Source organism: Schistocerca gregaria, chromosome 6 (assembly GCF_023897955.1).
Source record: "Schistocerca gregaria isolate iqSchGreg1 chromosome 6, iqSchGreg1.2, whole genome shotgun sequence".
Taxonomy (NCBI): domain Eukaryota; kingdom Metazoa; phylum Arthropoda; class Insecta; order Orthoptera; family Acrididae; genus Schistocerca; species Schistocerca gregaria.
Genome location: NC_064925.1, coordinates 40,424,018 through 40,496,106, shown reverse-complemented (window position 1 = coordinate 40,496,106; position 72,089 = coordinate 40,424,018). Strand labels below are relative to the sequence as shown.

The window sequence follows — 72,089 nt, the reverse complement described above, 5'->3', positions numbered from 1 at the left end:
AAGAGAGATGTTCCTGAGTAGCCGAGAAGAATAGAACTTCATTGCAACACACATTGTACACGGTAACATGCAGCAAATGAAACAGCTTTCTAGTGAAGGCAAGGTAGACATAGTCCTGATCCACTAAAAGATTCTCACTAATGTGAGAACTATTGTTGAAGCTTACATTCCTGAACTCTGTCTTGTAACAACTGACAATCACTGCTGTAGGCACCATCAGTATAGGCTGCACTTGAAATACCAATATTGTGTTCCGCACTCCTAGGAATACAGTCATGACACTCCAAAGTGGATAATTGACATCATGTGTGGAACTTAGATTGGGTGGTGCTCCACTGTGCAGTGACCTATAAAGGCTGAGTAATGGAGGAATACTGGAAAGTTGTCCAATGACACATGGCTCATGGATGGGCACTATGCAGTGGCTGTCACAGGCAAGATGATAGTTAGTTAGTTAGTTAGTTAGTTAGTTATATTACTTGTTCCATGGATCATGAACACGATTCTTTCGTAATGATGTGGAACGTGTCAAAGTACACAAGATTCATTTATCCCAAATAATCATTGTTAGTCTTATATACGGTACAATTGTTAATGCTTACTGTATTTCTTTGGCCTATGTCTAAAAATTCATCTATGGAGTAGAAGGAGTTGTCATTCAGGAATTCCCTTAACTTACTTTTGAATGCCGATTGGTTGTCTGTCAGACTTTTGATATTGTTTGGCAATTGACCAAAAATCTTTGTGGCAGTATAATTCACCCCCTTTTGTGCCAATGTCAAATTCAATGAACGGTAGTGAAGGTCACCCTGTCTCCTAGTATTGTAGCTGTGGACTGTGCTATTAATTGTGAAATGATCTGGGTTACTAACAACAAATTTCATTAGGCTGTATATATATTGTGAAGCTACTGGCAATATCCCAAATTCTTTAAATAATTGTCTACACGATGATCTTGGATGAGCCGCAGACATTATTCTGATAACACGTTTTTGTGCAATAAATACCTTCTTTCTTAGTGATGAATTGCTCCAAAAGATGATTCCGTAAGAAAGCAACGAATGAAAATATGCATGGTAAGCTAACTTACTGATGTGCTTGTCTCCAAAATTTGCAATGACACTAATAGCATAGGTAGCTGAGCTCAATCGTTTCAGTAGATTGTCAATGTGTGTCTTCCAGTTTAAATTCTGATCAATAAAGACACCCAGAAATTTTGAACAATCTGCTTTAGCTAAAGATTTTCCCCCACACTCTATATTTATTTCCGGTGTTATGCCTTTCCCTGTACTGAACTGTATGTACAGTGTTTTTTCAAAGTTCAATGAAAGTCCATTTGCGGAAAACCACCTAATAACTCTTTGAAAAACATTATTTGCATTTTCCTCAGCTGATTCTTGCTTTTTTGGCTTGATTACAATACTTGTGTCATCTGAAAAGAGAACCAAGTTTGCATCTTCATGAATATAATTAGGCAAGTCATTAACATGTATTAAAAACAATAAAGGCCCCAAGACAGAACCCTGTGGTACCCCATTCTTGATATGTCCCCAGTCTGAATAATCTGCTGCCCTTTGTGTACTATGTGGGTTTACTGTTTCAACCTTCTGCATTCTACCAGTTAAATATGAAGTGAACGATCTGTGTACTGAACCATTCATTCCATAGTACTTCAGCTTATCTAAGAGGATTTCATGGTCCACACAATCAAAAGCCTTAGAGAGATCACAGAAAATCCCAATTGGTGATGTTCTACTATCCAGAGCATTTGAAATTATTTGATCAGTGAAAGCGTGTATAGCACTATCTGTTGAAACACCTTTCTGAAAACCGAACTGACATTTTGTTAAAACGTTATTCCCACTAATGTGTAAAGTTACTCTTGAGTACATTACTTTTTCAAACACTTTTGAGAAGGATGTCAGAAGTGAAATAGGATGATAATTGTTGATGTCTGTCTTGTCACCTTTCTTATACAAGGGTTTAACTATGGCATATTTCAATCTGTCAGGAAATATTCCCTGATTCAATGAGCTATTACATATGTGGCTAAGAACTCGACTTATCAGGTGTGGACAAGATTTTAGTATTCTATTAGAGATACCATCAGTTCCATGTGAGTTTTTATTCTTAAGTGAATTTATTATTTTCTTAATTTCAGACGGTGAGGTGGGTAGGATTTCAATTTCATTTGTTTGCACCGGGAAGGCCTCTTTCATATAGAGTTCTGCCCTATCTGGTGAGCAGCTGGTGCCTATATTTTCCACTACATTTATAAAATGATTATTAAAAATATTTTCAACCTGTGATTTTTCATTTATAAGATTTTCATTGTGCTTAACAGTAATACTGTTGTCCTGTGACCTTGGTTGCCCTGTTTCCCTTTTAACTATATTCCATATTGTTTTAACTTTGTCATCAGAGGTGCTAATCTCAGACTTGATACACATACTTCTGGATTTTTTTATAACTTTCCTTAATATATTACAATATTTCTTATAATGGTTGAGCTTTTCTTCATCTCGACTTATTCTAGTGTCTTGGTATAGTTCCCATTTCTGGCTACAAGAAATTTTAATCCCTTTAGTCAGCCATGGTTTTTTATCAAGTTTATTTGAATTATGATTCACTAATTTCTTAGGAAAACTGTTTTCAAATATACCCACAAGTTTATCATGGAATAAGTTAAATTTAACATTTGCATCAGGTTCCCGATAAACATCCTCCCAGTCTACCCTTTTCAAGCTTTCCTTAAATTGTTGAATTGTTATATGGTTAATTGGGAATATTATTTTGTTTGTTTTTTTCACATTACTGTATGGAGCAAAGTCATGAATTGAAAGTAGCTGTGCATCGTGATCAGAAAGCCCGTTCTTAATAGGATAGGTGCTTACTTCTTTTAGTTTATCTTGGTCTATGAAAATGTTATCTATCAGGGTGCTACTGTCTTGTACAATACGAGTAGGAAAATCAATGACTGATGTCACATTGTAAGAGCAAAGTAATAGTTCAAGGTCTTTCTTCTTGCTTGAGTGTTTAAGAAAATCTACGTTAAAATCTCCACAAATGATAATGTGTTTTCCCTTTTCTGACAGATAACGCAGAAAGAGATCTAGGTTTTTAAGAAACATTTGAAAATTTCCATGTGGGGACCTATACACAGTCACAATTATGAATTTACCACTGTCCAATTTAAGCTCACAAGCGCATACTTCAATGTGCTGTTCTACACAGAATTTTGCGGTTTCTATGTTTTTAAAACTATGTTCCCCCTTAACATAAATGGCAGCTCCTCCTTTCTCCATATTGTCTCTACAAAAATAAGTTGCTAGTTTATACCCATTAATATTTACATTTTCCATTTGTGTAGTTATATGATGTTCAGACAGGCACAGTACATCAACTTCTGTTGTATTTTTAATATTCTCAAAACAAATTATTAGTTCGTCTGTTTTGTTCCTTAATCCCCTGATATTTTGGTGAAATATATTAACACAACTGTTTCCTCTACCTTTATTCGAACCATTTATTTTTTACCTTTAAGAGCTGCCTGTCTGGACATCTTGTTCAACCTAAAAAAGGTGCCCCTATGCCCTTTCGGGTCACAGGGGTTTTGCCTTGAATGCTAGTGGCCCCCTTTAGACGATCTACAATTAAATCAGCTAATCTATCCTTCCCTAGACTATTTAGGTGCAGGCCATGTCGAGTGTATCCCCATCTCCCAATGCTACCAACAGGCACTGTATAAATGTGTGTTTTTGCACCGTCCAGCAGCTGCTCGCTCAACTCTCTGTTAACTCGCCACACAGAAGGGTTAACCGAGGGCTGATCGTAACGCTGCAATACCTCAACAAAACCCACATTCGTACATCCTGTTGCAGCTCCTATTTTATCCAGGTCACTCTTAATATCATAATTCCTATCCTTAGCCAGGCTGTTTCCTGCCCCACCTATTACTATCACTTCATCATTCTTGTCAGAGTCCCTACAGAGTAGTCCTATGTCTTCTATCGCCTGGCTAAGCCTAGCACTTGGCTTAAACAAACTCGTGACCTGGTAATCTGCTCCTAATTTCTCCTGCACTAGTTGGCCTACACCCCTCCCATGACTGCTACCTAGCAGCAAGACTTTTCTTTTCCTGTTACTAGATTTTCCCGACCTAATGCTGTTACCAATTTTAGTAGTCTGCTGCACCCTACTTTCAACTACTCCTGTTTTTGGCTCCCCCCTTCCTACTTCAGGTAACAAGGAGAATTTATTCAAAACTGGAACTTCGGCAACATCTACATGTCTGGTCCCTTTTCGCAATTTCCTTGTTACCAATTCCCATTTCCCGCAGTCTTTTTCCCCCTTTAACTTAGCTAATTCAGTTTTTACCGAATCTAGTTCAGCCTGAAGGGCACACATCTTTTCCTCCTGTTGTACGAATCTTTTTTCTATACTACAGAACCTACAGTTCCATGGGAGAGCCAAAAGCATAATCTCGTCAAATTTCCCGCTACATGAGCCCCAATGAAAAACACCCCCACATCTCCCACATACCACACCCAATTCTATCTTCCTACGGCAGCTTCCACACTTAGTAGTCATGGCAATGTACAGTAATAAAATTTAAACAATGATCTCTTAATACAACAAACTATATTCTTAAATCAGTAAGATAATGAACCTACAATGGATATAATCTAACAAGCTACGTGAATTTAAACAATCGTTACCTGAAAGTAAACAAACGCAAAATGGAAAGTCTATGAACAAATAAGTTTGAATAATCTATAATCCGACGATAAAAAGTCTTTAATTTTTGACCAAAGAAGTATTTAAGATTATATGGACTGAGTTTGGGTTTCAGGCTTCTTAACATGGCAGTAACAGACAGCCCTCTGTTGTGTCGTATAAGGATGGATTTTAAGGCAGCAGCCAGTTGCTACATCACCCACTTGCACATCAATCCTATTGTCCTCTCCTATTCTGTCATGTTGCAATAACCATCAGCTTTTTTTCCTGCCCCACCTCTACAAAAAATCCAGCTGAGAACTACCCTGCCCATTTGAAACTCATTCTCGTGGCTGCAAGTACTTATCTGTAAGTAAAGAAAGGAGAGTTACATTGCGTGTGTTTGGTGTGGAAATTTTACTGCATGAACAGCAAAAATGTTTTACGCTATAAACATTTTTCCTATAACTTTGTGTTGGGTATTCCTGAGAAAAAATCATGATAGTTTGAAATTGTGGGTGAAGCTTTTTGCGTCACTAAGTTCCCTCTTTGCAAAAGACTGGATTAATATAGTGTGGGTAGATGCCTAAGTGAGTGAGGCAGCAAGTACAGTCTTACTCACAGTTTGTAACTGTAGAACTTGCCACAGTGGGCTAACTGTGTAACATAAGGTGGTATGTTTTAATAGGCGGATTACTACAGCATTTCAAATTTTAACATTTGTTCAGTAATTATTTGAAATGTTGATGGTAAATGTTTGGTTGCCCCTGAAGGTCTTCAGATAGCCAGCTGCCAACTGGAGTAAAGTTCTGGCTTTCTGGAACATTGTTAGTAATGTTGATTCTTGTGCATAACTGAGTAGATTAGATGCTCATCATTCACTTATCAGTAGCGATTTGAAAAGACTGAAATAAATGATTCCATTCTCTTTCATTTCATGTTGAAACAATCTTATTCTATTTGGTTGTTTTACTTTTGCAGAAAAAGTGGTCATTATATTCACTCAAAATATCTTTTTCTGTCAATTAGGAACACATCAAGAAAGTCTTCACCAAAGACCAGAGGTGAGAGTTCGAGCTCCTCTGAGACCGGCAGAGCAAATGTGAGTTTCACCAGTAGCAAGAAAGTTAGATTTTGTAGCATATAATTCACCCCACACTCCTTCCTGGCCTCTTTCCAGGGTGCTCACAAATTTCATCAGCCCAGGGGTTTCTGCCATTACAATGCTTCCTCATTTTGTGTGCTGCCCTGCACACTACTAACTTACTTAATGAAGTAAACTCATTTCTACACATCCTATTTACGATGACTTCAGTATCATTATGTCCTGCACTCCAGTTGGTTTCCTGACCCCACAACCTTTGCAACATCTTTTGCACTGGTAACTGAAATATTACCTCAAGTCTAAATTTTCTGTTGAACAATCCAAAATGTTTATCTAAGAATACTGACACACTGACTCTTCATTTAGAAGATAAACTCTCCTTAATAACTAAAGGCTGCACATAGTATACAGAATCTTAATGACACTAAACTTCATCTTCATTCTATTGATGTAATGGCAGTTCTCACAGTGCTTGCAGTTCTAAGGGCATGGCATATCACTGAACCAGAATGAGACAGCATGGAATAAACAACTCAAATCAGCAGGTTCTGTGAAGCATGATAAAGCAGCTATTGTGCCAAACCCTTGCAGAAATGCATCATTCACCTGCACTGGGTTTTATGCACAAGAAAGAGAGAAATCCTAAAGCATATCAAAGTGTAAATCCTTTATTTGAACTAAAAATAACTTTATGCTAGCCACCATCATTCATACATACTACAGACATTTTGAAATACATAACGTTACCAAAGCAGTAGGTTATACCACAGTTTGTGTTATATACACAGATTACAACCTACGTGCGAACAAAAAATTTTATTATGTGGAACTAGGCCAACGCTTAATTTTACAAAAAGATAAACTTTCTTCAAAAACAAAAGGCTTCTTCTCCTACCAAAATTTTATAACAAGCCACAGAATATGCCACCTTTTTGAATCGAAATATTAGCAGCTGAACTGAATTTACGTTCCTATGTTGGGTTTTCTCATGATGTTTTCTGGCAGATGCCAAGGAAGTAGAGGGGCGCAGAGTCAGAGGTCGATGGCCGGCATAATGAAGACGTGGCACCTGGATGTTCTGGCTGTGTTGAAGTATCTTCCAGGCAGCAGTCTGCGGCAGGTCAAAAGATGCCGGTTTCCCTTTCTTCTGACTATTTAACCTGGCAGCTCCAGTCTTCCTCCGCTGATTCCAGAGTGATGATTGACAGCTGTTGACGATCCCTGACTGGTGGATGGTCATATCATAGTGTGACCATCCGTGCCGGAAAAAGGCTCGTGCGCATGCATAGTTGGCACCTGATTGAATGTTTGGCAGGAACGCCTCTAGTACCAGCTGGCAGAAGGTGCCAGCACTAAGTTGCAGGCACCACTTAACTCTGCTGCGGTAGCCAACTGTTGCATTTGTGTGGCTGTGCAGACCACGACAGTTAGTTTTCATTAAACATGCCAATTACGATTTACAGTTGTCAAATATATTTATATGTATTGGAATTACACATCCAAGTACCTTTCTAAAATGATAGAAGAGCCATTCCTCTTGCTACAGTTGTGGCCAGAAGAACTTCCTAAAATCTTTTTAAAATACTTCACTGGTTTTTAAATCAATGTCACACTCACTTCATAGATAAAAGTGATCCTATTCAACAACCACTGGTAAAGGACGCCTGCAAAGTATCTTCCCTACCATGTACTCCATTTGCAGCAGTAACACAACATCAGGTATCACTGATTACAAAAGAATGTGCTGGGAGAAAAGAAGCTGTATCTACAGTTACAACAGGTAGAATATCTCATTCAGGAAGTAAGAAAACAGAAACAGCAAAAGTGGCAGCATATTCAGCAAGAAGTGTACCAACGGGTGATCCAGCTGTCCATTCTGCAGCAACATTTGAACTACCTACAGTGGGAACCCAGCCACTTAGATCATGCCATGAACAAGAAGAAGTGAAGAGACCTCCAAGAGTAGAAGCAGTATCAAGTGTAGCGGGCAAACGGAAAACTGTACCTCCATTACATCTAAATGATTTTTTAGTAGAAGGCAGCAAGGGGAAGAAGCCCATAAGATAAATAGTGCCACTGATTTAATAGCCTCTCAGCAAAATAGTGCATCTGTAAAGAAAGACAGGTTAGATTTTATAATCTGTTATCTTAAGGTTGAAGGAGTAAGGGATAAAGAATTTATTGTCAATGACTTTGGATTCGAAAATAAGTTTGATATCTTTTGTTTAAGTAAACACTGGGCTAGTGAAAGTGAACTTACATTTATTAAAATTGATAATTATAATCTAGCCAGTAGCTACTGCAGAAAACTGCATTTAAGAGGTGGTGTGGCACTATATGTTAACAAGTCACTTTGCGGTACAGTCAATAGATTAGGTCTAGATTTTCTGTGTGAAGAACAGAACTTTGAAGCTGCTGGTATAGTAATAGACAGTTTTAAGTTAGTTGTAATTTCCTTGTAGAGGTCACCTACGGGTATAACCAATGTATTTTTAGAAAAACTGGACCTGCTGTTACATGTACTTAAAGATACTAGATGGATACATTATGATATTGTGATAGGTGGAGATGTGAATGCTGAATTTGATGTCAAAACACAAAAACATACTGTCACTGAGCTCCACAACCTACTAAGACAGTGCAACTTACATTCAGTCAATAACAAGCCTACAAGAGAACATGCATGTCTTGACAATATTTTTGTAAATTTTAAAACAACAGAAGAAACATGTTTTGTGACAGTATTTCCATATTCTGATCATGATTCAGTATCTTTAAATTACACAAGTAGGTTCCCTCTTGATAAGAGTAATGTAAATAAGCCTGTCCCAGAAGTTGTGGTCGCTAGACCACTGACAGATGAGAAAATTGACAGGTTATGTACGTCCCTTTCTAACAGAGATTGGTTTGGCCTGTGTTATGATGAGACACATTACACTCTAAGCAATTATCTGCCAGCAAAGGTACTATTTGATAGGTTTTTCAAAGCATTTTTGGGACACTTTAATGACTGCATACCAATAAAGAAATGCAAAGTAACTGACAGAGTCCTAAAAGCGTAAGTTCAAAATAGACAAAATACATGGTATACAAAACATCTGTCTACTAAGAAAAATCAAGTTATGTTGTTGTACAATATTTATAAAAATCTGAAAACCAACCATGCTAAACTAGCCTATGTTAGATCTAGGAATGAGTACAAAAAAGGAATTGTGGAAGCCAAACAAGCACACAATCTCAGAAGTACTGAGAAATCCACCAATAAGTGCAAAGCAGCATGGACTATAATAAATAGTGTCGCCAAAGATAAAAGAAGTGACAAAATTAGTATCTCTCCCCAGGAATTTAATGAATTTTTTATTAAATCAGTTGAGGAAGTAGGGAGTGCTATAATTAAACCTGAAATCACCTCATCACAGCTACTGTCAAAAAATATTGCTTGTCATCAACAAACACAAGTACCTTCAATTTTTCTGAGGTCTCACCTGCTTTTGTGTTAAGAATAGTGAAGCAGTTAAAATCATCAGACAGTGTAGACATATATGACCTGTTTTATAACATGCTGAAGAAAGTAATAGACTGTATAGTGTACCCCCTAACATATTGTATAAACAAGTGTATACTGGAGGGCTTTTTCCCTGATGAGCTTAAACTGTCTAGGGTAGTTCCAGCACATAAAAAAGGAGATAAAAATTCTGTCTCAAGTTACAGACCAATATCCATAGTCCCAGTTTTTTCAAAAGTTCTAGAATGCATAATTTACCAACAATCATCTCTTTACTTTGATAACATAGGTTTAATAAGTGGATCATAGTATGGCTTTAGGAAAAACCTGTCAACCATTGATGCCATAGATAATGTTGTTAAATACATCCATCAAGTATTTGAAGATAAATGCTTTGCTCAAGTGACTTTTTGTGACCTAAGCAAAGCCTTCGACTGTGTAGAACATACACTACTATTCGAAAAAATGGACTTTTATGGTGTTAAAGGTGACACCCTTAAGCTATTAACATCATACACTCCTGGAAATGGAAAAAAGAACACATTGACACCGGTGTGTCAGACCCACCATACTTGCTCCGGACACTGCGAGAGGGCTGTACAAGCAATGATCACACGCACGGCACAGCGGACACACCAAGAACCGCGGTGTTGGCCGTCGAATGGCGCTAGCTGCGCAGCATTTGTGCACCGCCGCCGTCATTGTCAGCCAGTTTGCCGTGGCATACGGAGCTCCATCGCAGTCTTTAACTCTGGTAGCATGCCGCGACAGCGTGGACGTGAACCGTATGTGCAGTTGACGGACTTTGAGCAAGGGCGAATAGTGGGCATGCGGGAGGCCGGGTGGACGTACCGCCGAATTGCTCAACACGTGGGGCGTGAGGTCTCCACAGTACATCGATGTTGTCGCCAGTGGTCGGCGGAAGGTGCACGTGCCCGTCGACCTGGGACTGGACCGCAGCGACGCACGGATGCACAACAAGACCGTAGGATCCTACGCAGTGCCATAGGGGACCGCACCGCCACTTCCCAGCAAATTAGGGACACTGTTGCTCCTGGGGTATCGGCGAGGACCATTCGCAACCGTCTCCATGAAGCTGGGCTACGGTCCCGCACACCGTTAGGCCGTCTTCCGCTCACGCCCCAACATCGTGCAGCCCGCCTCCAGTGGTGTCGCGACAGGCGTGAATGGAGGGACGAATGGAGACGTGTCGTCTTCAGCGATGAGAGTCGCTTCTGCCTTGGTGCCAATGATGGTCGTATGCGTGTTTGGCGCCGTGCAGGTGAGCGCCACAATCAGGACTGCATACGACCGAGGCACACAGGGCCAACACCCGGCATCATGGTGTGGGGAGCGATCTCCTACACTGGCCGTACACCTCTGGTGATCGTCGAGGGGACACTGAATAGTGCACGGTACATCCAAACCGTCATCAAACCCATCGTTCTACCATTCCTAGACCGGCAAGGGAACTTGCTGTTCCAACAGGACAATGCACGTCCGCGTGTATCCCGTGCCACCCAACGTGCTCTAGAAGGTGTAAGTCAACTACCCTGGCCAGCAAGATCTCCGGACCTGTCCCCCATTGAGCATGTTCGGGACTGGATGAAGCGTCGTCTCACGCGGTCTGCACGTCCAGCACGAACGCTGGTCCAACTGAGGCGCCAGGTGGAAATGGCATGGCAAGCCGTTCCACATGACTACATCCAGCATCTCTACGATCGTCTCCATGGGAGAATAGCAGCCTGCATTGCTGTGAAAGGTGGATATACACTGTACTAGTGCCGACATTGTGCATGCTCTGTTGCCTGTGTCTATGTGCCTGTGGTTCTGTCAGTGTGATCATGTGATGTATCTGACCCCAGGAATGTGTCAATAAAGTTTCCCCTTCCTGGGACAATGAATTCACGGTGTTCTTATTTCAATTTCCAGGAGTGTATTTACAAAACCGTAAGCAAGCTGCCTGTGTTGGGAAAGAAATGTCTAGTATAGAACAAGTTAAGGTAGGTGTTCCGCAGGGATCCGTACTGGGCCCTTTCCTTTTCCTAATAATGTTATATGACCTGCCATCATTTATTAAATCCAGAACAGTACTCTATGCTGATGATACAATGTTTCTGAACAGCAGTAATGATCTTAATAGCCTTAAAACATGTGTTACAGAGACAATTAAGCAAGCTTCACTCTGGTTTAAAGAAAATGGGTTCTTGCTTAATGAAAGCAAAACCCAGCAGATGGTATTTAGTTTAAAAGACAAGTTTTCATCAGATGATCCTAGTTGTGTTAAATTTTTGGGGGTACATTTGGATGATAAACTTTCTTGGAATCCACATATTATGTATATTAGTGGTAAATTGTCTAGGGTAATCTATTTGTTAAGGTGATTAATGCACTGTGTACCTAAAAATTATGTTAGAGTATCTTACTACTCATTTTTCCAAAGCATCATATTCTATGGCATTATTTTATGGGGAAACTCCACTTGTGTGCATGATATACTATTGCTGTAAAAGAAAGCTATTAGGATAATTACAGGCTCACCATACAAGGCTCATTGTAAACATTTGTTTACTCAACAAAAATCATGACAGTAATAAACCTATATATTTATTATGTTTTTATCGACATAAAAAAGAACTTACCTAAAGTAAAACGCAGGGCAAATATACATTGTTACAGCACTAGGACAAACAGCTCTATCTATACGCCCAACCACAGACTGTCAAAATCAGTGAACAGTTATGAACTTATCGGCCACAAATTATTTAACAAACTTCCACAAACTACACAAAATTTACCAGAGCAACATTACAAACAAACACTTTGTTACTGGTTAGTTGTCAACCCATTCTAGAATATAAAGGATTTCATGATCTGTGATATTGAACTGTAAAGTTCTTAACAATTCTGTTCTTTTATAGCATGTACAGTACTGAATTGTATTATGTGTATGACTTTGTCTATTGCTGTAATGGCTTAAAGACAATAAAATTATTATTATTATTATTATTATTATTATTATTATTATTATTATTATTATAGGTCTTATTGTCTCTGGGTATCAGGAGTTTCACACACACATTGCTTAGTAATTCAATGAAATTGACTTCATGTTTTTAAGCTTATGCATCAGAGCGTGTGCAGTGAAATGTAAAAGTAACTTTGTAACTATGTAATATTCAGATAGGTCTCTGATACATGAAACAGAATCAAATGATGATTCTTTTGACAATCCTCAAGTTCTTGTACTGACTTCTTTATGCTGACAGGTGTCCTTCCAGCGATGACTCTATCAGCAATATAATTGCTGTCTGTCATACAAATTTCACTGTATAGTGTCTGCCACAAGGAGAGTAATTCTTACGGTGAGGGCTCATGTCACATTAACTTACATTGCCATAGTCATTCCAAAATATCTTGCATGTGATCACAATGGGCCTAATTAGTGATAATGTTTGCTGCTTCACTGTGGTCACTCTCTTTGTGAGGTGGTTGTAACAGACACCATGCTGCAAGAAAGGATTCACAAGCCATTTGTCATATGACTGTCTTCAATTGGTATTCCTGAAGTGTTGCACATATCACTCTTCCACAATATTTGTTGTTAAGTGTGATCTTCACCTGCTACCAGAACTTGTCAATATGTCTTCTCTATATCTGCTGAGAAGGCAATGCAGTGCATGCAGAAACAGAATATTATGGATTACAAGTCCTGTTGAATTATTGGTCCTGTCATTAGCAAACTGTTTAGTAACTAATCCATGTTCAATATGGCAGAAAAATCGAACACTACTCTCATTTCAGTAGTTGAGCTGGCTTCCTCAGAGACAGTACTGTGTGCAATGTAACATGAAACAGCATCTGTAATGACTACTTGTTCCTAAGTATTTGTACTCCCTCATAAACTCTGCATAGCCTTCTTTAAACTTTGTTTGTGTCTCTACTTTCTATTCAGTCTGAGAGAAGCATTTTGCTACAGTGTGAAAATTGAGTTCTGACTCATCTTGTCCCAAAACAGAAGACTAACAATGAATCTGCCTGTGGAATCTGTATTTGTGTGTTTAAAAAAGTGTGCTTTTGCATTGCTGCTCTTCTCATCACTACAACAGGATTTAATTCTTCTGTCGCCAAGAATCTGTTCAAGGAAGTTTGAGCATCAGAGTAAGTTTATGCAAAGCATAACACGACTGAACACCTTGATGAAATGTGCTCTACCATTTGATACTGCCCTGACATATACTGAAGCACAGGATGATCACTTCCTATGGAGACAATCCTTGCCTTCTAATAGCTACTTAGATTTGTCTCCAATGACCTACGTGCTTGGCATTGGAGGGAGACTGCTGTTTGTACCCAGGTGTGCTGTGCCATGGTGGTACTGTAGTCTTGTGATTTGCAATGATTCACATTTATTTTTTTGGGAAAGCACACTCTCTTCAGATGACAGGGAGCTATTGGGACTCAAACTGGCATCAGATTTTGTTCTTACTGACTGGTCAACCTTTTCTTTCAGGGGCTGTAACATAATCAAGACTTGCAGGGATGCATCTAGTTGTAATGCCACCAGTGCATGCACAATTGCTTGGAGCCTTGTTAATCAGTGCATTAAGTTAACTTGCACATGCCCTTGTCATTGATGGGAGTGCTAAGTTTCTTCCCATGTGTTGACGCAAGAAATTGAGGCTTATTGTACCTGTTGCAAACCATATTAAAGGCCACATTAAAATAAGTACTAGTCACAAGAAGATTAGCAGTTACATTGTGAGCTTCATGTAACTAGCTAAGCAAATGATAATACATAGCAGTGCCCTGTAAATCCTCATTATTTACCACAAGACTAAAAAATGTCATAAAAGTGCCTGAACTGCATTACATCATCATTAAATGGTGGCAATTAAGTGCTGGGCAACTCAATGGTACTTTTTATGTACTCAAGTCAGATACACCATCTCACAAAACCTTGTCACATGTCTTGGCACGACACACTCACTGCAGTCTCGGGCATCTGAGACCACTCTCATACCATTACATCCCACTCTGGACTGTCATTGTTTGAATGTAGATCTCTAAGAAGACCCCGATGGTTCATTGTAATAAGAATTGTGTTTCTTTTACTGATGATTTATTCATATTGTGCTCTGCCATAATTAATTATGGTTTTTGAGGCAGCTGATACCTGTGAACACCTCATTAGCAGGTTAATATGAGTAGACCCACAATATAAACCTTGGAATCAGAACTTATCTTTTGGCAGATTGTTTAGCTTTTGCTAAATGAATAATTTTTAAAGAACATTCAAATTGATAAATTAACTAGCTTGCAGAACATGGTTGAGAATGTTTCTTTCACTGATATTGCCAAAAAGTTGGCACAAGTTGCAAATTAAATAAAGGATTTCTTGGTAAACACCAAAATATATTTATTGTGGATAAGGTGGATTGCCACTTGACCCTTTTTCAGAGACAAAAAGAGTTCAGACTATTGCTGGTGATCACGGTGAGAAAGTAACAATAGTTGAACGTGGAGATGCTGTAATTACAAGTATCCCACCCATAATTCTGTTCATAGGAAAGCAGTGTAAAGATGAAAAGCAGTAAAAGTTCCGTGATGACACCTGTTTCAAAATAACAGAAAAAGCTCAATGACAGCCATTATCCTTGCAAAACCGTCCTCATTCTTAATGGAGCTAAATCACAACTGGATGACTAGTATTGTTGCTGCTGCTTAAGAAAACAAAATATTCTATTGCCTATAAAGGAAGTTAATGTGGAGAAGTTGAGAGTTACAGATGTGATATTTGTAAGTGCATGGCTGAGAGAAACAACACAAATGAGGCTGACTGCTGTTTCTAAGAAACAGAAATCTTTCCTTCCAGTTTTCAAGTGATTTCAAGTCTAGATTTGCACCTTCAGTTTTTACTGAGCATCCTATTGAAATAGATTTCAGCCATGATGCATCCAACTTATCATATGATGATTCGGCAGTTTACAGTTCTCCGTAAGCTATTGATCTGATGTAGGGGGTACTGATTAGAATCACGCAGGGAACACTACCAAAGCCTCTTCCACTTTTGTCTGTCCATAGCCAGTCTTTTCATTTCTGAATATTTGCCTTCTTTGATATTGCCCAGCATTTGATATCTTCTTTTTCCTCTTCCCCTTGTTCCCCCCACCATTCCTTCTATTCCTTTCTTCAATAAACAGTCCCTTCCCTCCTCCCCTTCCATCAAAACTTTCACTAATAATTTCCTTCAGATATACACTGAACAGTGTTTGTAATAAACAACCACCTAGTCTTACACCTCTTCCTAGTTCAATTTCTTAATTCATCACACCTCCTACTTTTACTCTTGCCCTCTAGTTCAAATATAGATTTTAATTAGCCATCTATCAATCCAGTCAGCTACAAGTTTCCTTAAGATTTCAATCAGTTTGTCCCATCTGACAGTGTCAAAAGGCTTCTCAAGATCAATGAACACAACATATACCTTCCTTTTCTTCTCCATGTACCTTTCCCCTATCACCCTCAGTAGCCCAGTGGCATCTGTAGTCCCCACTCCTCACCTGAAACCAAATTGTTCATCTCCTAGTATGCAATTCAGCTGTGCACATAGCCTTGTGTTGAGTGTCCTCAGCAAGATTTCAGCTGAATGTGATAGCAGGCAAACTGTTCAATGTTTCTCACACTTTTTGCTGTTCTTTTTTTTTTCTACAGGTATAAAGATTCTTTCTGTAAAGTCCACTGGCTATTTTCCTGTCTTGAATATTTGATTACACAATTCAATCAACTCCCTTTTCCCTCCTTTCTCCACTGGCTTTATAGATTCTTCAATCTCATTAGTTAGTATTGCAGTTCCTTTTTCATCATCTGCAACTTTATCTTCTTCTTCTATCCAGAGGTCTTCTTCAGTTGGTTGGCTGTTTACAGCGTATAGCCATTATATATATTCTTCCCATCTTATCATTATTTCTTGGGGTTCTCACCATTTTACCATCTGCTGCTTCTACTTCCTTTAGTCCATTGTCATTTCTCTTTTTCCCTGAATGTCAAATCCATTGCTTCTTTGTACATGAAATCATATTTTCCTTCTTTCTCTAACTTCACTATCTTGTCACACTCTCCTGTCAGCCATTTGTCCTTTGCTTTTTCTGTCCCCCTTCTTAATTTATTATTTAACCTCCTGTAGTTGTGCTTCCCTTGTTCTGTGTTTACAGTTTTCCATTTTCTGTGATCATCGATCTTGGTTATCATACCTGGTGTTACCCATCCTTTCTTTATTATTTTCCTCTCCTTGACTCACAGCGTTTCCTTAGATGCATTTTTAAAATGATCCTGCCTTCCTTCTGTGCATTCCATTTCCTGACCCTTCATTATGATTTCACAATATGCATTCTCTCATTTTTCACAATTGCCTTTGTCTTTGTTTCTCTCTTCTGTCCTTCCCAAATTCTTTTCAATTGAAGTAGAACCTCAGCTATTACTAATATATGATCTGAATAAATATCTACCCCTGGATAGGTTTCGACACTCCTTAGGCAATTTTGGTATCTTTGTTGTATCATTGTGTAATCATTTTGATATCTTTTGTTGTCAAATTGAGATATCCAAATATACTGTCATATTTTGTGGTTACCAAATAGAGTATTTCCAACTACCATGGAATTTTCATTGCAGTAATCCAAAAATCTTTGCCCTCTCTCATTTCTTTCACCCAGTTCAAATTTTCCCAGTGCTTCTCCTTCTGGTCCTTCACCAACTGCTGCATTCCAATCACCCATTATAACAATACATGCATTTCTTTTCTCTCTCTCTCTGCTAAGTTTTCTATCATCTCACAACATTCTTCTGACGTAATCATTCATTCTGAATGATGACTAATTGGCATATAGACCTGGATGATAACTAAGTCTTTCTTTTTCTCTTTCAGTCTCATCATCATTATTCTTCCACTAACATATTCAACCTTGATAACCTGGTCCCCCAGTCCTTCACCTGTCAAAGTATCAACCTCATTTATTCCATTTTTATCTTCACCTGAATAGTACAATCAGAAGTCATCACTTTCTAGTTTTCCACAACCACCACATCCCAACTCACACATTCAGAGTACATCCAATTCGTTTATTGTCATTTCATGTTTGGCGTATTCTAATGTCCCTTCCTGGATAAGGGTTAAAACATTCCAACTACCAGTACTCAATAAGTCTTCTTTCTCCTCCTCCTCCTCCTCCTCCTCCTCCTCCTTCTTCTTCTTCTTCTTCTCATTCCTTCCTCCATGTAGGTAGGATTGTGGAGAATTGAGGTGAGAGAGGCTAAGAGAACACTTTTGTTGAGTTCTTGTATTTGCATCTCACTCCCATTTTTAGCCAGAGTCACAAGGTTTGTAGCAGTGATACCCACAGGTAATCACCCAAGCCCAGCAAAGAATGACAGATAAATGTCCACAGTGTCTAGTACACATCGCATGGTATTTTATCTACTCCACAACCATAGCAAAAAATGAAAAAGAAAACCACTTCAGTGCGCGGCCCGAAATACAGAGGACAAAAGCTATTTTGAAGTCTTCGTTAGTAGAAAAAGGAACATCAGCAAACTCATATGGTTTGCAGCAAAATCCAAAATATGTGCCAAGCAAAGAAACAAAACACCTCAACTTTGAGAGAACCTGCTTGGAAAACCAACCAGGACCTAATGGTACCAAAATGAGAGGAGTAGCAAATTTAAAGATTTATTGCTTTAATTCTGAATGAATTCAGTATTCATTAAGTAAGGGCCACATGCTGAATAACTCTGTTATTTACACCGGAAAAACTATGAAGTTCATAATTCACCTTTTCTACCCATTACAGAGAGACAGAAATTGACTGGCTAGTACCATAGGAGGATTGCCATGAATTCCTAAATTAAAGAGTCAGAATGTACTGGCCTCTAAGTTCATTACTTTATAATGTCAACAGTTACAGAAGGAATACATTGCTGCTCATTGTAATCATGACACATGGCTTACAACAGGAATGTTGCACAACGTGGAGATAAACATAACATACCCAATTTCAATGGCTGATTCACAACCCAGGCAATCTGTGGTGTCCCATACACTGCCAGCTTTTGTGAACTCTGAAGACTGGAATTATCCTTAAAACACACTCTCTGCTCCTGAAACCATTCCTGCCTCAACCTACAGTAACCTACTGTCCCCCTTATACCGCCAAACAGCTCCCTCCCACCCTTTCCTCAATGTCCTATCATGTCCTCCCAAGCCACATCCCCACTGTGCACAGCTCTCTGCAAGTGCACCAAACAGTCCCTTCTCATTTTATGTGCTCCTCTCCTCTCTCCTTTCCTTTCCTCTCATCTCCTCTGCTTTCTGCTCAGTTTTTTCCCTCCATCCCTCCCTCCCTCTCTCTCTCCCTCCGTCCTGATTCAACACCAGATAGCCTCATCTGCCACCTCTAGACCCTGCACACACAGCTAAGTTGCACTGTTTCCTCCTCTACAACCTGTGCCACGCTGTCCCTCTACCTGCCATGCTCCACTATGGATTGTTAGTTCTGTTTAATATGTTGGTCTGGCCTGAGCAGCCAGAAATATTGTGTGATGTTGGTGGTTGTGGTGGTGGTGGTGGTGGTGGCGTAACTTCTTTTCCAGTAATTGTAGTGGCAACTGCCTGTAACACTGGTTTGTTCTTGTAACATCTTTGAATATGGCCTTGATGTTCTGGTACCACAAACAGCTGAAATCATGGGGAAACTACTGTCATTCCTTTTTCTTGTTGCTGTGTAGCTCTACTGTGTGACTTTACCCCTCAACCCCAAATTTATTTTTAGTCAGTATATATTCTGTATTTTTTGGCATCTGTGTCCTCGCAAAAAGGCACCAGTAACACTTTTTATCATGATGACCTCACTGTTGGGCACCCAAGAGATTCACACACATATGAAGGGGGAGGGGGGGGGGGGCAGTGTAAGTGTTTTAACTCAGGAGTGTTTCTAGAGTCACTGGGCAGCAATTCTGGTTATGTGGAGTATCACATTTACCTGCTGGAATTGTTGAAGTCTGTTGGAACACACAACGCACAATGGCCATGAATGGACATGCACTTGTGATGGCATCTAGCCCACTGCAATCTACAAGCTCTGTGTCTGAGGGTGAGGTAGAAATTCTGGCGTCTGCTGAGGATTTAGATCTCGCTTTTCTCTCAGACACAATTGATGTCACTCAGACAGGTGCAAAATTGGTGGCACCAGGTGACTCAGTGGCCTAAGCTGCCTCTTCGGTCCCTTAACACCTTTCTCAGCCAGGGACAATGTCAGCCTCCAGTGGAACTGCAGCGGTTTATTCCACCACCTTGCTGAGCTCCGACAACTTCTCAGGCTTGGCCCTTCCCTCTGCATTGCTCTTCAGGAGTCTTGGTTTCTGGTGATGTGAACCCCTCCCCTCCGTAGCTATGGGGATTATTATAGGAACCAGCCAGCATATGAGAGGGTACCTGGTGGCGTCTGCATCTATTTCCATCACTCCCTTTACAGCGAGTCTGTCCCTCTACAAATGCGTTTACAGGCTGTTGCTGTTCGTGTGTGGATGCCTCAGGCTGTTACTGTCTGCAGTCTCTATCTTCCACCAGATGGTGATGTCCTGCAGAACGTCCTAGATGCGCAGATGGCACAATTGCCACCACCTTTCTGTTACTGGGCGACTTCAATGCCCATAAACCTCTGTGGGATGGATCAGTGGTAACAGGCTGAGGCAGCATTATTGAGCAAGTATTGGCACAGCTCGGCCTTTTTCTTTTAAATAATGGTGCCTTCACACATTTCATTGTGGTGCATGGCACATTCTCAGCCATCGACCTTACCAGCTGGAGCCCTAACCTATTACCATCTGTCCAATGGAGTGTGTATAATGACTTGTGCGGTATGAAACACCCCCTGTTAATTCCTTTACTGGATTTTGTGTAATTTATCAAAGCCACCAAACAGTTAATTATTATGATTATATGACCGTGTGATTAACAGATGAAAGGCTATCGATTTTTCTGCTGTGATTTCGGGGGTATTTCAACCGAGAGCAGATGTTTTGCAACTGAATAGTGGAATGATTGAAAGTTTGTCTATTATCAAGGACCACAAAGGTTGCGATGTACAAACTGTATTGTATTTTCTACGAACACACAAATTCTGAGGCAGTTGCGACCTTCACCTTACACGTCTAATTACAGTTATATCTTTTTATTGGTTGCTGATTTTCAGTACTTCGTCACACGCAATGCTGATGGTTAACATTCACAACAATACTCACTGCAATCCATGGTTGCTGCTGGCCGACGTGGTTGACACAAAACACATAATTCGGCACTTGTCACTTTCTGTTTCATATCACTCATGAATCGGTATTAGTGAGGGTCAACCCCACAACGATCAGGGGGACATGCTCACTTGTCATACTCCAGTGAATATTACCGTTTACAATTCACTCGACTGCCATTCTTGCCTGTCTCTCCAACACTACCACTCACTCGACACTCTCTAGTACTACTCTGCACGCGACACTCGTCTCACTGCCTACTGCAGCACTCGATGATGGACTACTGTCTACTATCGACCTGGGTGTTGGATACTAGCATCTATGTTTGTGAGATTGCGGATCCCTTACATCCCCGCCCTAATAACCTTCTTTGTAGCCACAGGGAAAAAGAATAATAGGAAAAAATTATCACATAGTATATAAATGAAAACAAGGAACATAAGTTCTGGTTCAAATACTGAAAATTACATTTTATCACAAATAATACCCTATTGACTCCAGGAGCAGCCTGCCAGTACAGAAACATCATACAACATCACTATCTTAATTAACATAGCATGGTAAATATTTTATAAACTTATCTTACATTCAATTACCAAAAATCATCACTTTCAAGGGTTTGCATGGGCTGTTAACTACATATTTGTTCTGTTTAACTTTTTATAACTAGCTGCAGCAAAGACAAGAAAACAAACTAGTTAAATGCCAGCTACCCCTTTGGTATGGCATCATTTCAGCAGGGTTCATGCTGTCCATATCACTATCACTCTAACTTATAACTCACTTGGTCAACACACATTAAAGTTAAGGAATAAATTCACAACTTATTCATTTGAGTCCTTAACACAAGCGCAAGTGAATATCAAAACAAAATATAGCATTTACACCTTGACTTATGCAATTATTTTACGATCCCTCACACCACTACAAATTGATTCAATAATATTAAATGCTCCATTACTGCACTAATTATGTCTTATGTGACTACTTGTGTCCCTATAACTAATGTGGTCACCCAATGAAAAATTTTAAATTACTGATCGTTTTATTTAGCCAAACATTTACTGCCATCACTAACGCTCAGCTGAAAAATATAATATTTCTTGTTATATTGACATTAATTCAAATCTGCTATATGGACATTTATTATTCATTACACAGTGCCAGAATTCTGGTTCTAAAGCTTGGTGTAAGTACAACCATACTTGACTTTGATAGCTAATAGGATACATGAATTACTCATTATGCATGAGTTACACTTTCTGTTTTATTCAGCATACTTCAATAAACATGAATACCTACAAATAACTTGATTGCTCATGTGCTAAATGACATAAATGACATACTTCAATACTTCAAGCATCTCATACTCCATACATTTCATTACACATAACTCCCTCAACTTAACAGCAACTTCAACCACAAATAAATGTGTATATCTTCAGCCTACATCAACCCTCCATATTCGCTGCAATAACTACATAAAAGTACTACTCCAGGCTCCTTGGCCTCTCCGTTCATAATATTTCACATCATTTATTCGAACAACTGTCTCATCATGTATTTGTTTCTTTATATGCCATCCTATTTATAGGCTGATACATTACTTCAATTCTCTTACAATTGCTTGACCTTTTCATGCCTCACAAAACAACTCTATAAGATTACACAAACTCTTGTTTGATCAATTAGCTTCCCACCACATTTTATAAACATAAGCTTTTTGATCTGGTTATCATTTTATTTCTTCTGCCACTAATAATTTTGAAATGTACTGACACAAAGCTGACTTTTAACTTATTGATTCTCTGAGATCTCACACTCTACATCAACAGTAACTACTTATTATTTTAAGTCAACTATAAATCTTCTAGATGGTTCCTGACTGAATTACTTCGATGACCACTACAATCCTAACTACTACACTAACTTTCTCAACCTACGAATAGAGAAAGATGGTAGAGGAGTGAAACTTAAAATGAGAAATAAAGTCTCACCCAGCTGGGAGTGAACCAGTCGCCACTTGGTATACCAGCAAAAGAGTTGCTGGCTCCCTAAACCTTCTCTGGCTCTATTCCATTATCTGGGTTGGCCTTATCCTCATTTTTCTAACTACCTCCTCCACAACCTTTTCTTTCAATTCAGGATCCATTCTCAACTATTCACTATGCACAGCCAAGAAAAAAAATTAACCTCCTTGTAATTCAAACACTCACTAATTAGCTAATAATGAAATAATCCTTCACTGTATTAGGTTAACCCAGACTGGAAAAATAGACCTCTCCACTGAACAGCACAAATTACAGAAGCCTACCCAGATCAAACTTTAATGACTGCATTTAAACACAAAATTTCAAAGTAACATAAACACAACTTAAAAGACATATAGACATGTAGTTTACAATAAATAATGCAAATGAGACACTATTCTGTGCTGTACAGCATGAAAACACATGCATAACAGCACATCATGCTCCAGAGCAAATTACAAAAAAATGTTAAAAAATATTGTTCTCATAATTTCTGCAATTGTCAAATTTAATTTGAAGTTCCTTTGCACACTGTTAAGATAGTGCAATATTAATTAGTCTCACACCAGCAAATCAGCCTCTCACCCACCCCTCGATGCTCGTTGAAGTCACAATGTTTTGACGTTTGAAGTCACGCTACAACACTCCTGGAAATGGAAAAAAGAACACATTGACACCGGTGTGTCAGACCCACCATACTTTCTCCGGACACTGCGAGAGGGCTGTACAAGCAATGATCACATGCACGGCACAGCGGACACACCAGGAAGCGCGGTGTTGGCCGTCGAATGGCGCTAGCTGCGCAGCATTTGTGCACCGCCGCCGTCAGTGTCAGCCAGTTTTCCGTGGCATACGGAGCTCCACCGCAGTCTTTAACACTGGTAGCATGCCGCGACAGCGTGGACGTGAACCGTATGTGCAGTTGACGGACTTTGAGCGAGGGCGTATAGTGGGCATGCGGGAGGCCGGGTGGACGTACCGCCGAATTGCTCAACACGTGGGGCGTGAGGTCTCCACAGTACATCAATGTTGTCGCCAGTGGTCGGTGGAAGGTGCACGTGCCCGGCGACCTGGGACCGGACTGCAGCGACACATGGGTGCACGCCAAGACAGTAGGATCCTACGCAGTGCCGTAGGGGACCGCACCGCCACTTCCCAGCAAATTAGGGACACTGTTGCTACTGGGGTATCGGCGAGGACCATTCGCAACCATCTCCATGAAGCTGGGCTATGGCTCTGCACACCATTAGGCCATCTTCTGCTCACGCCCCAACATCGTGCAGCCCGCCTCCAGTGGTGTTGCGACAGGCGTGAATGGAGGGACGAATGGAGACGTGTCGTCTTCAGCGATGAGAGTCGCTTCTGCCTTGGTGCCAATGATTCGTATGCATGTTTGGCGCCGTGCAGCTGAGCACCACAATCAGGACTGCATATGACCGAGGCACACAGGGCCAACACCCGGCATCATGGTGTGGGGAGCGATCTCCTACACTGGCCGTACACCTCTGGTGATCGTCGAGGGGACACTGAATAGTGCACGGTACATCCAAACCGTCATCGAACCCATCGTTCTACCATTCCTAGACCGGCAAGGGAACTTGCTGTTCCAACAGGACAATGCACGTCCGCATGTATCCCGTGCCACCCAACGTGCTCTAGAAGGTGTAAGTCAACTACCCTGGCCAGCAAGATCTCCGGATCTGTCCCCCATTGAGCATGTTTGGGACTGGATGAAGCGTCGTCTCACGCGGTCTGCACGTCCAGCATGAACGCTGGTCCAACTGAGGCGCCAGGTGGAAATGGCATGGCAAGCCATTCCACAGGACTACATCCAGCATGTCTACAATCGTGTCCATGGGAGAATAGCAACCTGCATTGCTGCGAAAGGTGGATATACACTGTACTAGTGCCAACATTGTGCATGCTCTGTTGCCTGCGTCTATGTGCCTGTGGTTCTGTCAGTGTGATCATGTGATGTATCTGACCCCAGGAATGTGTCAATAAAGTTTCCCCTTCCTGGGACAATGATTTCACGGTGTTCTTATTTCAATTTCCAGGAGTGTAGTTGTGTTGACGTTGGCTTCTCCGGCGCGGCAGCTGTCATGCGACGCGTTGCTGTATCTGGTGTGTGGTGCCGTGTGCAAAGTGAAGCTTGCAGCGAATCGTGCTGATGCAGTCTCATAGTTCAGTGGTTGGCGACAGGATGGAGCTGTGGTCATGTATTTCGTTGATATGCAGGTAGATGGCGCAGGCGTCGTATACTTCGGGGGTTCACCACTAGATGTCAAACTCCACATCATCATTGTTTCAACTTCAGCCACTTGGCTCCACTGCAGTCACTGGTCAGTGTGGTATATCTCCGCTATCCAATACCTTGCTGTCGTGGTATGTGGAACTTCTTCACTGCCTCAGATATCTTGGCTAGTCGCTCACAGTCTGTGTGACGTCATCCAACAATTACGCAACAGTCAACACTCGCAAACGCAGTAACAGTTAATGAGTCCACATCAAATTGAGCTATTTACACTGTTCAAAAGATAATACGGATACACAGTCACTTGAAAACATTCTCCTGATACTCTTGTAATGGAATTTTAACTGGTTCACTCGCGATTATGTACAAATGTCTTTCCTTAGAGTATGAATTTTACAGTACTTCATACAGGTTTTCGTGTCCATACCTCAATATATTGTTTATTAACACTGCTTTTGTCACTTGAACTCATAAAAACTAATTATTTTCTGTTTCTCGGTCACTTTTGCACTGTATTGCCTAAATAATGTACCTTGTTCCCACGATTTCTAATTTCATCATAAATACATTACATACACTGTTTCTAGTTGGAATACTGTAATTAAATTTCCTATACTGGATTTTGTGTAATTTATCGAAGCCGCCAAACAGTTAATTATTATGAATATATGACCGTGTGCTTAACAGATGAAAGGCTATCGGTTTTTCTGCTGTGGTTTCGGGGGTATTTCAACCAAGTGCTGCTGTTTTGCAACTGAATAGTGGAATGATTGAAAGTTTGTCTATTATCAAGGACCACAAAGGTTGCGATGTACAAACTGTATTGTATTTTCTACGAACACACAAACTCTGAGGCAGTTGCTACCTTCGGCTTACACGTCTTATTGCAGTTATATTTTTTTATTGGTTGCTGATTTTCAGTACTTCGTCACACGCAATGCTGATGGTTAACATTCACAACAATCCTCACTGCAATCCATGGTTGTTGCTGGCCGACACGGTTGACAAGAAACACGTAATTTGGCACTTGTCACTTTCTGTTTGATACCACTTGCAAATCGGTATTAGTGAGGGTCGACCCCACAACGATCAGGGAGACGTGTCACTCGTCATACTCCGGTGAATATTACCGTTTACAACTCACTCGACCGCCATTCTTGCCCATCTGTCCAACACTACCACTCACTCGACACTCTCTAGTAGTAATCTGCCCTCGACACTCGTCTCACTGCCTACTGCAGCACTCGATGATGGACTCCTGTCTACTATCGACTTGGGCATTGGATACTAGCATCTATGTTTGTGGGATCACGGATTCCTTACAGGTAGCGACCACTTTCTGATCTTTCTGTCACAGCCACAGCATTACTCTTCTGGGCGCCCCCGCAGATGGACTATGAATAAGGCTGACTGGGACTTGTTCACCTCTATTGCCACTATTGCGACTCATTCCAGTGACGCCATTGACGTGTTGGTTCACTCGGTCACCACCGGCATCATTACTGCTGCAGAATGTGCCATTCTGCGTTCTTCTGGGTCCCCTTGGTGGACGACTGCACCTTGGTGGTTGCCCAAGATAGCTGAGGTGATTAAAGGTGTCAGGCAGGCAATCCAGCATCACAAGTGGCATCCCTCATTGGAACACCTCATCGCCTTCAAACGGCTTTGTGCACAAGCCCGCCACCTCATTTGCCAATGCAAGCAGGAGTGCTGGGAAAGGTATGTCTCCACCACTGGCCTCTGTACCTCTCCATTGCAGGTTTGGGCCAAGATTAGGTATGGCATCAGACCCCTGTCAGCATACCTAAACTTTCACTGATTGGAACATTCTGCACTAACTCACACAATTGCAAACCACTTAGCGGAGCATTTTGCTCAGAGTTCTGCTTCTGTGAATTACCCACTGGCATTCCACTCCCTGAAGGAGTGATTGGAATGTCAGAGCCTTTCTTCCACATGCGTTGCCCTATATCGTACAATGCTCCTTTCAGTGAATGGGAATTCCAAAGTGCCCTAGCCACTTTCCCTGATATGGCTTGTGGACCAAATGGCATCCATTGTCAGATGCTCAAACACCTCTTGGTGGACTGCCAGCGACACCTCCTAGACCTTTTTGATCATATCTGGGTTGACAGAGAGTTCCTGTCGCAATGGCAAGAAAGTGTCGTAATCCCCATGTTGAAACCTGAGAAATACTCACTGAAGGTGGACAGCTACCATCCAATTAACGTCACCAATGTTCTTTGCAAGTTGCTCAAACCCATGATGAGCTGGAAGTTTAGTTGCCTACTTAAGTCGCAGGGCCTCCTGGCTCCATCTCAGGGTGGGTTCCGTAAGGGCCGCTGTGCCGCCAATAATCTGGTATGCCTGTTGTCTGCCATCTGTATGGCCTTTGCCCACCATCAGCATCTGGTCGCCATATTTTTTGACATGTGGAAGGCATAAGATATGACATGGCAACATAACATCCTCTCTACACTTCATGGTTACGATCTTAGGAGTCCCCTCCCTATTTTCATACAAAATGTTCTGTCACTTCATTCCTTCCATGTGCAAGTTGTAGCTTTCTATAGTTCCTCCTGAGTTCAGGAGAGTGGGGTACCACAAGGATCTGTATTAAGATCAACTGTAAAATAGGAACTCAGTGAGTAAAATGTGCTACATCGGCTGGTAGTTGCAGAGCTCTGTCTGAATGCAGCATGGAAAAACGTATTTTTCACAGATAAGGTATCCCACAATTATTTTCATGTTCTGCTACTCAGTTTTGTGTCTGAGAGGCAGTGGAAAATCCCTTGGTGATGGATAAATATCAAACATCAGATGAGAGCCCGTGCAGAGTCCGTGATAGCAGTATCACTCTATGAGAATTGCTTGTAGTTTCTAAATAGTGTTGAAATATTGAAACTGGTCTGTGTGCTGTAGTTTATTGATGGAGTGCGCTCTTTTTCTTATTGTGGGTATAGGATAATAAAGAATGACATTTGTTTGCATTGGACAAATTTTTTTCTGAAGGCTGGACTACAGCATTAAATTTCTCTTCCTGTAATGGAGAAAAAATGAAACTGTGGACACTTCATCATGTAATTTCCCTCTTGCTCCCTCCACAGCCTGATGAAGAACAGCATTGTTAAGAGAACATCTGATCTCAACAATTGATCATTATACCTAGTTATTACTACATAACAATAGCAAGAGCATGCCCTAAATTTCCTTACTACGTGGCAATCTGCCTTTCATTCCTGCACCTTTCAATAGGAGCAAATGATTTGAGGAGTGGGAAGTAACCATAATGCCACTTGGCCCTGCCACTTCATACCCTCACCATTGTTAAATTCATTATCATATATGTAAATCTAGTAGGAGGCCTAGTTTTATCACATCACAGCACACACATGGAATGATATCAGTGCAGTCACTTCCAGCATCTTTTGTGCAGATGGCTAGTCTGAGAATTCTGTACTGGCTTCACAGAGGGAACAAAGTACTTGTTTCTCTTGAGGTACTGCAGTGGTGGAATTTGAGCACCCATCCTGATAGCTATTGACACAGTCTGATAGTCCCCCAGGGGGTCCACAACTCTTTTGTGGATGTGTGCATGGCGAGCATTGGACCCCGAGCCAGTGCGGCCCTCTTTTCTTTCTGAGCTGCATAACTTCTTTGCCACATCCTTACCTGTATCCCATCCTCCCCCCCCCCCCCCATCCCCCTCCCACACAACCCCCACCTCCTAATCTTTCCTTCACCTTCTCCCCCTCTGGAAGTAGTTTCATGCCTACGTCCAGAGACGGACTCCTGTAACTGGAAGAAGTCTCTCTTCTCTGCTTCCTCTGCTGGAAAGTATCTGTCCTCTTTTTCCTTGCCTCTTCTCTTTACCCTCTTCTCCGCTGCAATGTTTGAGACCTCTCTTCTTCCCTTTCCTTTCCTTTTCTTTGTTTCTCCCTTTCCCTTTTTTTCCCTTCCTGTGTGTGTTTGAAGGTTGACCACGCATTCCCAAATGCAGTCGGTGACGGGGTAACGCGTAATTCCCCACCCCGGGTAGACAGGTAGGACACTTATGTACCCCCTGGTAGTGGCCAGACCCAGGGGGAGGTGATTACGTAACCTGTTACATTCCTTATACGCTGATTGGTAATCATCTACAGCACCACCTGGTGTAGCCACCCTCGGCCATCTTCTGTGTCGCCAAGGCGCACTGCTGGCCCCTGATCAACAGGCCGATTGCTGGTGGCAGGAGCTGCTCCTGAACAACCTATGGATCAGGATCTTCTGCATTCAACTGAATGTCATTCCATTTTGTTGGGCACTGGCTCTCAGCAATCGTTTGACATGAAGGCAACCATGGTAAGAGTCTTCCCTTTCCTGTCCACGCTATGTCCATTATCCATTGGAATATCCACGGCATTAGATCCAATCAGGATGAATTGTCAATTGTCTTATGATCCTCCTCTCCAGCCATCTTCTGTCTTCAGGAAACAAAGCTGCATCCCCACAGTTGCTTTGTTTCCCCTCATTTTCAGTCAGTCTGGTTTGGTCTCCTCTCTGTTGATGGCACTCCAGCACATGGGGGACTCACTATTCTTCTCCATGTTACAGTCCATTATTACCCAGTCCCTTTAAACAGTTCCTTCCAAGCTGTTGCTGTCCATCTTCCTGTTTCTGGCTACACCTTCGCTCTTTGTACTGTATAAATTCCATCATCCACACCGATGGCAAGAATTGAACTCCTTGGTTAGATCCTGCCCCCCCTATTTGCTGGTTGGGGACTTCAATGCTCCCCACCTGCTTTGGGGGTCTCCACGTCCTTGCCCACGAGTCTCACTATTGATTGATGTCTTCCACCAAGTGGATCTTATTTGCCTCACACTGCGAACCTACATTTTTGTCTGCCTCCATGACAAATTTCTCTCATTTGGACATTTCAGTCGGTATTGTTCAACTAGCTCAGCACTTTGAATGGTTCACTCTTGCTGACACACACTAGAGTGTGCCCAAGCCCCAAGCCAGTTGGACACTTTTTTCGTCTCTAGCGACATTCGATGACCGTCACTTTCATAGCGTCAACGACGAGGTCACTCGTATTATAGAAGTTATTCTTACAGCCGCAGTACATTCAATAACTCGCACCTCCAATCTGCCCTGGTGCCCTCCCCAACCAAAATTCCTTGGTGGAACGAGGTGTGCTGTGATGAAATACGTGAGTGGCCACGTGTTCTTCACATTTTCCGCCACCATCCTACTTTGGCCAACTGTATCCACTATAAGCAGTTATGTACATTATACTGTTGCATCATCTGTGGTAGCAAGAAGGCAAGCTGGGACTTCTTTACTAGCTCTTTTATACCTTCACTCCCTCCTCCAAAGTTTGTAGCTGAATTCGACAGTTATCTGCCTTGCCTAGTTTCTCCCCGGTCTCTGGGCTCACTGTCGTGCATGATACCTTAGTGGACCTAGTTGCTATTTCTAACTCATTGGGTAAACACTTTGCTGAGATTTTGAGCACTTCAAATTACCCGCCAGCCTTTCTCTCAAAGAAACTTGCAGCAGAAGTGCGACCTCATGCTATTGCCTCTCAAAGTGGAGAAAGCTAGAATACTGTTTTTTCCATGTGGGAGCTCCAACACGCACTCTTTTCCTCTCACTCTTCTGCCCCAGGACCGAATGGCATCCACATCCAAATGTTGTTGCATTTACCATAACACAATATGCACTACCTCCTTCACCTTTATAATCGAATTTGGACCGACAGTACTTTTCCCAGAAGATGGCGGGACGCTATCGTCGTTCCTGTTCCGAAATCTGGAAAGGTCAAACATCTGCCCTCTAGCCATCGCCCCATTCCTCTCATGAGTAGTTTATCTAAGGTGTTGGAGCGCATGGTGAATTGCCATTTAGCCTGGTGGCTGGAGCCTCAAACCCTTTTAACACCTGCCCAGTGCAGTTTGCGAAAGCATGGTTCTGAAGTTGACCATCTTGTTGGTCTCTCCACTTATATCATGAAAACTTTTCTCAGGAAACACTAAACAGTAGCAATATTTTTTGATCTGGGGAGAGCATAAGATACCTCTTTGAGGACAGGCATCCTCCGCACACTGTTCTCTTGGGGCTTTCGATGTCAGTTGCCCTTTTTATTCGTGAATTTATGGCAGAGCGATTCTACAGCTCTCAACAGGCCAGCCTTCTTGAATGAGGTCTTCAAGGATGTCTCGATCACCTCCACTCTTGGATCAACGAAACCGGCTTCTGCTTTCCTCCCAGTAAGACCGTTTGTGTCAATTTTTGCCGTTGTACAGACTTTCTTCTGCCTGCCCTACAACTAGGTCCTGTCAACCTTCCATTCGTGGACGTCACTAAATTCTCGGATCTTAAGTTTGACAGAAAACTAAGCTGGTTCTCCCACATTTCCTATCTTATGGCTAGCAGTCCTTGATCCCTCAACACCCACCGTGTCCTGAATGGAACATCCTGGGGAGCAGACCGAGGGGTCCTTCTCTGTCCCCCACCCCATCTATAGTGGTTTTCTAAGTTTCCCTTCTGCTTTTTAGTTTACCCACTTTTTTGAGTTTCACTCTCATTGCTCCTGATTTCCAGTTGGTTCTTTACCTTATCTTAACCCACAGACTGGGCACTAATTACCGTAGCAGTTTTGCACCCTAAAACCATAACAACAACAAAAAACAGGCTGCTACAATCAAAATGGATATACTTCCCATTCAGAGGATTAATTACTTACGACTGCTGTAACCCCTCAGCAAACTGTGGACATTTGTTGACCTGATTAAGATATGTTGCTTCTATCTATTACTCCACTTTCTGTTCCCAGTCTAATTATGCCCCTGCTCATGTCGCAACTCCACAAGCATTTCTTATTTGCAGTTTTGTGTTTATTGGATGTGTTCACATTGGCCACATTGTGTCACACTACCTTCCATCTCTCTTAGTCATGATCACTGAGGATACACCAGGCCAAAATACAAAGAAGCTTCAAAATTGCCCACATCAACGGCTCTAGCATCTTCCTGATGAAATGCTACAGTGTGACAAAAATGGAGTTTGGATGCATTGTCTGTAGCTCTATCGAACTGTGCTCTTACAGATTATTTTAAAGCCTTCAGTTTTGACACTTTGTTTTCCCTCGAAGTAATGTAAGATTTCCCTTTTGCACACCACAGAATACAAAATTACATTGCAGTTGGATTTTGTATAATTGTTTAATTAGCTACTTGTAATAGTTGTAACTACATATAAGGACTGCCTAATGTTAAGTCATCACTACTGAGTACCACACTTGTTCATGATAATTTGCTGCATAAGCTGTGTATCCACATTGACATGTGGTTCATTTCATTGCACAATATAAAATTTTGATGTTGGAACTCCCATACCGGTATGCTGTTTCCTCACTCCCACTGTTCCTCTCTGCAGTGTCAATATGAATTCATGTTAAGCTGTCACAATACTTTTGCACTGTGATGCCCATATCACCGATCCCACTGTCACATAGTCCACTCAAAGACATGTACACTATCTTCTTTGTAAATTAGACACATTTCTGCATAGCACTTTAACACCATCCACAGTATTAAGTGGCTTCTGCCTATTCATTTGCCATGAAGCACACCAGTCTCACTCGTCTGTGTGTACAGCTACAATGCAGTGAGGCTGGTTCAGTGATGCCACTGGCCACAGGTGAATGCCATCATCATATATTTGGATGCCCACAGTGATACATTTGTCACATTTGCAGTCTGCTGTAGCCACTTGGACTGCACTAGTTCATGACTGTAATATGGTGGCTAACAGACACAAAATACATATTTTCACATTGAGGGAAGATAACTTTCTAGATCCGAACAAACACTGTACCTTGAACAATCTACGCGCATCAGTGAGAAGCAACCTAACAGGGTTGCATGGCCCTCTATCTTAAGTATACGGGACCACATCTTCAACATGCTCCAGGACAGGTAATGGGATGCTGGAATCAAACATACGAACTCTGATGATGAATTATTCTAAGATGCAATACTCTGGGACAGGTCAGTATGCCCTTAAATAGACAAATCTTATGAAATAATAATGTACTGTTGAGGACAGTGTCCTCCAGTTTTTAATGAAAAAAAAAGATATGTAATATTTATTATGTAAAAATGTGAATGGATGAAAAAATGGGGAAGAAATGCTTTAGAAATTGAAAGAACCAACAGATTAACAACTTCAACATTAATTATCTGCCTATGAATGCACAAATGTGAAACCAGTAATAAATTCAGTCAGCCTCAGGACCGCTGTAAAAAAAAATATATTTCATAATTCACTGCTAATTTTACCTACTCCACATTTACGGGTTTGGTTAATTTTATAGCGGAACAATTTTTTAAATGTGCCACCGCTGCAAATCGTTCGGTTGTGGCACAGCCCAGGAACACCAACGATAATCACTAAAAGTGCTGAAAATTCTTTAATGAAATATTATAGATGACATGGGCAAGCTAATTCATATTAGTAATACACAATTTTGATAAATTATAATGTATTTAGACCATAACAATAATTGAAATAACACACCTTCGTAATTTCTCCTCTAATGGCGGCTGAAGATAGATACAGACAAACGAAGTCTACTTATTCATATAATGCTACGTCACAGGTTTCTCTCTCTCTCTCAGCTCTAGAGGAAGATGACAAAGAATACACATTATGTAGCGCTATTTATATTATTGCAGATTGTGAATGTCTCTTCGTAATCTTACAACATTATTTTCCTCTGTGTCTATATTTCACATTTTTGCATCACAGATATTAACATATTTCATAATTACATTATGAGTATAGAAATATTACAATCATAAATACATCCAGAATATTATTACTGAAAATATAACAATAATAACCAACGTCCTTTACACAGAAATAAACAACATTTTTTTTGTTAAACAATTACAGTACATACGAATTGCTTCATAGTGGCGTACATACACTCCTGGAAATGGAAAAAAGAACACACTGACACCGGTGTGTCAGACCCACCATACTTGCTCCGGACACTGTGAGAGGGCTGTACAAGCAATGATCACACGCATGGCACAGCGGACACACCAGGAACCGCGGTGTTGGCCGTCGAATGGCGCTAGCTGTGCAGCATATGTACACCGCCGCCATCAGTGTCAGCCAGTTTGCCGTGGCATACGGAGCTCCATCGCAGTCTTTAACACTGGTAGCATGCCGTGACAGCGTGGACGTGAACCGTATGTGCAGTTGACGGACTTTGAGCGAGGGCGTATAGTGGGCATGCGGGAGGCCGGGTGGACGTACCGCCGAATTGCTCAACACATGGGGCGTGAGGTCTCCACAGTACATCAATGTTGTCGCCAGTGGTCGGTGGAAGGTGCACGTGCCCGGCGACCTGGGACCAGACTGCAGCGACACATGGGTGCACGCCAAGACAGTAGGATCCTACGCAGTGCCATAGGGGACCGCACCGCCACTTCCCAGCAAATTAGGGACACTGTTGCTACTGGGGTATCGGCGAGGACCATTCGCAACCATCTCCATGAAGCTGGGCTATGGCTCTGCACACCATTAGGCCATCTTCCGCTCACGCCCCAACATCGTGCAGCCCGCCTCCAGTGGTGTTGCGACAGGCGTGAATGGAGGGACGAATGGAGACGTGTCGTCTTCAGCGATGAGAGTCGCTTCTGCCTTGGTGCCAATGATTCGTATGCATGTTTGGCGTCGTGCAGCTGAGCACCACAATCAGGACTGCATATGACTGAGGCACACAGGGCCAACACCCGGCATCATGGTGTGGGGAGCGATCTCCTACACTGGCCGTACACCTCTGGTGATCGTCGAGGGGACACTGAATAGTGCACGGTACATCCAAACCGTCATCGAACCCATCGTTCTACCATTCCTAGACCGGCAAGGGAACTTGCTGTTCCAACAGGACAATTCACCTCCGCATGTATCCCGTGCCACCCAACGTGCTCTAGAAGGTGTAAGTCAACTACCCTGGCCAGAAAGATCTCTGGATCTGTCCCCCATTGAGCATGTTTGGGACTGGATGAAGCGTCGTCTCACGCGGTCTGCACGTCCAGCATGAACGCTGGTCCAACTGAGGCGCCAGATGGAAATGGCATGGCAAGCCATTCCACAGGACTACATCCAGGATGTCTACGATCGTGTCCATGGGAGAATAGCAGCCTGCATTGCTGCGAAAGGTGGATATACACTGTACTAGTGCCAACATTGTGCATGCTCTGTTGCCTGTGTCTATGTGCCTGTGGTTCTCTCAGTGTGATCATGTGATGTATCTGACCCCAGGAATGTGTCAATAAAGTTTCCCCTTCCTGGGACAATGAATTCACGGTGTTCTTATTTCAATTTCCAGGAGTGTAGTACAATTAAATGTCATTTCATTTTATTAATAGTGTGTGTGCTGCCAGGGAACGTAACAAGTTGCATAGATATGCAGTCATTACATTAGTTGCAAAAAGTTAACAGTGATTTGATCAGGATTCACAGTGATCATGTGAGCTATAGTGCTTCCTCTCAGCATCATAATGCCAATACAAAAGAAAATGATTCACATATGAATTTACAGTTCTAAGCTACCAGAACTCTACTACACTGTGTGGCATATGACTTGTGGTATCTGCTAAATGGGACTAGAACCACCAAGCCTCAAAAATTAGTGATCTCCTGCTGGCCAGTAACCAGAAATACAGTGCAGACACAGTCAGAATTATACATGACATATCATCTCCTACCTCCTGGCTGACAACCTGTATTTCATAACAGTCTATTACTCCTTTGCTCTTCCATGACCCCTTGGGTGATTTCACCAGGTCATAGCTGAGGGGTGTTCATTCCTGCAAACTATACTGTATTTGTCACTGTCAGTATTCTTACACCAACCTTGAAACATCTGGCAACTAAGGTCTGCATTCCCACCCTGCTGACTTGCATTTCCTGGCCACCTTTGTCTACTCTGTGACAGTGGCTGTATGTGGCAGCTCTAGTGAATTCACGTAATTGAGATCAATTAAAATCAAATATTTTGTGATTATTCACTTGGATCATTATGCAGTTTTCATAAATTTCACTTCAATAAACTTTCACATCTATTTACTTCTCTCTGCACCTGATTTGTTATCTCCAATACTGTTTTAATTTACCAACTTACTAATACAGAGATGAGCATTGCAGTGAGATGACATACTACTGCCATGTTTCAAGGTGTTTGATTTACACTCAAATTCAGTTGATGTAAAGTTATTATACTGCTTGATTTTACTTTATTTTATTTATTTATTTTTATTTATTTATTTATTTATTTATTTCTTTTTTGGCCCCTGAAAAAGATAAGGCTAGAGGAGCTATTGGCAGGTGAGATTTTTGCTTAAGTAGCTTAATTATACATTAAAGCTAGCATGTAAATGTTTTCTTATGTGGTACTTTATTTTTAGTCTTCTTCTTTGACTTTAATTCTTCATTGTTGGTATGCTAAATTATTTCAGTGAAACAGTTGTTCAAAATTTTATACTTTAACTTGACACTGGATGTTAATAATGTAGTGCATAATTTATAGTGTATAATTGGCAGTCCTACCCCCATGAACCATGGACCTTGCCATTGGTGGGGAGGCTTACGTGCCTCAATGATACAGATAGCTGTACCGTAGGTGCAACCACAATGAAGGGGTACCTGTTGAGAGGCCAGACAAATGTGTGGTTCCTGAAGAGGGGCAGCAGCCTTTTCAGTAGTTGCAGGGGAAACAGTCTGGATGATTGACTGATCTGGGCTTGTAACATTAACCAAAACGGCCTTGCTGTTGTGGTACTGCGAATGGCTGCAAGCAAGGGGAAACTACAGCCGTAATTTTTCCCGAGGGCATGCAGCTTTACTGTATGGTTAAATGATGATGGCGTCCTCTTGGGTAAAATATTCCGGAAGTAAAATAGTCCCTCATTCAGATCTCCGGGCGGGGACTACTCAAGAGGACATCGCTATCAGGAGAAAGAAAACTGGTGTTCTACGGATCGGAGCGTGGAATATCAGATCCGTTAATCGGGCAGGTAGTTAAAGTTAGATATAGTGGGAATCAGTGAAGTTTGGTGGCAGAAGGAACAAGACTTCTGGTCAGGTGAATACAGGGTTATAAATACAAAATCAAATAGTGGTAATGCAGGAGTAGGTTTAATAATGAATAAAAAAAATAGGAGTGCGGGTAAGCTACTACAAACAGCATAGTGAATGTATTATAGTGGCCAAGATAGACACGAAGCCCATGCCTACCACAGTAGTACAAGTTTATATGACAACTAGCTCTGCAGATGATGAAGAAATTGAAGAAATGTATGATGAGATAAAAGAAATTATTCAGTTAGTGAAGGGAGACAAAAATTTAATAGTCATGGGTGACTGGAATTCGACAGAAGGAAAAGGGAGGGAAGGAGACATAGTAGGTGAATATGGATTGGGGCTAAGAGGAAGCCATCTGTTAGAATTTTGCACAGAATATAACTTAATCATAGCTAACACTTGGTTCAAGAATCATAAAAGAAGGTTGTATATATGGAAGAATCCTGGAGATACTAAAAGGTATCAGATAGACTATGTAATGGTAAGACAGACATTTAGGAACCAGGTTTTAAATTGTAAGACATTTCCAGGGGCAGCTGTGGACTTTGACCACAATCTATTGGTTATGAACTGTAGATTAAAACTGAAGAAATTGCAAAATGGTGAGAATTTAAGGAGATGGGACCTTGATAAACTGACTAAACCAGATGTTGTACAGAGTTTAAGGGAGCGCATAAGGGGACAATTGAAAGGAATGAGGGAAAGAAATACAGTAGAAGATGAATGGGTAGCTCTGAGGGATCAAGTAGTGAAGGCAGCAGAGGATCAAGTAGGTAAAAAGACGAGGGCTAGTAGAAATCCTTGGGTAACAGAAGAAATATTGAATTTAATTGATGAAAGGAGAAAATATAAAAATGCAGTAAATGAAGCAGGCAAAAAGGAATACAAACGTCTCAAAAATGAGATTGACAGGAAGTTCAAAATAGCTAAGCAGGCATGGCTATAGGACAAATGTAAAGATGTGGAGGTTTATCTCACTAGGGGTAAGATAGATACTGCCTACAGGAAAATTAAAGAGACCTTTGGAGAAAAGAGAGCCACCTGTATGGATATCAAGAGCTGAAATGGAAACCCAGTTCTAAGCAAAGAGGGGAAAGCAGAAAGGTGGAAGGAGTATATAGAGGGTCTATACAAGGGCGATGTACTTGAGGACAATATTATGGAAATGAAAGAGGATGTAGATGAAGATGAAATGGGAGATACAATACTATGCGAAGAGTTTGACAGAGCACTGAAAGACCTGAGTCGAAGTAAGGCCCCGGGAGTAGACAACATTCCATTAGAACTACTGACGACCTTAGGATAGCCAGTCCTGACAAAACTCTACCATCTGGTGAGCAATATGTACAAGACAGGCGAAATACCCTCAGACTTCAAGAAGAATATAATAATTCCAATCCCAAAGAAAGTACGCGTTGACAGATGTGAGAATTACCGAACTATCAGTTTAATAAGTCACAGCTGCAAAATACTAACACCAATTATTTACAGACGAATGGAAAAACTGGTAGAAGCCGACCTCGGGGAAGATCAGTTTGAATTCCGTAGAAATGTTGGAACACGTGAGGCAATACTGACCTTACGACTTACCTTAGAAGCTAGATTAAGAAAAGGCAAACCTATGTTTCTAGCATTTGTAGACTTGGAGAAAGCTTTTGACAATGTTGACTGGAATACTCTCTTTCAAATTCTGAAGGTGGCAGGGGTAAAATACAGGGAGCGAAAGGCTATTTACAATTTGTACAGAAACCAGATGGCAGTTATAAGAGTCGAGGGACAGGAAAGGGAAGGAGTGGTTGGGAAGGTAGTGAGACAGGGTTTTAGCCTCTCCCCAATGTTATTCAATCTGTATATTGAGCAAGCATTAAAGGAAACAAAAGAAGAATTTGGAGTAGGTATTAAAATCCAGGGAGAAGAAATAAAAACTTTGAGGTTCACCGATGACATTATAATTCTGTCAGAGACAGCAAAGGACTTGAAAGAGCAGTGTCTTGAAAGGAGGATACAAGATGAACATCAACAAAAGCAAAACAAGGATAATGGAATGTAGTCGAATTAAGTTGGATGATGCTGAGGGAATTAGATTAGGAAATGAGACACTTAAAGTACTAAAGGAGTTTTGCTATTCGGTGAGCAAAATAACTGATGATGGTCGAAGTAGAGAGGATATAAAATGTAGACTGGCAATGGCAAGGAAAGCGTTTCTGAAGAAGAGAAATTTGTTAACATCAAGTATAGATTCAAGTGTCAGGAAGTCATTTCTGAAAGTATTTATATGGAGTGTAGCCATGTATGGAAGTGAAACATGGACAATAAATAGTTTTGACAAGAAGAGAATAGAAGCTTTCGAAATGTGGTGCTACAGAAGAATGTTGCAGATTAGGTGGGTAGATCATGTAACTAATGAGGAGGTTTTGAATAGGATTGGGGAGAAGAGAAGTTTGTGGCACAACTTAACTAGAAGAAGGGATCGGTTGGTAGGACATGTGGTGAGGCATCAAGGGATCATCAATTTAGCATTGGAGGGCAGTGTGGAAGGTAAAAATCGTAGAGGGAGACCAAGAGATGAATACACTAAGCAGATTCAGAAAGCTGTAGGTTGCAGTGAGGTACTGGGAGATGAAGGAGGTGGCACAAGATAGATTAGCATGGAGAGCTGCATCAAACCAGTATCAGGACTGAAGACCACAACAACAACAACAACAACAATTGGCAGTGTCATCATAACTGCAACAGATTGGGAAAGATGTTGCAGTTGTGTTCAAAATGTATACTGTGGTAGACTGTGAGGGAAATGTGATCAAAGATAAAAAAGACAAAATTTTAAGTACCAAACAGACATTTAAAAATAGCTCATGATGAAGATAATTAATCATTGCCAATTGGCACACTAGTATAAGCAACAATATTTAGACCCCGCACATTTTATTGTGTAGTCATGGCACATATTTAGCTCATCATCTTGAGATAAATATGTTTAAGTATACAACTGTTACTCAACATAGCTGAGATTCATAAATACAAAAATATCCAATATTATCGGGGACTGGAACAAGTCCACCACATTCATAGCCAGTGATTTGAAACCTCATTGATGTGTCTTGAAATGAGGAGTAGTGTCCCTTTAATTCTTCTGCTCTCCCTCAAACCAGAATTTTTCCACCTGACTTATGAAGTATGAAACAGCCTTGTGCCATTTGGGTGCCACAATTGCTCTCAATCCACATCTGGAAAGCATGCAATTGACTACACAGTGACAGCATGCTGTTGTGCACAAGATGCCCGACTTCGTGTCAGCTTCACAACCTGTCTCTCCACTCCCATACCAACTTTCCTTTTTAAACATATGGGAATTCCCCTTAACTCACCCTCACCCTCAAGTTACCCAATCCTCCTTGCCTCAGTACTCACTAGCCCCTATCTTGCCCTTTCCTGTGCATAGCCCCATCCTGACCTTCTCACCCAATCTGCCCAACACAGCTCCTCATCCAGTTGGCCTGAAGGTGTAAGGCAATATATCTGATTGGCAGATGGACACAGAGTGGAAAATGTTATTCCAGGCTTAGCCTTTTACTGCTTGTTTCCAGATTAACCCTTTCATGACCAATGGGACATACTAAGTTGATGCTTAAGAATATAGTGTTGTCTTAAAATTCAGTAAACATGCATAATGGAGACTTCAGTAACCATCAGTAACATAATCGGCTTCACTGTTTACTACAGTCTGTAAATACTGGGGTAACATTCTGAATTAGCAACTCTAGAAATAATGTGGTTTTGTAGTGAAGAGCTCATACAACCACGTTCAAAGTGTATTTTCAACCTAAAAGGAAGTTTGGTGAAGATCATTTGACAGAACAGAAAAAGTGAAAAAATCAGGTGAAAAGGTGGCTGAAGAATGACTTCTGAACCCAACTCTGGTATAGTGTTTCTTGTCAGTCTAGTAGAATGCTGGTGGGTGTTATTATGGACTAGCACATAGTCTTCCTGGTTGTTGTTCTTGATTGCATCTGCAGGAGGTCTGTTGTTGACAATAAAAGTCCGCAGTAAAGATTACACCTCAGGGAATGAATTAGTAGAACACGACAGGATCTCTGTTCCACCAGATGCATAACATTATCTTTTGTGGAGGCACACACATCTTTGTATGGGGAGTTTCTCCTTTGTTCAGACTGAAGCAGTCCTTTCCATTCTTCCACTTACATTAGAATAGATACAAAATTTTTAGTCACCATTAATGATAGAGGATAGGAATAGTCAGTGCTATTCACATGCTAATCAATAACAAGCAAGTGGATAGGGAACATACGGCCACCCATAGCAACAAGAATTCCAACATGCAAAACAAAAAATCTAAAAATATTAGGTTGGTACATAAGTTCATAAATTTTTGTGGCTGCAATTCAAAGGCAATTAACATTTTAAAGTCATTTTTATTTCTTGCCATTAAAACCACTTATTCATAAACACCACTTTTCTCATTTTACCCAATCAGCCATTTTAAAGTAAAATCTAGCAGTGCCTTGTGTCAACATAACATCCATTGGTTGACTATTTGCTGAAGAGTATATGCCCACATTATGTGAGAACAAGGTAATGTAATTTATAAAAATAGAGCAAAAGCACACTGTAACCTTTAGACTGTAGGCATATGAACGTGTGTTAGATCATGTGTAATGCCCCTAAAAATTAAAGCACAAAGAATGGAAAGGCTGACTTCAAGCCTGAATAATTTGCTCACCATTATTGGTATCAGCTGCATAATTACCAATAACACGGTTAATAGGTTGCACTCAAGAAGTATCTCTTCTGTGTTCCCAACATTTGACATTCTAATGGTGTACCAGCATCATGTTGGTATCATGTTGGTATCAATATATATATATATATTTCTCACTAAGATATGTACAAAGGTAATAAAATTTGTGACCAGACTGAGAATATATTGGTAGGTAGGACACAGCATAGAGCTTCACAGAACATAGTAGAAGTAACTTTAGATGTGCTCTAGAGAAGAGTGTGGCCCTTGCTGTGGATGTATATTAACAATGTGGCAGACAGTACTCTCCCACTTATCTTTTTGCATTTGGGTCTGTCAGTGACCACATGCAATCTTAATGCTTCAACCTATGTTCTTTTTCTTCCTCCTTCCTCCTCGTTTCTTTCCTTGTCTCACTATGTATCCTTTTATCTCCTCAGGCAATTATGACTTTTCTCCTCTCCCTTCTGCCTTGAATCCTTCCATTTGCAACACTTTCTTCTTCAGGCTCTGTCTTTGTTCCATCTTTTTACTTATGCTTCTTTGAAAATCTTTGCCACCTTCTTGAATTCATGCTATTGTTGCATTGTTGTTACATATATATTTAAAAATCAATTTGGTTAACTTGTTGCTGTTTATTCAAATAAATGTCAAAAAAATATCATCTCTACTGTAGCATATCAACTATGTTTCCCATGTTGTGATTTAGTTATTCATTACTTCCTAATATCTATACCTCCATATTTCTTAGCACAATGACTATGTTTCAAATGATTCTTTTTTCTAGGATTTAAAATTTGTGTAATTTGTAATTCAACACTAAACTTTGGCTGGCTTTGCTACTGGATTGTAGTGCTATATTTTCAAATTGTTAGACAGAGACCTTGTGTTATAAACATTCCTGGTTATACCACATGTTCACTCCATTTATAATTTCTCCCAAATATTTAAATTCATTAACCCTCCTTATCTATCCATCTGTTTCTAGGATTTCAGGGGCATTTCTCATGTTTGTCAGAAATTTTGTATTATTACAGAAACTCCTAATGCTGCTTTGTTTCTCTTCAGAGACGATTTGTATTTATGCCATTCTAGATGAAAATCCAACAAATGCAGAATCATTTCCAAATGCTCGACAGTGAATCAGTATTTATTTTCTTAGCATCTAGCGTTACTGGTGCTACCTTGTGTTCTGTCAATTTTTGTTTGCATTACCTTACTATTTTCTTTAGGATAAAGTTAGAGGAGTGGAGACAGGTTGTCACCTTGCAATACACCTGTTTTTCTTTTGAGTGCCTTCAATACTTCACACAAAAACTGTACTTTTGCTTCATTGTCTGTGAGTGTTTGATGAATAAGGCAGTTTAGCTTTAATGCCAGATTCTTGAGTCACTTTGTCTAGTGATTACCTGTCAATTGAATCAACTGCATTTTTAAAATCTATAAATGTTAAAACTATGTTTTCAGAGTTTGTACGTGTGTGGCAGATTATGGACTTGATGTTGAAATTCTGTTCCGAGCAAGATCTGCCCTCCTAAATCCACTCTGTTTTTCTCACAAGTAGCTATCAAGTGTTGCTTCTACCTGCTCACTGACAGAGATATATCTCTGCAACAATTTACATGATGCTCATCGCCTTTTTTGTGCACAGGATGGGTAAGAGTCACTTTCCAGTCTTTTGGCAGCTTTCCAGTTTCCCATACTTCTTAAAATATGGTCTGAAGTTGATTGTCATTTTTTGTTGAGACCATTTTTGGTTGGGTCATTTTATAATTTTCTCCATTTGCTTTGTTGTTTTTCGTGGTATTTATTAATTTTTTTTATAATTTCCTTAGCTGTGGGTGGTGGATTTGCTTCATTGGACAAATATATTATACTAGAACTGACATGTGATTACATTTTCACGCAGTTTGGGTGCATAGATCCTGATAAACCAGTACCCAGAACAACCACCTCTGGCCATAATAACGACCTTGATATGCCCGGGAAGAGTCAAACAGAGCTTTTATGGCGTGTACAGGTACAGCTACCCATGCAACTTCAACACAATGCCACGGTTCATCAAGAGTAGTGACCGGTGTACTGTGATAAGACAGTTGCTCGGCCACCGTTGACCAGATGTTTTCAATTGGTGAGAGATCTGGAGAATGTGCTGGCAAAGGCAGCAGTCTAATGTTTCCTGTATCTGGGAAGGTCCATACAATACCTGATACATTCGGTCGCACATTATCCTGCTGAAATGTAGGGTTTCACAGGGATCGAATGAAAGTAGAGCCACAGGTCGTAACACATCTGAAATGTAAGATCCACTGTTCAAAGTGCTGTCAATGCTTACAAGAGGTGACCGAGATGTATAACCAATGGCACCCCATACCATCACACCGGGTGATAAGCAAGTATGGTGATGATGACTACAAGCTTCGAATGTGGGTTCATTGCGATGTCGCCAAACACATATGTGACCATCATGATGCTGTAAACAGAACCTGGATTCATCCGAAAAAATGATGTTTTATCATTCGTGCACCCAGGTTCATCATTGAGTAAAACATCCCTGGTGCTCCTGTCTGATGTAGTGGTTTTTTTTTGTGATTTTAGGGCGCACAACTACAATGGTCATTAGCGCCCTGACTAAGTTAGGAATGCACCGAGAGGCACAAGGTTAAAACAGCAACTAAAAGGGACAACACTATAAAAGACGTATTAACAGACAGAGGATTAAAAAACTACAGCATAATCAAACGTCCTTAGACAGGTGTGTCAAGTTGATAAAACGAAGAACGCGAGCAGCAGCTCCTGGGTCATCCGCTAAAATGGCATCCAGAGTACATGGCAGGCCAAGATCAAGACGCAGCGTAGTAAAATCCGGACAGGACGTTAAAATGTGGCGGACCGTCAGCAATTGCCCACATGGACAGAACGGCGCCGGCGCTGCCGTCAGCAGATGGCGATGGCTGAACTGGCAGTGTCCAATTCGTAGCCGGGCCAAAACGACCTCCTCCCGCCTAGAAGGACGTGAGGAGGACGTCCAAGCTACGGGAAGAGGTTTCAAGGCCCGAAGCTTGTTGTCCGTAAGTGCAGCCCAATCTGCATGCCACAGCGATAAAATGCGCCGACAAACGATCTTGCTACAGTCTGATGAAGGGACACAACAAGAGAGCTGAAGAGAGCGTTGGATCCGGTGCACGAAAGCGTGAACCAGATACGGATCACTGAGGCTCTGGATGGCGCTCAGAGAATCGGAGCAGATGACATAAGCAGAATGTCGGTGGCGGCAGACGTAAAGAACAGCCTGATAGAGGGCAAAGAGGTCAGCTGTGAAGACCGAACAATGGCCATGTAGCCGGTATTTGAAACTTTGTGCAGCGACAATAAAAGAACACCCGACCCCGTCATTGGTCTTAGAGCCATCCTTATAAATGAAGGTCATATTAATGAACTTCGAACGAAGTTCGATAAAACGGGAGTGGTATACTGAACCGGGGGTAATCTACTTTGGGAGCGAGCGGAGGTCAAGGTGAACGCGAACCTGAGCCTGGAACCAAGGTGGCATGTGGCTCTCGCCCACGCTAAAGGTTGCAGGGAGCGAAAAATCAAGTTGTTGAAGGAGACAACGAAAGCGAACTCCAGCAGGGCAGAGACATACAACCCATATTGACAGTCAAGAGAGTCGTCAAAAAAGGAACGATACGATGTCAGGCATTGACAGAAGCCGACAGGCGTAACGACAAAGCAGCACACTGCGCCGGTAGGTGAGTGGCAATTCACCGGCTTCAGCATGAAGACTCTCGACGGGACTAGTATAAAACACTCCGATCGCAAGCCGTAAACCCCGATGTTGTATGGAGTTGAGGCGGCGTAAGATGGACGGCCGTGCAGAGCAGTATACAAAGCACCCATAATCCAGCTTGGAGGGGACGATCGACCGATATAGGCGAAGTAGGACAGTTCGATCCGCTCCCCACGACGTGCCACTGAGAACACGGAGGACATTTAGAGAACGGGTACAACGGGCAGCCAAATATGACACATGTGGAGACCAACTAAGTTTCCTGTCAAATGTAAGACCTAAAAATTTTGTTGTCTCCACGAATGGGAGAGCAACGGGGCCGAGTCGTAAGGACGATGGGAGAAACTCTTTGTAGCGCCAGAAGTTAATACAGACCGTTTTCTCGGCAGAAAAACGGAAGCCATTGGCGACACTCCAGGAGTAAAGACGGTCAGAGGACGCTGAAGAGAGCGCTCCAGGAAACATGTACGCTGCGCGCTGCAATAGATGGTAAAATCGTCCCCGAAAAGGGAGCCTGATACATCATCTGGGAGGCAATCCATTATTGGATTGATCGCTATGGCGAAGAGAGCGACGCTCAAAACGGAACCCTGTGGCACCCCATTCTCCTGGCGAAAGGTGTCTGACAGGACAGAACCCACACGTACCCTGAACTGTCGATCCATTAAAAAGGAACGAATAAAGAGAGGGAGGCGACCGCGAAAGCCCCATGTATGCATGGTGTGGAGAATGCCCGCCCTCCAACAGGTGTCGTAAGCCTTCTCCAAATCAAAGAACACAGCCGCGGTCGGGCGCTTCCGCAAGAAGTTATTCATAATAAAGGTCGACAGGGTAACCAGATGGTCAACAACAGAGCGGCGGCTACGAAATCCACATTGTACATTGGTAAGTAGGCGTCGAGATTCGAGCAGCCAAACCAACCGAGAGTTAACCATTCGCTCCATCACCTTACAGACACAGCTGGTAAGCGAGATGGGTCGATAACTGGAAGGCAAGTGCTTGTCCTTCTCCGGCTTAGGAATCGTACAATAGACTCGCGCCAGCATGCGGGAACATGTCCCTCAATCCAGATGCGACTGTAAGTACGAAGAAGGAAACCCTTACCCACAGGAGAAAGGTTCTTCAGCATCTGAATATGAATAGAATCAGGTCCCGGAGCGGAGGACCGTGACCGGGCAAGTGCATTTTCGAGTTCCCGCATGGTGAATGGGGCATTGTAGTTTTCACAATTCGAGGAGTGGAAATTAGGTGGCCAAGCCTCCTCTGCCTGCTTTCGGGGGAGGAAGGCAGAGGGGTAATGAGTGGAGCTCGAAACCTCTGCGAAAAAGCGGACGAAGGCATTGGAGACATCCTCAGGGGCCACAAGGACGTCATTCGCTACCGTCAAGCCAGAAACTGGTGAGTGGACCTTACTGCCAGATAGCCGGCGCAGGCTACCCCATACAACAGAAGAAGGAGTAAAACTGTTGAAGGTGCTTGTGAAAGCAGCCCAGCTGGCTTTCTTGCGTTCTTTAAAAATACGACGACACTGCGCACGTAATAGTTTGTAAGTGATACAATTCGCCACTGTAGGGTGGCGTTTAAAGGTGCGTTAAGCACGTCGACGAACACATAAGGCGTCTCTACATGCTGCGGTCCACCAGGGGACCGGTACGTGGCGTGGAGAAGAAGTAGTGTGAGGGATGGAATATTCAGCAGCAGTGAGAATGACTTCCGTGAGGTGTGCGGCCTGAGTATCGCAGCTTGTGAAGGTTTGATCCTGAAAGGTCGCCCTGGAAGTGAAGAGCCCCAAGTCTGCTTTGGAAATGTTCCAACTAGTTGAGCACGGAGAGGGGGTATGAGGCAGGAGATGTATAACACACAGGAAGTGGTCGCTCGAATATGTATCAGAAAGCGCATACCACTCAAACCGGCTTGCATGTTGGGTAGTACAGACAGAGAGGTCCAAATGGGAATAGGTGTGAGAGGTGTCTGAAAGGAAAGTAGGGGCGCCAGTATTAAGGCTGACTAGATTGAGCTGGTTGAAAACGTCTGCTAACAGGGAGCCCCTTGGACAGGATGCTGGAGAGCCCCAAAGAGGATAGTGAGCATTGAAGTCTCCAGTTAACAAAAATGGTGTAGGGAGCTGAGCAATAATTTGCAGCATGTCTGCCCTGGTAACGGCAGATGACGATAGAGTGTGAACGGTACAGATGGAAAATGTAAAATTGGGGAGAGTAATGCGGACGGCAACTGCCTACAGGCCGGTGTGCAATATGATGGGATCATAGTAGATATCATCCCGGACCAGCAACATAACCCCTCCATGAGCCGGAATACCTGCCACAGGGGGTAAGTCAAAACGCTCAGAGGTGTAGTGTGCCAAGGCAATTTGATCGCATGGGCGTAGCTTCATTTCCTGGAGGGCTACGACGAGCGGACGGTGCAAGCGGAGCAGCAATTTCAAGTCCTCTCGGTTGGAACGAATGCTGCGAATATTCCAGTGAATAAGTACCATCGTGAGAAGAAGAAGGTGCAAGAAGGGGTCATCGAGAAGGCCGCTGAGGGCCCGGCTTCGAGCGAGCACTGCCGCCGCTAGCAGGAGGCGGACAGTCATCGTCCATTTGTTCTATAGGTTCATCGGCCATCTTGTGAAGATAGCCAGAAGGGGGAGCTTCCTCCGCTGGTGAACGGCCAGATGTTCGGCTACCAGCGGTGCGGCCAGGCGAAACGGATTACGGCATGGGGCGGCACCCGCTGGGGGGCGCAGGAGGAGAAATGCGCCGTGGCGGGGAAGGAGAACTGTGCTTCCTATGAGCCTTCTTGGAAGGCCGTTTTGTGGAAGGATTGGTCGATGGCTGAGGGTTCGAGGTACGTAGAAGGTCTGCACGAGACGGTTCTTTCTTGAAGGCCCGTGCTTCTGACTTCTGGGTCTTCATCCTGGCAGAAGCTGATAAAAGTGCTTGTGTCGGAGGGGCGACGGGAGGAAGAGGAGACGTCGACCGGGCGATCTTAGCACTGGTCGAACGGACGACCGTAGTGCTGAAGGTCAGATCGCATGTCTGCATCGCCACCTCCCTGGTAGTCCGAGGAGAGGCGAGGACAGTACTGTACTTCCCCGCTGGGAGCAACGTGGGCTTCCTGCTAGCAAATAGCTTGTGAGCAGCCGAGGTGGAGACTTTCTCTTTGACCCGAATTTCTTGGATACAGCGTTCTTCCTTGTAGATGGGACAGTCGCGGGAGGACGCTGCATGGTCACCGCGACAGTTCACACAACGAGGAGACGGAGGTGGACAGTCACCCTCATGGGCAGCCCTGCCACAAGTCACACATGTAGCCGCATTGGAACAAGAATGGCGAGTGTGATTGAAACGCTGACACTGGTAGCAGCGCGTAGGTGTCGGGACATAGGGGCGAACAGAGATAACCTCATAGTCCGCCTTGATGCGTGACGGCAGCTGAACACTGTCAAAGGTCAAGAAAAGTGTCCGGGTCAGTACAAGGTCATTGTTGACCTTTTTCATGACCCTATGGACAGCCGTCACGCCCTGCTCAGCGAGGAAAGACTGAATCTCCTCGTCAGTCAATCCGTCGGGTGATCTACTATAGACCACTCCACGAGACGAATTCAAAGTGCGGTGAGCCTCCACCCAGACAGGGAACGTGTACAGGAGTGTGGCCCAAAGCAGTTTTTGTGCCTGAAAGGCACTCTTAGTTTCTAGTAACAAGGTACAACTACGCAACCTGGTACAAGACTTGACAGATCCGGCTATGGCATCTACGCCCTTCTGGATAACGAAAGGGTTGACAGAGGAAAAATCGTTTCCGTCCTCAGATCGAGAAACTACGAGGAACTGTGGGGCAGGTGGTAGTACTTTTGTCACTGGTGGCTGGTCAAGTTTCCGTTTGTGGGCAGAAGTCGAGAGAGAAGAAGAAGAGAAATCCATTGCGGAGGAATCCCCCATGATTGCCAGTGTCTCCGATGGCGCGCTCCTTCCTTGTGGGGACCCTCTCAGAGGGCACTCTCGCCTTAGGTGATTGTTCACACCTCAGGTCACACCTCCCAAAAAACGGACGGAGGGACCAATCGGCATGGTCGGAAGGTGTCAGCTCAGGCAATCACCCCTCCCTGGGCCTGGCCTTTACCAGGGGGTACGTGCGTGCCTTACTTGTCTACCCAGGGCGGGGAATTACGCGTTACCCTGTCACTGGCTACGCATGCGAACGCGTGGGTCGGCCTTCAGGCACGCACAGGGAGGAAGGAAGAAGAGGAAAAAGAAAAGAGAGAGGGAAAGAAAGGACATACTGTCTCAAACGCCGAAGCGGAGACCAGAGGAGGAGAAGAAGGCAAGGAGAAGAAGGCAAGGAGAAGAAGGCAAGGAGAAGAAGGCAAGGAGAAGAGTAAGCAAGACAGCGAGATGGAGAAGAACAAAGAAAGGAACCAACCAAAGGCAGGAAGAAACCAGAAGAAGTGAAAAACCAAAATGAATACAAATATTGGTCATGAAACCGTCCGTCTCCGGACGCAGGCGCTAACTACCCCCATGAGGGGGGAGGGACTCCTATTAGTCGCCTCTTACGACAGGCAGGAATACCTCAGGCCTATTCTAACCCCCGGACCTGCAGGGGGGGTCTGATGCAGAGTCAAGGGTAACCGCAGCCAAGGTCTCCGTGTTGATACTACATCCTGCTGCAAATGTCACCAAACTGTTCATGCAGATGGTTGTCATCTTGCTGACTCAGGGATTGCGATGTGGCTGCACGATCCATTATAGCAATGCTGATAAGATGCCTGTCATCTCGACTGCTAGTGATACAAGGCTGTTGGGATCCAGCATGGTGTTCCGTATTACACTCCAGAACCTACAGATTCCATATACTGCTAACAGTCATTGAATCTCAACCATCGGGAGCAGCAATGTCGCGATATGATAAATCGCATTCACAACAGGCTACAATCTGACCTTTATCAAAGTTGGAAATGTGATGGTACGCATTTCTCCTCTTTACACGAGGCACCACAACGATGTTTCGCCAGGCAACACCGGTCAACTGCTGTTTGTATATGAGAAATCGTTTGGAAACTTTCCTCATGTCAGCACGTTTTAGGTGTTTCCACCGGTGCCAATCTTGTGTGAATGCCCTGAAAAGCTAATCATTTGCATATCACAGCATCTTCTTCTTGTTGGTTAAATTTCGAGTCTGTAGCATTCATCTTTCTGGTGTAGCAATTTTAATGGCCAGTAGTGTAAATACTTGAAGCTTGGTAGCCCTTTAGGTGATTTTTAAACATCCTATAGAAATTCTTGGTGTGATTTTTAACAAAGCTGTTTTGTATGTCAAGAAGTTTACACTTCCCAAAAGACCATTTAGCACCCTATGCACTTTGAATTCATGAAAGTGTTCAGTCTCCCAAGAACATTTCCCTTTTTCCTTTCTTTTGTTCTTTCTGCAGTTGCTTTTTCACAGGTTTCATTCCACCAGACTATCTTCATTTTTGTTGTTACAATACATTCTTCACTGCCCTATTGATTGCTTTGGATAATTCTTCCCATTTTCCTGAGTTTTCTATTTTAATTTCTTCTCAAAAATGTTGTGATGTCTCTCTTATGATGTTGAGCCTCTCTTTGTTATATTTAATCAATTTTTTCTGTCTCTTGTGGTTTTTATTAGGGAGAAGTTACAGTTTAATTTGTCATGTAATGATCAGAGGCAAATTCCCTGTTTCTTGTTACTTCCACATTCATAATGTCTTTAGTATTGTTTTGAGAAATAGCCACTTGATCTCACTGCAGTGCCTCTAGTATTATATTTGGAGATATCCATGTTTTTGCTTTCCTTGGCAATTATTTTTGAAAGAAGTTGACATAAACTTCAACTGAAATGTTTTATGAAGATTAGTAAGTCCTGAGGCATTTTTGTTCCTTCTTTTATGGGATGGATATTCTCATAAAATACCCTAGTGGCATCACAAAATTTGCTTTTGTAGCTTTTGATAATTTTTCTTCCAAAAGTTATCAAATGCTGCAACTTCAATCATATTTTTCTTATCATCGTCATTAATTGGAATGTGCCAATTAAAAGGTATACTGTTTATTTTTGCATTTCACTGTGAGAAGTGTGTCTTTCTGAATGAGGCTGAAATTGTCAGATTATATTCAAACTTTTTATGAATATATAGGATAGTACCAGGTATTGGCATACCTTTTATAATGTTTGTTGCTGGTTTCTTCTCAAAACAGTTTGTGGTTTCCAGAATGAGATTTTCACTCTGCAGCGGAGTGTGCGCTGATAAGAAACTTCCTGGCAGATTAAAACTGTGTGCCCGACCGAGACTCGAACTCGGGACAGGCGTGAGTCATGCTTCGGTAGCTCAGTTGGTAGAGCACTTGCCCGTGGAAGGCAAAGGTCCCGAGTTCGAGTCTCGGTCGGGCACACAGTTTTAATCTGCCAGGAAGTTTCATATCAGTGCACACTCCGCTGCAGAGTGGATATCTCATTCTGGAAACATCCCCCAGGCTGTGGCTAAACCACATCTCCGCTATATCCTTTCTTTCAGGAGTGCTAGTTCTGCAAGTTTCGCAGAAGAGCTTCTGTAAAGTTTGGAAGGTAGGAGACAAGATACTGGCAGAAGTAAGGCTGTGATTACCGGGCGTAAGTAGTGCTTCAGTAGCTCAGCTGGTAGAGCACTTGCCCGCAAAAGACAAAGGTCCCGAGTTCGAGTCTCGGTCGGGCACACAGTTTTAATCTGCCAGGAAGTTTCATTTTGTGGTTCGTTTGAGAATTTAAATTTCTTCCTGTTTACCAAATTTTAGTTTTGAGTTCACATTCAAGGTGCATGTGAAGATTTTCCTTTTGAACTTGAGTTTGGAAGACTACGAAGGATGCTCTGACTCATCCTTCCTGCTGTCTTTGTTGTTGTTGTTGGTGATGATGATGATTGTTATTATTATTATTATATAGGTAAACAGATGAGTTTTAGGACTAACTATTTCATGTACCAAATGATTTGTATCTTTGATTTACACCACAAGGCACTTCTTTGTCGACATTCAACAAAATATCTCTGATTTCCAACAGTGGCTGTTTTCAAGTAGCTAAAAAATTTTAATTTTTAATAATTCCTTTTGAGCTAAATTATTTTGGAAACTTAAGACTGCCACCATGTACAAAAAATTTCAGACTATCAGTTATCAGAATTTTAGAAAAGTGTGATAGTGTACAGGAATAAGTGGTGTCATGAAATAGTATCTGAAGTAATTAATGACTTTTGAACTACATAAATAATGTATAAATAATTACTTCTTCAGTGTCCATAATAACTGGTCTAGAAAACTGTCTAGGTTGTTGTTTCTTAACGTTAAAATGCTTAACGTGTATTTTTGGTTATTAATGAATGTACAGTATACTGAAATTGTATCTTTCATGAACTAATTAACAATACTGGAAAACATTGTCACAAAAATATCGAGAGTTGAAGAAAGTACAAATAGTGAACCATATCTCCACAGACACACATCTAGACATTGTTTAAGGTTACCTAAGTAATTTGGTATAAGGGCACACAGTATACAGCAGCTTGTCACACAGTAACAATGTAATTATAATTGATTTAGTTTGTTACCCATATCACAATTGTTTCTACTAAAAAGTTTTTCAGTAATGGAAGAGTTTAAATATGCAAACATCAAAAAACAAAATGCAGTTTAATGCCACTACACATTGATGAAATTGTGAGGTGGTGGCCTTTGCTGTGGGAATAGCTCAGCACCGTGTAATCATTCCACTGCATTCAGTGAACCTGTGCGGATATTGCAAATCGGCCAATTCTAAGTGAGCTATGTTATCCACAGTTCTGTGGGTCACTGTTCATGTAGAACTATAAGGTGTGGAAGAACAATCTTGAGACAGAACTGAGCAGCACTGAATGCAAGCTCAAAGATGATGAGCAAGAGAGGCATTACGTTGCTATCAGTAACTACTGTTAATGAATGGAACAGATTTGTTTCCAAACACAAGACATGGCAGACACCATTGATATTCATGGTGCTGTGCTGATGTACTCAGTACATATAAAGTGCTGAAAGTGCACCTAGATCTATTAATCATTGGCCTAGTTCTTTGAAACCTTCACCAGAAACAGCATTAGAAGGACTTGTACCTTCAGCACATATGGCTACACACTTTGTTGTTATACTGTTGTTTAATATGTTCAGTATCACTAAAATAGCTGTGTCAATGTGGGTTTTCCTACAAATGCATTTCTTTAAATGAGTAGTTCCTGACTGGAAAAACAGTAATGCAAAACAGTATATATACATAGTTGACTTGCTGTTTTCATTCACAACCAATCAAAATGTATTCCAAACTTCACTGTTCAGATCCTCCCAATTTAATTAATCAGTGTGTGCGTATTGTACCAGTCTTTTTCACAGCATTTTTTTCTCATGTTGCCAGATTACTTGCAAACAAATGAGAAGACAGGGATGGCTGTAGTTAAGCACTGTAGATACATTCAACATGTTTGGAATGAACCATTATCCAGGGCTGACAACAAAAATTTGACTTATACTTGAATATGGAATTGATACAACTCAATAGTGGCAGTGATAATTTCTTCTGTACTGGGATTTGGACAGAGATTTCTCACTTTACATGATTGGTCACCTTTATCGCTCTTGCTGACAGAGCATGTTTCCTATCTAACGCCAATCTCCATATGACAGACACTACAGCATGTTGAACCCTGTATGTTGTTCTTCTTTGCTTGCAGGTCTACTGTATTTCTGTGGAATAGCAGACAACATAGTGCATCTGGGCTGAAAGGCAAATATGGCATTAGGCACCTGTATTTATAAAGGTTTGTGTCTGTTGTTATGGATGTGTGACCAAAAGAACAGGCACCATATCTATAAATTATCTAGGTTTGTCACATTTTCTGTGCTTGGCTGTGACACATTGTGTGGGCAAACTATAAATTTAGCCTGTGGTCACATAATCTCACATTTTGTGCTCGCTTGTTTAGTTGTGGAAGACTAAACATCTGTCTCACTCCTCTGCCAACCACAGCGTCTGTTTCATGTCCTTTTTCCACCTAACACTACAGCCAGATGTGTTGCAGTGTAGTTATTTAGTCAAATGACAAATTATCTTCTATACCTTACATTCTATACTTCCCTGAAACTCTTTTATAATTACTTTAAAATTCATAATTGATGTCTTTACTACATCACATTTTTATAAACATCTTACTATATTACTTCTGATTTAACAAGTTATTCTTTCCCTTAAAAACACACACACACACACACACACACACACACACACACACACACACACACACACACACACACACACACACACAAAACTGCTGTGATAGCTGTCCAGTGCTGAATGTGCATATTGTCCCCTGACATACATCAACACATACAAAATAGAAATAAATCTAATGAAAAATATCTGTACACATATGTATGATATGTTGTTCAATATCATTATTTTCATAGTGTAATCATAATATTATAAAAAAGTGATTTACTGTTTAGAGGGCATAGGTCTGTGCATCACTCCCCTGAAGTGTCATGTGTAAGCACAGTTCATAAAATTTCTGTCCCAGAGGACAATGCCGAAAGCTTTCTTTCTTTCTTTCTTTCTTTCTTTCTTTCAGTTCTACAAACATTTAATGAACATTACACAGTACTGTCAAATATATGCTTATGCTTCTGCAGTTAGCATTTTCTAAAGTGCAATAAGGGGAGAAAACGTTGACGAGGAGGACTGGCATGTTGTATGACATGCACAGGACGCATGTCATTGTTGGCACTAAGATGATGGCAGGTAAAGTAAACATAGGGTTTCGCAAACTGAATCCGGCCATCAGATTGCCATGGAGGAGAGAATAATTTGTCACTTCACTCCAAAACCCTAGCTTCCAGTTGTCCACTATCCAGCGGATACTGCGCATTACATGAACTTCAGCATTGCTTAAGCTCAAGAACAGGAATGTGCAGTATTCAGAAGCTGCTCAGCCATGTAATCAGGACTGCTGAGAGTGAGGACTGGCCATGGAGTGTGATATATGGCTGGACTCTAACTAGAAATATAGCAACCCAATTTTATTGACAATATAATGTACTTGGTCTGGCTCTGAGAAGCTGCAAAATCTACCATTTCTTCTGTACGAAAAGAACAAATTGTGTGTATGTTGAAATATTAAAAAATGTCTGTGCTGCTGTGACATGTCATCACTGAAAAAAAATATTTCTAGTTTCATTGGCCAGTTGTGGTTGTCAACTGTGCACAATGTCATCCAGATTCCATATCTTAGACAAGTACTCACATCCTGCAATAAAACTAATTTTTTAAGACAGGCCAAAGATATTTTAACATTTCAACATGATCTTGTGAAAGGCTATGAAGCTGAGATCATGACTGTGTAAAACAAATGAATAATTAATAGTAAAGTGATGGAAATTTCTTTACAGAAGTGGACAAAGAGATATTAGTGGTCAGTGGAACAGTGGGAGTAAAGGAAGAGGAGAGATAAACGAAGAAAGAGAGATAGGAGGCAGTGTAGACAAAACAAAAAATGTGTGTGAACACAATACACAGGCTCTGTGGATGATGGAGGGGTTGAGTCTCGACCCTCAAAGATCAGTGGGCTTGAACACATGGTTGTCAGAGGGCAAATTTTGAATGGAAATTTTACACACAAGTGCTTAAGAGGAAAAATAACTTGGATGCCGCAGAATTTTTGGACTGTTGTGGAGACAGTGGGAGTATCACAGAAAGACAAAAGGAGACAGTGTAATTGAGAGAGGTGACAGTGGCAGTGGGATATACTGTAAATCAGTGGGAGAAAATGAGAAAGTGGTAGAGAGACAGAGACAGAGACATAGACAGTGACAGTGAGAAGGAGGTACTGAGTGTGAAGGCTTCACTACAGACAGACACCAGGTAAAAATTTAGAAAATTGTGTGTTAAAATAGTGGATATGTTCAATAGACCAAAATGTTTGGAGAGGAAGGAAGAATGTAGACTGAGGCAGCTGGTTCCCCAATCTTATGTCAGTATTTCAAAGAGGAACATACTCGTATTTTAAGTACTCCAACAGGAGCATTTATCTGCTGGTTTATCCTATGGTACTATTTTTGCAAGAGATAGTGCTGCCAAAATTAGAGCAAATTAACAGTTCTTTGAGGTGCAGTAGGTTCATTCAAAGAATGTGATAGTATACGAACACGTATCATCAATCCACTATTAACAGTACTAACTTGTGTTGTGTGTTACATGCAATGGTATCCTGTATTGCAGAACATTGAAGTTTGTCACCTTCCCATTGGATAGAGGTCAGGAATGTAAACATTACTTACCAATAATACAGTTTCTGCTAATGCTTCGTTTTCTGTGCAAAATCCAGTGCTCACCACCCTGATTTTAGATGCTTTTGCTTCAACTGCATTTCATCCCACAGAAAAAATGTTTCCTGATATTGGTATCTTCCATGAAATTTGTTTACTTCATTTCAGGCATTAAAATACAGAACAATGTTCTTCTATGAAAGTAAGGAAATACAGGATTCCCAATTACAGAACTGACACAGCAAGTTATATTTGCTGCCTCATAATATTATATTCTCCAAACAGATTTTCTGAAATCATATTTGTGGAACTCCACATACATTTTCAGTTAGAATTTGAGTACATTGTGCTATCTACAAACTTAAATAACATTTATAAATATGTTTGCAATTTTCATTGTATTTAATTACAATAACTTCACTGAAGGAAAACTAGCATATCTGTGATGAGCTCTTGCTAACTTCACTCTATAAATTTCACATTTGTTTTGCAGTAAAGTACTCCAAGCCCTTTCATCACATCCCAGTATAAGTGCAAGGGTTGGAACTTATAGTGGCAACACTGATGTGGAGACACTAATAATTTACGTTCCTCAGAGGCAGACCATCAATGCACAGTATTACTCTTCATTTTTGGAGCATAACCTGTGACAAGCTTTGCCAAAGAAGCAGCGACACTTTCTGTACAACCTAGCCATCATTTTGCACCACATGCACAGGCACATAGAGTGCAAGTTGTGGCTGCTCTGTTCAGTCGATGGAACTCGGATATACTGTAGCATCGACCATACTCCCCTGTCTCAAACCCTTGTGACTTTGATTTGATTCTGAAGTTGAAGGAACCACTTTGTGGCATTCACTTCATAACTGTTACAGAGATTAGACAGGCAATAGACCACTCCATTTCTACATCAACAGAACAGGCTCTGCCAACTGTGTACTATGCCTTACACATAGCTGGCAACAGGTGATACATGATGCTGGTGACTACTTGGAAGGTCAGGTGAAAATGCGCAAGTCTTTTGTATCAATTGTAAATAAATAGTTGCCACTATTTAACATTGTGTTATTAAAAAATGTTTAATTTCATGACCTCCATCTTTTGAGAAAACTAGAAAGAGCTATTATGCTGTGTCTTGTATAATGCGTTACTACAATCAGAATTATTCTGAATGTAGTAAAACAAAAAAGTCGTAAACCATATCTCCAGTTTCCTACAGTGGTTTGGAAAGGACACACACACACACACACACTGGATAAATTGTGGAATGTGTGAAGGTTAAATATGGTGACAAAGAATACTAGCACCATGATGCCTTCATGTAGTAGGAGTCAGAAGGAATCATAATAAATGGGTGTGAAAAGTAGTGGTGATAAGTTTTCAGGAAATGTTTTGTATAAAGTTTTCACTGTCTCATATTGGGTTCAGGTAATATTGTCAATAATGACATAAAATATATTTATCTCGAAAAAATACGTTCCTGATTTCACCAAGAAATAATTTTGTTTCGTTAATGCACACCAGAGGTTGTACTGAATTTCAAGGCGAGCATAAGGGAACAATTGACAGGAATGGGGGAAAGAAACACAGTAGAAGAAGACTGGGTAGCTCTGAGGGATGAAGTCGTGAAGGCAGCAGAGGATAAAGTAGGTAAAAAGACCAGGGCTGCTAGAAATCCTTGGGTAACAGAATAAATACTGAATTTAATTGATGAAAGGAGAAAATATAAAAATGCAGTAAATGAAGCAGGCAAAAAGGAACACAAACGTCTCAAAAATGAGAACGACAGGAAGTGCAAAATGGCTAAGCAGGGATGGCTAGAGGACAAATGTAAGGATGTAGAAGCTTATCTCACTAGGGGTAAGATAGATACTGCCTACAGGAAAATTAAACAGATCTTTGGAGAGAAAAGAACCACGTGTATAAATATCAAGAGCTCAGTTGGCAACCCAGTTCTAAGCAAAGAAGGGAAGGCAGAAAGGTGGAAAGAGTATATAGAAGGTTTATACAAGGGCAGTGTACTTGAGGACAATATTATGGAAATGGAAGAGGCTGTAGATGAAGACGAAATGGGAGATAAGATACTGCATGAAGAGTTTGACAGAGCACTGAAAGACCTGAGTCGAAACAAGGCACCCGGAGTAGACAACATTCCATTAGAACTACTGACGGCCTTGGGAGAGCCTGTCGTGACAAAACTCTACCAGCTGGTGAGCAAGATGTATGAGACAGGCGAAATACCCTCAGACTTCAAGAAGAATATAATAATTCCAATCCCAAAGAAAGCAAGTGTTGACAGATGTGAAAATTACCGAACTACCAGTTTAATAAGTCACAGCTGCAAAATACTAACGCAAATTCTTTACAGACGAATGGAAAAACTGGTAGAGGCGGACCTCAGGGAGGATCAGTTTGGATTCCATAGAAATGTTGGAACACATGAGGCGATACTGACCTTACGACTTATCTTAGAAGAAAGATTAAGAAAAGGCAAACCTACATTTCTAGCTTTTGTAGACTTGGAGAAAGCTTTTGACAATGTTGACTGGAATACTCTCTTTCAAATTCTGAAGGTGGCAGGGGTAAAATACAGGGAGCGAAAGGCTGTTTACAATTTGTACAGAAACCAGATGGCAGTCATAAGAGTCGAGGGACATGAAAGGGAAGCAGTGGTTGGGAAGGGAGTGAGACAAGGTTGTAGCCTCTCCCCGATGTTATTCAATCTGTATATTGAGCAAGTAGTAAAGGAAACAAAAGAAAAATTTGGAGTAGGTATTAAAATTCATGGAGAAGAAGTAAAAACTTTGAGGTTAGCCGATGACATTGTAATTCTGTCAGAGATGGCAAAGGACTTGGAAGAGCAGTTGAATGGAATGGACAGTGTCTTGAAAGGAGGATATAAGATGAACATCAACAAAAGCAAAACGAGGATAATGGAATGCAGTCAAATTAATTCGGGTGATGCTGAGGGATTTAGATTAGGAAATGAGACACTTAAAGTAGTAAAGGAGTATTGCTATTTAGGAAGTAAAATAACTGATGATGGTCGAAGTAGAGAGGATATAAAATGTAGCAATGGCAAGGAAAGCATTTCTGAAGAAGAGAAAGTTGTTAACATCGAATATAGATTTATGTATCGGGAAGTCATTTCTGAAAGTATTTGTTTGGAGTGTAGCCATGTATGGAAGTGAAACATGGACGATAACTAGTTTGGACAAGAAGAGAATAGAAGCTTTCGAAATGTGGTGCTACAGAAGAATGCTGAAGATAAGGTGGATAGATCATGTAACTAATGAGGAGGTATTGAATAGGATTGGGGAGAAGAGAAGTTTGTGGCACAACTTGAATAGAAGAAGGGATCAGTTGGTAGGACATGTTTTGAGGCATCAAGGGATCACAAATTTAGCATTGGAGGGCAGCGTGGAGGGTAAAAATCATAGAGGGAGACCAAGAGATGAATACGCTAAGCAGATTCAGAAGGATGTAGGTTGCAGTAGGTACTGGGAGATCAAGAAGCTTGCACAGGATAGAGTAGCATGGAGAGCTGCATCAAACCAGTCTCAGAACTGAAGACAACAACAACAACAACAACAACAACAACAACAATGCACACCTAATGTAATTCAGGATTGATAGGAATTGCACTTGCTACAACTTTAGATCAGGTGGAAGGGTTCCCAAGTTTCTATAAAGATACTGAAATTCACTTAATAAGATCTGAATGTCTTACCTCAACATCAGTGGTAATGTTTTGAGTTTCTAGTAATTAGCTTCTCCACTCAGTTGATGCCAATGTCTTTAGCTAAACAGATGCCATGATCAAACACCTGAATCATCTCACATAGACCACCCCACACCACATGATGTTTCAGCTGAGAAATTTAGCTTACTGAGAGTTTAAACAGCAATGACAAGTGTACATAAGTGAGCATCAATTGGTATTGCAGTGTCAAATTGAGCATTCTGGTGAGTATCAGATATGGAATACAGTGTTTCAGAGTTCCCTAATATTGTGAACTGCTACTGAACTGGTTTTAAATGTCAAATCTATCCAAATGAGGTATATGGTAATGGCAACACTCACCACATAAGATTAAGAAAAGCACATGGAGAAAATTTCACAAGAGGATTTCATTGAAGTAAACGTCAGAGCAACTTCATATGATCCTCTAATATTACTTCCCTCGCCATAACAATGTCTTCCCCCCAGGGCGCTTGCCACTCTTTGCCGGGTTTGTGCTTGGCGACCACGGGGCCCCAGCCTTAACAGTGTCTTTTTTCCCTTCTATTCTGCATGTGTATCGTCTTGCTGTTCTTTGCACCCTCCCTTGGGGAACATTTCTTCGGTATTACTGGGAATGGTGCACATTGCTTGTTGCTGACATAAGAACCGTCTCACCATTGTTTTTCATTTCCTTTTCCTTTCTTTGTTTCCGTCCCCCTCTCATTCCTCTGCTTCAGCTTTTGAGGTTAATTTTTTTCTTCCTCCTCTTTGTGTGCTCCTGATGGCTAGCACATGAATCCGATATGTAACAGGTGACTGGATAATGCGTAATTTCCAGATCGACAGGCAGGGTTTGCACATAAACCCTGGTACAGGCCTGGCCCAGGGAGGGGTGATTGCCTGAGTTGCAACCTTCCCAATTTGCTGATTGGCCCATGTGTGAAGTTTCGGGAGGTGTGACCTGAGGTGAAATCAATCGCTTGAGGTGCGTGCACTCCCTTGTGAAGGTAGCCCCCAGTTTGAAGGAGCATGCTATTGGAGACACTGGCAGATTCAGGATTTTCTTGCAATGAGCCAGTCATCTTCACAATCTGTGTCTACAAAACCTAGATGGAATGAGGCTAAGGATTCAGACTTTTCCAGCTGCACCACGGTACCTTGCAGTCTCTCATACTGAAGACTGTCAGCCCTTTGCCATGTTAAATCTGTTCATAAGGTTGTTTATGCAAATTGTTGGCCCTGTGAATCCTGCTCTCATTTATGGAATGGCACTTTGCTTTTAGAGACTAATTCTGATTTTGAAGAACAAAAATTGCTTCCGCCTCACTTCTCCACAGCTAACCTGTTCATGGCCAGGCCCATAGAACTCTGAATTCTTCCCATAGTGCTATTTACACTAGGCTGCTCAGTGGTCTGACAGAGGCCAAAATCCAATCTTACCTCTCTGATCAAGTTATCGTAGCTATCCATTGGCCAATAAAAAATTTAGATACCTCCTTTGTACCCACCCACATTCTTTTTCTCACCTTTGACATAGTGGTGCTTCTATCAAAGATCAAATCAGGCTATGAAATTATCAGAGTCCGACCGTACGTTCAAAACTTGATGCTATGCTACCAGAGTCATTGTTTCATACACATTAGAATGTCTTGGCAACACCCAGCCAAATGTGTAACCTGTGGTAGGGATGTGCATGAGGGCAATTGTCTGCCCTCTTCTCCCCACTGTATAAACTGCAATGGTGGCCATGCCACCACCTCTCTGGATTGTCCCATGTATCTTGGTGTGTGGGCTGTCTGGGAGAGGTCCAGCCCATGAACATCTAGGGAAGTAATTCCAGTAGTGGTTTCCCATTGCCTTCCACTGTCCTCCACATCCTGTCAGCTTGCTGACCAAGTTTACCACTGCGGTTGGTTACCCAAATTTCCACTGGGTTGCTCAGCTTAACAGGACCATGATGTGTAGGTAGGATTGTGGAGAATTGAGGTGAGAGAGGCTAAGAGAACACTCTTGTTGAGTTCTTGTATTTGCATCTCACCCCCATTTTTAGCCAGGGTCACAAGGTTTGTAGCAGTGATACCCACAGGTAATCACCCAAGCCCACCAAAGAATGACAGATAAATGTCCACAGTGTCTAGTACACATACTAGAGCATCGCATGGTATTTTATCTACTCCACAACCATAGCAAAAAATGAAAAAGAAAACCACTTCAGTGTGCGGCCCAAAATACAAAGGGCAAAAGTTATTTTGAAGTCTTTTTGAATAGAAAAAGGAACATCAGCAAACTCATACGGTTTGCAGCAAAATCCAAAATATGTGCCAAGCAAAGTAACAAAACACCTTGACTTTGAGAGAACCTGCTTAGAAAACCAACCAGGACCTAATGGAACCAAAGTGAGAGGAGCAGGAAATTTAAAGATTTGTTGCTTTAATTCTACATGAATTTAGTATTCATTAAGTAAGGGCCACGTGATGAATAACTCTGTTATTTACACCGAAAAAACTATGAAGTTCATAATTCACCTTTTCTACCCATTAGAGAGAGACAGAAATTGACTGGATAATACCATAGGAGGATTGCCATGAATTCCTAAATTAAAGAGTCACAATGTACTGGCCTCTAAGTTCATTACTTTGTAATGTCAACAGTTACAGAGGGATACATTGCTGCTCATTGTAATCATTACACATGGCTTACTACAGAAATGTTGTACAAACATGGAGATAAACATAACATACCCAATTTCAATGGCTGCTTCACAACCCAGGCAATCTGTGGTGTCCCATACACTGCCAGCTTCTTTGAACTCTGAGGACTGGAATTATCCTTAAAACACACTCTCTGCTCCTGAAACCATTCCTGCCTCAACCTACAGTAACCTACTGCCCCCCTTATACTGCCAAACAGCTCCCTCCCACCCTCTCCTCATTGTCCTATCATGTCCTCCCAAGCCACATCCAAACTGTGCATAGCTCTCTGCAAGTGGACCAACCAGTTCCTTCTCCTTTTATGTGCTCCTCGCCTCTCTCCTTTCCTTTCCTCTCCTTTCTGCTCAGTTTTTTTCCCTTCCTCCCTCCCTCCCTCTCCCCCTCTCTCCCGATTCAACACCAGATAGCCTCATCTGCCACCTCTAGTCCCTGCACATTCAGCTAAGTTGCACTGTTTCCTCCTCTACAACCTGTGCCACACTGTCCCTCTACCTGCCATGCTCCACTATGGATTGTTAGTTCTGTTTAATATGTTGGTCTGGCCTGAGCAGCCATTGATATTCTGTGGTGGTGGTGGTGTAGCTTCTTTTCCAGTAATTGTAGTGGCAACTGCCTGTAACACTAGTTTGTTCTTGTAACATCTTTGAATATGGCCTTGATGTGCTGGTCCCACGAACAGCTGAAATCATGGGGAAACTACTGCCATTCCTTTTTCTGGTTGCTGTGTAGCTCTACTGTGTGACTTTACCCATCAACCCCCAATTTATTTTTAGTCAATATATAGTCTGTATTTTTGGGTATCTGTGTCCTCGCAAAAAGGCACCAGTAACACTTTTTATCATGATGACCTCACTGTTGGGCACCCAAGAGATTCACACACACGAGGGGGCCAGCGTAAGTGTTTAAACTCAAGTGTGTTTCTAGAGTCACTGGGCAGCAATTGCGGATGTGTGGAGTGTCGCATTTACCTGCTGGAATTGCTGAAGTCTGTTGGAACGCACAACACACAATGACAATGGACATGAATGGATGCAAGTGATCAGCCAGGATTCTTAAGTACATGTCACCTGTCGATCATATCTAGACATATTAGGGGTGTCCGTCCCTGGTAGCTGAGTGGCCAGTTCGACAGAATATCATACCTTATGGCCAGGGTTCGATTCCCAGCTGCATCAGGGATTTTCTCTGCCCAGGGACTGGATGTTGTGCTCTCCTTAAGTTTATAATTTCATCCCCATCAACACGCAAGTCACCAGAGTGGGGCAACTCGCAAGAATTGCATCATACTAACTGTCTATCTTATGGGAGGCCCTAGCTATGTGGCATTTCCTTATCAGGTGTCCAGTATCACTCAAACTCCACATGCCCCACACCATTACAGAGCTTCCACATCCTGTCATGTAGGGTCTATTGATTCGTCAGGTTGTCTCCATACCTATACACTTTCATCCAGTTGATACAGCTTGAGATGACTCAGCCAACAAGGCAACAAGTTTCCAGTCAACAGTCCAAGACCAATGTTGAAGTGCAATTACTGATGTAGACATAGGATGGATTTTCACTTTTATATACCTTGTTTAACACAAACCAAACATCATGGTAAAGAACAGAAACAGTAAAACTAATGATTCACAGCATCATCCAGTCACTCGCCTCATTAAGTGAATTGTTGCAACTAAATAGTTGATTACATTCCAACAGGTCTCATCTGTCACAAGAGCCAAACTATTAGTTTACTTTCCATTACCATGCTTGTGTATGACCCAGTACAATGCAGACATTGTGAAGTTAAGGTCCACAAACAATTGTGTGGCCAAAAATGTCCAATTTCTTCACAGGATTTACAAAATTGTTCAGGTCAACATGGTTTGTCTTGAACGAGAGTTCTAGCATACTGTATATAATGTGGATGCATGTGCAATTATTTACAAACAAATTAACAACAGACTAATTGCTCCAAAAGGGAACACTGAGAAAGGGAAGATCAGGAAGATGGTGGTGAGGCGATCAGTCTTGTGATGGACCATCATAGCAACAATAGTTTGGGGCACAGAGGAGTGAAGATATCAGGGGAGGGCTTTGAACACCAGCAAGGCACTAATTACTAGTGACAAACATAACAAATAAGCATAGATGAACAAATACACCTTTGGCTGCCATCACTCATGCCCTGGGTACAAATCAAACTGCTAGTGTCTGCTTCACTGTGATATCCTTTTAGTGCTGATGGTGACTGGATGATTGTAACTGAGGTATTGTCAAATGTGATTGACTTACATACAACAAATAGCATATTTATCAAGTTTTGATTTCGCTCACATCATGCTGATAAAGTTGAAAACAATTAAACAAATTTTCTTGCCCAAATGGCCTGACCTCTAGCGTAGGCTGTGCAGGATTCAGCAAACATCTGAAGTATGCAGATGAATTGACATTCCATCAATGCAGGTCATGTATCTGGAACATTTAGGTGTCTTCCATTCACACAACTACTATTAATTGGTAGGAACAGGTATTGTTAAAGCTATACAAATTCATCTCAAGGTTCCCCTTTTGGGTACGGGGGAATTCCTGCATGTCATAGGAGATGACTAAAAGGAGTCTCAAATGCTTCTGCCTATATTTGACGGTCCCCTCTGGTGTTTGAACTCCATATTTCAAAATTCTCCTGAAGAAAGAACCAACTGGGGAATGGCACCTTACATGGTGGTAGAGTTTTGTCAAGACTGGCTCTCCCAAGGCCGTCAGTAGTTCTAATGGACTGTTGTCTACTCCTGGGGCCTTGTTTCGAATCAGCGGAAGCAAATCCCAAATTGCCATTTAATTGAAACTTCCGCAGCGTGTTCTTCAACCCTGGTGCGGAATGAAGCCTCTCCTTAATCCTTTAATGCAGCGATAGTCGTGAAGAGGGGCAGCACTGTTGCTGCTGATGCGATGAGAGAGTTGTACGTCGCCCAGACCCGCGGCTGTCTGCGTGGTGCTCGCGCTTCAGCCCTCCCTGCGCCGAGCCGCAGGTCGCTACACCGACACCAGTAACCACGCAAATCCTGCGGCGCCCACTCCCAACGTCCACGGAGGAGCGAGAGTTTAATTACAAGCACCCTGTGTAATGGACGCGGTACGGAGTGCCGTTGCCGCCAACGACACAGGAGACCGTACTGCTCGCAGCTGGGGTAGATAGGTGAGTGGGTGGCTGGATGCAGTGGGTAGGCGCCTGTGCTTTCCTTCCTGCAAACGACGCGCAGATTCACTGAGCTCAGGCGGAAGCTTGCGAGAGCGACGACTTTCGCTGCGAGCAGCCGGAGCAGTGAAAACACGGCGGCGCCTCAGCGAGCAGGGGGCGTGAAAGCAGAGGGCCGACCGTGTGCTCTCCACACACAGGTACCTGACAGAAGCAGTTCACGGCGGGAGGGAACCTCTGTGGTACACAGTCACTGTAAACAAACTTCTACACCAACAGCGGCTGCTGCGTAGCAATAACTGCAAAGCAAAGCGAGGGGCTGTAGACAGACAAGTGATGCACGAAAGGCTCTCAAGAGGGCATGTGTTCGGCAGAATGTTATCGAAAAATCTCTCACAAAACGCAAAGAAATTCTGGTCATACGTTAAGGCTGCCAGTGGCACCGTATTACTCTCTGTTCACTCACGAATGACACAAAAAATGAAACTCAAGGTAGCAAACCAAAAGCTGAACTACTGAACTCCGTTTCCAAATGTACCGAGATACAGATGTGCTGCTCCAGTTTAATCTTTACTCCAAGCACGACTGAAAAGATCAGACGTATCGCTATCAGTGTCAGTGGCGTTGAGAAACAACTGAAATTTCTTCGTCTGAAGAACGGCATCCGTGTCAGACACTATATAGAATTTGGAGCTGAGGTGCCTCTCATTTTAATCGTAATATACCACGGAGCCCTTGAACAAAAAAACTGTATCCAACTTCTTCCTTTCTGACATGACGCCCTGAAAGTCACGTATCGAGGCAGTCACGAAAATGCAGTATTACTTAACTTCCGAAAAGCATTTGACGCAACGATTATTATCGAAAGTACAGTCGTATCGGATGTCGAGCGAGGATGCAACACGTTTTCTAGGGACATGTGTCGGTACCCTTACAGTTCATGTTGCATATCAATGACATTACACACGGTATTAACAGTAACCTCATACATTTCGCAGACGATGTACTCTACACTGAAGCGCCAGAGAAACTGGTATAGGCATGCGTATTCAAATAGAGAGATATGTAAACAGGTACAATACGGTGCTGCTGTCGGCAATGCGTGTATAAGACAACAGTGTCTGGCGCAGGTGCTAAATCGGTTACTGCTATTAAAATGGCAGGTTATAAGTTGTAAGTGAGTTTGAACGTGGTGTTATAGTGGGCGCATGAGCGATGGGAAACAGCGTCTCCGAGGTAGCGATGAAGTGGGATTTTTCCGTACGATCATTTCACGAGTGTACCGTGAATATCCGGCAGCATTGAAATCTGCAGCAATTTGCGGAGTGGTTGCACTTCTGTCTTCAGTCGTCGTTGGTCCCGTTCTTGCAGGATCTTTATCCGGCTGCAGATTTCAATTCTGCCGAGCGCATGCCCTCATACAACGTTACACCCTAATATATTCGCCGAGTTTGTGGGACCTGTACCAGATATGACTAACTGGGGAAGCGTCACGGAGCTGCTGATAGAAATGAACTGGTCGACGCTTGAAGAGAGAGACAAACCATTGCGGGAAAGCCTAGTTTCAGAAAACGTCTTAAATGAACGTACTACAACATCCTACGTATCGCTACAGTAGGGTTTGCGAGGGTGTGACTTATTACAGTGCGCACAGAGGCGTTCAGGTGATCATTCTTCCTGCGCTCCTTGTGTGAGTGGAAAGGGAAGAGGACCTAATAGCTGGTACAATGCGAAGTACCCTCTGCCATCCACTTCACAGTACTTGGCGGAGTGTGGACCTAGATGTAGGTGTAGTGTAGGCCATTGTAACCTCCCAACAGATTATTTCCGTAACCTGGGAATAAAAATCTGACTAACCTCCCAATGAAAATGTGACTCATATGCAACCTTTCAATAATTAACTGACTGTAAATCTAAGCTGGTAAATCTGGACGTCAGCAATGCTGCGTCATGGCCCTGAAAAGTCATTCTGAATAAACCGAAAATTCTTACCTCAATTATGTCGCCGGATGACGCCTATATATCTGCTCCTATAAGAAATTTTTCTGGCACAGCTCAGTGCAATGCTGGCCACTAAGATTTTGTTATGTATTAAAAACAATCGATTTTATTTACTATAGTTGGCATGACTATGGATAGGAGAAATTCATCTGAATTTAAAGTTTTTACTAATGACTGTCAATAGTTATCTTTATAAGGAAGATTATTATTGAAAATTATTTACATGTGTCTTTGATATAACAATAGTATAAAATGAGTTGCAAATTACATATGCGCGCGGCAATAAGTAATAATAATTTTTGCTTTTACCTTATACTACACCGCTCAGGCACCGCCATCGTTATCCACGGCCGGCCTGGGTAATTCCATACAGGACACAAGTGTTCCCTATGAGCTACACAACCAGGCAACTGCTCTCGAAGAGCGACCTCACCCAACAGCCCGACTGCGAGCTACTACTACTACTGCTGCTGCCGACACTGCTCTCTGGTCTGCGATTCTATTGTAGCTTACATGTCGCAGGCAGCGCGTGAGCAATCCATTGAAGTTACATCTGCTCGAGTGCGCTAGCAATAAATTCCTTAGTCATGGACCTCTTACCCCATTCTGTTTTTCTTTTCGCGAACGGGGTGAGTGGGAAAACCACAGTCTGTTTAAAGCTGAAAGCGGTCTCATCCCTCGTAAGCTATCTTCGTGGCCTTTGTGAGAGACTGGTGACGATGACAGCGGAATTATCACTCTGTGGTCCTGGAACGCCGGGTCTCGAAATGTTACCGGTTTTCTGGCCTGTTCCGTCCGGGCAACAACCTAGCGACGTAACGGCTTCTCGAACCAGCATCCTATACAAGCAAAAGCAAACCAATGCGACTTTGTCTGCAGTTACTCGTATCTTAGACAACTGGGTAATGCACGGCTCTACTAAAGAAAAGAAGTGCTCTATAATGTCGTATGGTCTGAGTCGCTCGCGTCTACTTTCATGTCGAGCAACTAAATCGTTGCAAATAATTGCCTGTAGCTGTGATCACACAGTCGAATAGTTTATGCACTAGCTGTAACTGCGAATTAATAAAATGCCAAAAAATGTTAAATAAAAGATTAATGAAAAATTAATTACAGACATTAGAGGGAACCCTTTTTACTAATGTAGAAGATGCCACACAATCTGTCGAGTAATTTTTGTTCATGAAAGTATATTTACAATAAACAGAAAGTGGTCCCACGATAAACATTATAATACAGACAGCATAAATCTTACTAAATGCTGTGAAGTCGCGTCGAGGCCTTTATGAGAATGGTGACAGATTCCCCAAACTAAATAGTCATCCAATATGTGCAAAAAAACTAAGTCCGTTTCACAATCTCAGTCAACAAAATATTCGCCATCTAAAAATAATTCAGAGTTCAGAATGGCGATTTACACAGTAACACACAAGAGGTATCAAATGGAAACTCACGCTCTGTTTAACTTCTGAAGCGACTGCCGATTGCATTACGGGATTGAGAATAAAGTATTGCAGCGGCCGTCCACCGCCCCTAATGTCACCTGAAAGACCGAATAACACACGTTACCACAGGCAGATGTGCCTTCTTCCCAATCTGAAGAATCGCTACTTCGAGTGCATCACTTAAAATATGTCTGACGGAGCACTGCTGGAGTCAACTGGAGACACTGTTTAATTCTCATTGGCTGAAGGGCATCCCTACGAAAAATATATGATTCTTACGTCCTACAGCCATGATGTGACACAGCTTGACCAGTTTCTGCACTAAACTAGTATATTGCAACAATATTTAAATAAGAAAAATGTTATAAACACGTGGATACACTCAGACCATTCACAACAAATATAAAAAAGGTTTGTTTACAAATGAATGAGTTTTAACAAGAGCGCACTGGCTCAAGAATGCTACGACAACAAAATATAAATACTTGTTTAAACAATATTTAACGTCAGCTTGATTGAAGCGGCGTCTTGTACTCTTTTCAATGGTGGTGTCTGCTGACACATGCGATGACTTATTAAGTTAAGCCGGTTTTTAATATTAATTGTGATCAACAGTTAAATAAAGTTACTGGAACAGTATCAAAATATTGATTAGCTAAGTGCAAGATATGAGTTATCCATGCTGCATTCAGTTGCTGTGTTATTGTCGAGGAGACAATGTTCTGACAAACATTTGCGTAATGAAGAAGAAATAAAACGTAATAAATTGATGAATAAATTACGTCCAGGCGACTAGCTTTCGGGAATGATAGGTGCAGTGCATTGCTATCCGAGACATCGTTAGTTGAAATTGCATACAGCGTTTAAAAGTTGTTAATCCTGAAGTTCATTCTGAAAATATTTAATCGCCGTAAAGCGTTACACGTAAATGTGGCACGTTAGCTTGTTGGCATGGCACATTAAGTTGCACCAAATCTGACGTCCTTACATAACAATATAATAGCTGTCAGAACAGTAGTGTAAGAATCTTTGTTGTGGTGTATGAAGCATCATGTACCTCCTAGCAGATGGCAAACAATATTAGCGTAAATTGATTCTAAATCTAATACAAGTTATAAAATTACGACATATTAACTAAATGCCCAAACAAACGCAAATCATATAAATTGAAAGACATTTTGCTCCTAAAAGTACTTGGCGCTATTGTGTTCATTTGGCAGCAATTTTTTTTTGCCATTTTATCGTAGCACTTCAATGTCACGATTTCGCACATAGCGCACGGTCGGTATTTTTGAGTCAAAATTTAGGCCGTTTGCAGTCCCGCCGACTCTGCAGAAACACGTGACTCCAAGGGCCACACATTGCACTGAAACGTGCGGCCATCCGCAACTACCGCCCGTGTTGAACGGCAATAGCTGTCGCAAGACGACTGTTGTGTAGTTACCAGCAGTCATATCATTTCCCGAACCACCGTAGTTCAGGCCCTGAACGCCCTCGCCAGTAGAATCGATAAATTCACAAACAGGATAGCTAAGCTGAAACTGATTTATAGCTTTGGAAAAAATACATTTTATTCAGTTCGATATTTCTAACACTCCATCCAGTTTCCTGATAGGAAATTTGTCCGACACCATAAGTCAGCTATCATTTCTCACCATTTTGCCACATTTAATCTGAAACTTCGAAAACTGAAATAACCCTGTGGAGAATTTTCCAGCTGAATTTTTAACCCAGTTACAGGTGATCAAATACTCATCAATATTTACACTATAATAAAATTTATCCCCGGAACTGATTCTCATAAACATGTTCTAGACCCTTCCAAAATGACATCTACTGTAGAATTAACCCCACGAAATAGACCTCGAAAAACATTGCTTTTACTTTTAGATAATTAGATTTCCTACTTCCAGGACCAGTTAAACCTATAATAAAGGTCTGATGTCCTCCACGCACGAAATTTTGTGCAGACAATAATTATAATTAAACTAGATATACAGTATGTCAAGTAAGTAACTTGTCCAAAATACTGCAAATAACGCAATTACATAACTCCTTGAAATTTCCCTTGTTCTGCCTTT

The 72,089-nt window shown here is 41.8% G+C and overlaps 1 non-coding gene across 1 annotated transcript; it reads left to right on the top strand.

The window, feature by feature from the left end:
• The first annotated feature begins 51,947 nt into the window (after positions 1-51,947).
• Trnap-ugg (transfer RNA proline (anticodon UGG)) lies at positions 51,948-52,022 on the top strand. The gene has a single exon. It is a non-coding gene; the product is annotated as a tRNA-Pro (tRNA).
• The last annotated feature ends 20,067 nt before the right edge of the window (positions 52,023-72,089 follow it).